Source organism: Peromyscus maniculatus, chromosome 20 (genome assembly GCF_049852395.1).
Source record: "Peromyscus maniculatus bairdii isolate BWxNUB_F1_BW_parent chromosome 20, HU_Pman_BW_mat_3.1, whole genome shotgun sequence".
NCBI classification, from domain to species: domain Eukaryota; kingdom Metazoa; phylum Chordata; class Mammalia; order Rodentia; family Cricetidae; genus Peromyscus; species Peromyscus maniculatus.
In genome coordinates this window covers 4,033,063-4,104,699 of record NC_134871.1, presented here as the reverse complement: position 1 = coordinate 4,104,699, position 71,637 = coordinate 4,033,063, and the positions used below count along the sequence as shown (strand labels likewise).

Sequence of the window (71,637 nt, the reverse complement as noted above, 5' to 3'; positions counted from 1 at the left end):
TGGAGAAACTATGAATACCTAAGAAGAATGTCACAGGTCTCCAACAGAATTTTACTACCTTCGTTGATCTTGGTAGAGAGAGGGTCATGTAGGTTCCAGAAGACACCTACCCCTCCAACTTTAGACCTAATTATAGTAAGAATCATAACATTTCTTCGCATTCCTGTCCACTCTGTAAGTATAAATATGAAAACAAGGAAAGGCTGCTTAGAAAACATTGGCCTGGGTCATAGAGTTAAGGAAGATGGCTGGACTAGTTTCCTAGCTTCAGTGTGTCTTCAGAATGTCTTAAAGCAAATCAGACTGCTTAGACCTGTGAGCAAGGAGTTGGGAGGGGCTCACAAGTCTCCTCCCCAAGCTGAGGCCCTGCTGATGGTTGGTGGCCCCATGCCCATGGGTAGTGCAAACTGGAATCTGGGCCATTGAAGAAGAAGAGAGGAAGTTGGGAGGGCATCGACGGGACACTGATGGTACAGCTAGGAAGAGGGGAAGAAGTGGGAGGCGAGTGTCATCAAAATACATGCAAGTCCAGTATGCAATTCTCGTAAGTTTATAAAAACACATTTTACAAAGCAAGCAAAGCCACAGGGCTGGGGAAATGGTTCTTTGAAAGTGGGGACCCACTACCAAGCCTGACAACCTTAATTTGATTCCCAGGATCCACCTGGGGAGAGAAGGGAACAGACCTGTAAGTTGTCCTTGACCACCATACCCTGCTGTGTGTAGTACAGGTCACCAGACTCCATGTACAGTGAATTCCCATGACAAAGACAGATCCAGAACCTAGAGCAGGACCTGGGTCCCCTCAGGCTCTGTCCATCCCTGCTTGGCTCTGATTTCCAAGGCGCCCGCTAGGATACACTGTTCCCTGGTTTTTTGTTTTGTTGTTGTTGTTTTTAATCATTTATGTATTTGAGACAGGGTACTACTGTTTTCATCCAGACTGCTTTCAAACCCAGTTCTGTCTCAGCCTCCCGAATGCTGGGATCACAGTGTGGTGGCGTTACCATGCCTGGCTCATGAGATAAGACTTTTTTTTTAAATATGAGATTGTTTTTTGAGACTTTCATACATAAATACTGTATTCACATCATTTCTACTCCTCTTTATCCCCCAGTTCCTCTCGTGTCCCCCTCACTCTCTTCTCAAATTCATGATCTTTTCTTGATTTATTTTTAACATACACATGTGTGTGTATGTACACATAAACCCAACCTGACGAGTTCCTTCCGAGTCGCTCCTCTGTGTGTGTGTTTAGGGCTGACCTCTAAGGATCGGATAGCCCTAGAGAGACTGATTTTCTGGGGAGATAAAATTTTAACTAAACATAGCCGTGAAGCATGACTGCCTGCTCCGGGCCCACATGGAAAACTTGGCGGAATTACCAGGTAGCGCCGCCTTCTTCCCTTTGCCAGCATTAAGCTGGAGGTAAGTTAGAAAAGCAGACAGGCCCATGGCGTCAGAGTCGCTGTAGCGTGGGCCATGCGACTCGGGAACCACAAAGAACGGAGAAAGCACAAAAAGTCAGAAGCCACGTGGGGCGTGAGCAAACGGCTGGGAAGCTGGCCGGGTGAGGTGGTGCATTCCTCTAATCCCAGCACTTTGGGAAGAGGCTGAGGCAAGAGGATCAGGAGTTCAAGGCCAGCCTCAGCTACAATAGCAAGTCCGAGGCCAGGCTGAGCTACATGAGACCCTCAACTCAACCTCTCCAAGAGAGAAAAAAAAATCTATAAAAACAAAAAACGAAAGTAGGAAAGGGCTGGTCCTGGCCTCTCCGAGAACAGGACCTTCAACCCTGAGTTCCCGGAGAACCCAGGACCAATGCTGCAATGCCTCCCTGCTCCAGTGAACCCAGACTGGCTTGGTGCAACTCCTTGGGCACACACAGAGTGAATACTTTGGACTTCCCTAGCTTTAATCTGTGGATTTCAAAACACTGCAAGCAATTAAGGTTACAACACCCCTTTGTACTGTTGTTACATGTATCAGAGAGAAATATGGGTCAGGATTGGCCAGGCTGACATGTGATACCACAGACGCATACATTTAATCTCCTGAGAACAGATGGGGGGGGCACCTGCACCCTGCTGGATGAGAGAAGGCTGCCATGAGTGCCCACTTGCTTTTATTTTCTCTCGTGCCCCTTATGTATTTGACATTGACATTCGAGTAGGTTATGACACCACAATATCATACTATCTATAAGTCTGGAATGGTGTGTGTGTGTGTGTGTGTGTGTGTGTGTGTGTGTGTGTGTGTGTGTTAGCATAGGCTGACACTGAACTCAGTCCTCCTGCCTCAGATCTGTGATGGCTTGGGTTCACAGGTGTGTGCCATTACACCTGGGATTTCTTGAAGTTTTACTCTTTCCCATCACTTTTATTCACCACATCCTTTCTAGAAGTTTCCCTCCTTTTGTATGCACACCAGTTGCGTGAAACTAGGCAAGTCAAATATTTTCCTATCTTATGGCTGAGAAAACGAAGGCTCAAGTGTCTTTCAGGAGCTGCTCAGGAGGAGCCAGCTCATAGCTAGGCTATGAAATTGACCCATTAGACTCCATGCCTACTGTTCTCAGCCCACATACCACAATGCCGTCTCCTGGTAACAAATGACAATGAAAAGTGTTTTTGAAACAAATAATCCAAATGCGGAGTCTTCAGCTCTGTTAGTATCTTCAAAACTGATCTGGTATGTTAGTCAGTAAACATGGAAGCATTAGCCAAAACGAGGGCTCCACCATTCACTCAACAAGCATGTATTATATACCTACCCTGAGCTAGACCCTGTGGTGGCCCTTAGGAAAATGTGGCTGAGATTCAGTGCTAGCTTGTTAGGAGAACTCCAAGTGGCCATGACTGCTTGTCCCTGTCACTTAACACAGTGCCTACCAAAGGGGAAGGTCAAATGCCACGGATGGATGAGAGGTAGATGGATGGAGGGAGACCTTCCAGCCGCTCAGAGCCTAGTGAGAGAACCGTGAGCATCAAGGTAGAGATCGTGGGACCATGGCCTCGTCCCATGTCTGCACACTTGGCTGTTCCTGTTGTCTTTACGCAGGAGTGACGTTGTTTGATTCCTTTGGTCCCTTCTGCTGATGTTTTGTGGTTCTGTGGAAACAGGTCCTCTACCATCCTTGCCAGAGTGGCTGTGGGAACAGCCCTGTGCTTCCTTTCAACACCAGACCCAGGCTGGGCGCTGGATTCCTTGCCTAATTTCCTCCCGGATGAGGAAAGGTGTTGTAGCAATGAAGGTGATGGAATTGGCTTTTCAACATGGCTTTGGCTGGGAAAGGGAGGACAAATGCATAGTTAATCATCTGCTCCTCCCAGAAAGTAAACAAACAAGGAAGCAAAGGGGGCCGATCCCGGCACCAACCCCTGGGAACCAGCTCCGGAGCCTTCAGCCCATTCCTTAATGATCTCAGCTGCAAAGACTTCACAGTTCCTGGAAGAGGGGGAAGAAGCAGCAGCTCGGGGTATCTGGCAATCATGAGGCCTCGGGTTGGATGCCCAGTACTGCAGGAGCAAGGCTTGGTGATGGATGCATGTACGTCAACCCGGCACTCCGAAGTTCAAGGACGTCTGTGACTACATAAGGAGTTCAAGGACAGCTTGGGACCCGTGAGACTGTTTCCAAAATAAGAAAAATGGTAGAGGGGGGGGGGGTGTCACAGGGACATGGCTTTGTGGTAAAACCACTAGCTTCTGAAGCCCCATGACTGAATTTGACCCCCAGAACCAGCACCAGAACCCAGACACTGTAATCTCCTACGGCAAGATGGGAGGTAGGGGCTGCAGAACCTCTGTGAGGCTCAGAGGTGGGCTAGCCTGGAGTGGTGGAGAACCTCTGTGAGGCTCAGAGGTGGGCTAGCCTGGAGTGGTGGAGAACCTCTGTGAGGCTCAGAGGTGGGCTAGCCTGGAGTGGTGAGTATCCCCCGCCTGTCATGCAGGAGACCGGAGTTCGATTTCCTGACAAGGAGCCAAAGTTGTATTTTAAAAATGGCAGAAAGGAGTCACACCATACAACAGGAGTCACACCATACAACAGGGCCCACGAAGGAGGTTTATTGAGGGGAGGAAAGAGAAGGGGCAGAACTTGGTCCCTGGGGACGAGAGCGAAAAGGAGAGAGGGAGAGAGGGAGAGAGAGAGGGAGAGAGGGAGAGAGGGAGAGAGAGAGAGAGAGAGAGAGAGAGAGAGAGAGAGAGAGAGAGAGAGAGAGAGAGAGAGAGAGAGAGAGAGAGAGAGAGAGGAGGTGTGTACAAGGCTCACCTTTTATAGGGAAACGTAGCAAATGCGCACAGTGGGTGCTCTTAGTGGCTGCAGCTGAGGTGTATCCTGTCAGGACCCTAAGGGCAGGCCAGCACAGATGCCTAAATGCGGACACACAGCCCAGTGGCAGAGACAGGAGAGAGATTCTTCTCCCAAAACAAGGTGGGGTGTGGATGTGGTAGCACAGGCCCAGAATCCTAGCACTTGGGAGGTGGAGCTTAATCCAAGCACTTGAGAGGCAGAAGCAGGCAGCTCTCTGTCAGTTCGAGGCCAACCTGGCCTACATAACAAGTTCTAGGCCAGCAAGGGCAACATTGTGAAAGCCTGTCTCAAACAACAACAATAACAACAACAGATCGAAAACCAATAAAAACCAACCAAACAAAAACAAGGTGTGGAAAGGCAAGAACCAACTTACACATGCCTGTACTTAGACAAATACATATAGACAGATAAATAAAACAGAGAGCGGAGAAGATGGTTAGAGCGCTTAGTATAAAAGCATGCAGACCCGAGTTTGAATTCACAGCCCCTACATTAAAAGCAGACTGTGTATTCCACAACACCAGCATTGTGGGACGGAGACAAGTGGATCGTGGAAGCTCAGTGGCTAGTCAGTCTAGCCAAAACGGTGAGCTTCAGGATTAGTGAGAGACCCTGTCTCAATACAATACGGTAAAGAGTGATGGAGGAAGACGCTGAACATGCATAGGCATATGCACTTTCGTGGAAACACGCACGCATGCCCTCTATATACGTAAAAACCAGAAGATAAAAGAGGAGTCGGTGGGGGAAGAGGAGGAGGAAAAGAATAGGAAGAGGAGGAGGAAACAGCAGCATCAGAAGACATAATCACCCCTTGTTTGCTTGTATGTTTGCCAGCTGTTTATAGAACAAACCAGTTCATTTCCTCGGAGACCCCATTGGAGGGGACGAGACGCAAGGCTGGAGAGTGGCCAGGGTCTCACAGCCACATAGGTGAGATGTCAGGTTTGCAGGGTCTGTCCTTGTCTGTCCTGGCCTTGGCTGCTTGGTTCTAATTTGCTAGGCTAGCAAGACCATGTCCTTTTCTTTTTTTTTTTTTGTTGGTTTTTGTTGGCTTCTCTGTGCCATGCTGGGCTGGTACTGGTGTGGGTCTAGGGCCAGCCCCCACCATACTAAAACTTCAGCTAAGTATTTCACGTGAATTCACTAATGGTTACTCCCAGTGCCCTCCCAGGCAGGCTGCGGTCACCTGCCCTCTGCTGCTGAAGAGATCAGGCTCAGAGAGAGAGTTAAAGCATTGTGCTAGAGTCCCACACAGCACAGAATCTATTTGATGATAATACACCCAGGTCCCTTAGTAAGATGGCCGGCTTCCGTTTCCAGAGCTGGGAGGGGACTTCATAAACAGGACAGTGTGGTACCTGGAACTGAAAAAGGACATTAGAAATAATGAAAGGCAAATAATCTGAGCCAGGCCTGGTGGCACAGGCCTGTAATCCCAGCTAGGTGGGAGGCTAAGGCGGGAAGATTTAAAGTTCAAAGCCGGGGTGGACTATAGCAAATTCAAGGCCGACCTGGACAGCTGAGCAAGACCCTTTTTCAAAGATATAAAGTAAAAAGAGGGCTGGAATGGTTGATATTCACAAGGCCCTGGGTTCAAAAACAAACACAATTAGTCTGATTTAAATCTGGAGTTCAAGGAGTAACAATCACGTGTCATGTTCTCTTTGTTGGGACAAATTAACACAGAATAGTAATAAGGGAAGAAACTGAGTGGCAGGGAACTTTCTTTGTAACTTTCCTGTAATCTGAAATGATTAAGCAATCAGAAGTTCATTTCAAAATAGGTTTAACTTACCAGGTGTGGCGGCGCATACCTTTAATCCCAGCATTTGGGAGGCAGAGGCAGGTGGATCTCTGTGAGTTCAAGGCCAGGCTGGTCTACTGAGGGAGGAATTCCAGGACACCAAAGCTACACAGTGAGACCCTGTCTCAAACAATTAAAAAAAGGTTTAGCTCACACTTCCCCTGTTTTGAGCCAGGGGAAACCAAGGCTTGAGGCCTAGAAGTCACAGCCAAGTACCAGCTGCTTCTGACCGACACCCAAGCTCTCCCGAAGGCTGGCAGTGTGTGTGTGTGTGTGTGTGTGTGTGTGTGTGTGTGTGTGTGTGTGTGTGTGTGTGTTGACCTTCGAGGATGGGACTAGAGACTGAGGAGGTGGCACCTTTCTGCTCCAGGACACAGCACTTTGGTCTGACCTTTGGGTCGGTGACTACAGTGATGACTCCTGTGTCCTTTTCTAGTCACCGCGCTCCTGCCCTGGCCCAGCCCTTGGTTGGGTGTCCAGCCCAGATGCACACTCATGCACTCTCATTCTTACCTCGTTAGCTGGCTGAGGCTGGTGTGGCCCGGGAGCAGACTTGGCCTGGGCTGGTAGAGGAAGGCACAAAGGCATTTCTCATCACGGCTCCAATCTGAGGGCTTGCTATGTCCCCGGGAGGTGGAGACATCCCAGAGCCCGCTCCCAGTTTTAAGACTGAAGAAGGGAGACATACAACTGGCAAGGCCAGTCAAAGCTCAATATGTGTGTCCGTCTGTCTGTACTTCCCCGTCTGTCTGTCCTTCCCCCCCTCTCCCTTCTTTCCTTCCCTCCCTCCAGCTTTTCCTTCCTTCCTTCCTTCCTTCCTTCCTTCCTTCCTTCCTTCCTTCCTTCCTTCCTTCCTTCCTTCCTTCCTTCCTTCCTTCCTTCCTTCTTCCCCTCCTTTCTGTCTTCCTCCTCTCTGTGTATCTCTCTTCTCTTCCCTCTCCTTCTCTTCCTTCTCTTCTTTTTCCTCCCCATATTCTTTCCTTCCTTTCTCTCTCTTCCTCCTTACCCCCTTCTTTCTTTCACAAGGTCTGACTCTGTCGCTGGCAGAATTCACTACGTAGTTCTGGCCGGCCTTGAACTCTCAATGTCCTCCTGGCTCGGCCTCCTCAGTGCTGAGAGTACAGGTGTGTGCCATTATGCCTGGCTGTGATTTTCTTTCTCAAAAGCTGAAGGTAAAGTTGCTTTCTGAGCCGGCACTGGCTGATGTAATTTCCACTTCTGCAACGGGGAAGTAAATTTTGGGTGACACTTCACAGACAGCCCCCCAGCACTTAGCCTGTTCTAGATACCCTGCTAGATAGCCTGTGACTGCCAGGCTCCACATGACTGTGAGTACTCTGTCTGCCATGGTTGGAGGCAATTTGTTTTGTTTTGTTTCTTGAGACAGGGTCTTGCTACATATTCCCAATTGTCCTAGAACTCACTGTATAGACCAGGATGGCCTAGAATTCAGAGAGATCCACCTGTCTCTGCCTCGCAAGTACTGGGAATAAAGGTGTGTGTGTGTGTGTGTGTGTGTGTGTGTGTGTGAGTGTGTATTTTTTCAAGACAGGGTTTCTCCATGTAGTTGTAGTTTTGGTTCTTCTCCTGGATCTCGCTCTGTAGATCAGGCTGGTCTTGAACTCACAGAGATCTGCCCTGCTCTGCCTCCCAAGTGCTGAGATTAAAGGCGTGTGCCGCCACCGCCCGGCTATAAAGGTGTATTTTTAAAGCGTAGTTCATATGTATAATTCTGTAAGGTATGGATCCGGTTAAGCTTCATCTAGAGGTAAATATTAGAGAGCTCGGAGAGTTCAAGGAATTTACTCGACACTACATGGCACATCACAGGGAGCAGAACATGAAGGGTCTCAAGAGAGTGGAGTCTCCCTCTGAGTCCATTCTCATGTTTATTTACTTTTTTAGATTTACTTATTTAAGTGTATATGTACCATTGTTTCGCCCTCATGTATGTATGTGTACCACATGTGTGCCTGTGGAGGCTGGAAGAGGCCGTTGGAACCCCTGGAACTGGAGTTACAGATGGTTGTGGGCTACCATGTGGATTCTGGGAATTGAACCCAGCTCCTCCACAAGAGTAACAAGTGCTCTAAACTACTGAGCCATCTCGGCAGCCCACATTTTCATGTTTTATCAGCCATCAAAGTCCTGTCATGCCGGTCTACCTATACAGAGTGCCAGACCTCTCTGAAGGGGTGTGGTGGAGAGGAGGCACTTGACACCCCTGAAGTTGGACATGAAGAAAGTACTTGATCTTTTGGGTTAGAGAGAGAGAGAGAGCGTGTGTGGATTTCAAATCCCAGATCTGTCCCTAGCCACCTCATGACCTGGAAAAGTCCTGCAAAGCCTATGGGTACAACAATCTCCCTTGCAGGGCTGTGCCTGGGGGGTTGTAGGAAGGATTCTGCAAACTCTCTGAATGTCAGGCTCAAAATTCAGACAGCCCCAGCGGGTGGGAAGATCCCAGGCTGGAAGACAAACAGACCTGGACTTGAACCCCCAGATAGATGCTTATTTTGCTCTGTGGCCTTCAACAAGTCGTGACACTTCTCTGAGGCGTCATTTCCTCAATGTGTGAAATGGGCGTGTGGTGATGAGGACTGTCACCTCCACCCTCCCTCTTTGTCCTTTCCGCCGGGCTTGGAGGGTTCCAGAGCTGGAGTATTGGCTTCCGTGGTCAGCTTGAAAGGATGGCTGTGGCAGGAAGCAGGGCTCATCGGCCACCACGGCCCACGGGCCAGCCTTGCGGGCTGCCTGTTGACTGCAGTTGTCCTTATGTCTGGCTCTTCTCACCTTGTGCAGCCGTCAGCACCCCCCTGTGTCAGAACATACCCCTCCTCTGGCAGAAGACGGAGACTTGAGGTCCCCAGCTCCCAACTGGTGCCTGATTTGAAAGCAAAGGCCTTGAGCAAATCAGGAGGGTGGGGGTCCAGACCCATCATAACCCCAGGTTCTACCGAGGCGGAGAAGCCTTGGGTCACAGAGGCCAACAGTTTGGAATATGCCTCCATGACTTTCTACCACCTGCCTCAAGCCTCCTTATCTGTGAGACGTGCGATAAGAATTCATGAAATACGTTCCAAATGGCAAAAAGTGTGTTCGGCCCATGCGCCTTATAAACAGGTCAAAGCCAAGTGTTCCTTCTATGAAAACTGCACATGGATGCACACGTCTATGGTCTGTAGTTCCCATCGCTTTGCAGGCTGAGGCAGGGCGATCTCAGCATGACCATTCTGCTTCCCAGTGTTGGAACACTTATGTGGTGCCTGGGGGCAAGCTAGGGCTTTGTGTGTGCTGGGAAAGTACTCTACCATCCAAGCTAGCCCCAGATCCTTGGTTTGTTATGTTCTTGACATGTAGCCCCAGGTGGCCTTGAACTCCGGGTAATCCTGCTGCAGGAAGTCTCTTGAACGCTGGGTGTGCCACTACGCCTTGCTTAAGCCCCAGAGTTTGAGATCAGCTTGGGTGACATGGCTAGAAGCCTCCTGCCTCCCCGCCCCTTTTAAAGTAAAGGAAAGAAATAAAAATAAGAAGAAAGATGGTGGAGGTGCATGCCTTTAATCCCAGCACTCAGGAGGCAGAGTCAGGTGGATCTCTGTGAGTTCAAGTCCAGTCTGGTCTACAGAGTGAGTTCTAGGACAGCCAGGACTACCCAGAGAAACCTTTGCGTCAACAACAACAACAACAACAACAACAACAGAAAAACAGGAGAGAGGAAGAAGGAAAGGAAGGAAGAGGTAATGAGTAGGGCATCTCAGGGGTGGGGTGGGGCCCCTGTCAGGAGGCAGAGCCTGTTCATCAGGGCTGGGTGGCGCTGGAGCCTCTGCATTTCCAGCCAACTCCTGGGTGAGGCTGGTGCTGCTGCTGCTGGCCCGAGAACCTCCAGCAGCCTGGGGAGAAGGCCCGCTTGGGAACAGAGGCTTCATCTTGGCTGAGAGGAGCTAAATCCTGAAACCCAGACTATTTGGGGCATGCCAGGAAGGGGAGCACACTGAGAGGAACTGTTACAATCGTAGCCACCCGAGCAGGATTGGCGGCCTCCTCCAGGCTATCATCTCCGTCCTACAGATGGGATCGAAGACTTGGATGCTATCCAGGTGTGATGGCGCCTCCTGGTAATCCAGGCAGGAGGATTTCTGTGAATCTGAGACTATAGTGAGGTCAAGGCCACCCTGGGAACAACAGACAAAAAGGACTCGGATGCCAAGTGGCTTGTTACACAGGCACGGGTGTGGCTTTTTAAGACTGGCATCTTCCTGTGTCCCAGAAGGCCACGGCGGAGCCCGAGGAGGAGGCAAGCCGCCTCCCCTGTGTGGATCCGACTTTCCCATTTGCACAGTAGGAGGCCTAGATGCACATGACCTCCAGGCTCCTCACCCAGCCTTCTGCTGGAACAGTCTGAGCAGCCTGTGCTGGCTCAGCATACCCTTGGCTTTCATCCCCGCTCTGCTTCCTGAAGTGGTGCTGACGTCCTGGACGCGGACATATCCGTTTCGTCCTGTCAAGCTAGGAACTAGCTGAGTTACTGGACAGGCCATCTGCCCAGCCGTGGGCGGAGCCCTGGAGGGGTGACCAGAGTAAAATCCAGCACTTGGGCCAGACAGAGCATTCCTCCACACCCTGGAGGGGAGCCTTTCAGCAGCCCCGCAGGTAGAGACAGCCGCTGTGTCAGCTCCAAGCCATGTGGAGTCTAGTTCCACCTGGAGTCCCCTCCCTTAGCCTTAGCCCCACTGGGCCTGGGAGTTGGAGGGATCCAACTGACATTCACAGGTGACATTCACAGGCACCTCAGGGCACACACAGCGGAGGCTAGAACCTGGCAGCGTTTCTGCAGAGCAAAGCTTGGAGCTGGAACCTCTGGCCTGAAATTCCAGGTCTGACACTCCCTAGTGAAGCCTGACAGGAAATTTAATCTCCCTATGCCTCAGTTTCTCTATCTGTGAAGCACCTTTACAAAAACACCTGACACAAGCCACTCCCCAAATCAGATCCACTACAATGACTTGTTTTTGTTTGTTTGTTTGTTTGCTTGCTTTTTTCTCGAGACAGGGTTTTCTGTGTAGCCCTGGCTGTCCTGGAACTCGCTCTGTAGACCAGGCTGGCCTCGAACTCACAGCCTTGCCTCTCAGCCTCTCATGTACTATTTTGTTTTGGTGAGCTTGACACAAGCTAGAGTTACCTGGGAAGTGGGAGCCCGAATTAGAGAATTGTTTCCATCAGACTGGCCTGTGACGGTCGACGTGGGAGGGCACACGGTGGGCATTGCCATCCCAGGCAGGCGGTCCTGTGCTGTGTAAGGAAGCAAGCTGAGCAGCCGGGGGAAGCAAGCCACGGAGTAGTTTTCCTCCACGATTTCTACTTCTGTTCCTGCTTGAGTCCTAGCCTCGACTGACCTCAGCAGTGTACTGTGACTGGGATGTGTCAGCCAAATAAACCCTTTCCTCCCCAGGTCGCTTCTAGTCATGGTGTTTGCCACAGCACCAGAAACCTAACTAGGACAACATCCATACCTGGCCTAAGAGGGTTACTTTTCAAACTGTTTTCCAAGGAACACAGGGAGGGTACCTGAGGCCAATGAGTGATGGGATGGGTGGGAAGAAACACTCGTGGACGGTCAGCGTCCTTACGCCCGCCCCTTCTCCTACCTGTAGGCTCTTCGATCTTAGGGGACTGCATTGTTTTTGTGCGTGGTGCTGGGGTCTCACACATGCTGATTGGGAACTCCACCACCGAGCATCATCCCCAGGGCTCACCATTTTCTGTTTTGTTGTTCTTTTGCAGCTGAGGATGGCACTCAGGGTTTCATGCATGCTGAGGACATGTTCCACCACCATGCTGCACCATTGAAAGGGTGGGGGTGGGGGAAAAATGAAGAGCACAGCCTTGAACTTCTAATTTTCCTGCCTCCACCTCCTCAGTGCCGGAACCATAGGCCTGTGTCACCATGCATGGTTTATGCCATGCTAGAGGTCTGTTGCCGGAATTTTAATTGGTCTTCTAATAAAAACCTGGAGCCAGGTATCGGGGTGAAAGCTGAAAGATCAGAGAAGCAGAGCAAGCCACAGCCACCAGCTCTTACCTCACCCACTCCTCAGGCTGAAAAAGCACGAGTTCCTGTCTCCTCCTGCCTTATACGCCTTTCTCAGCCCAGCCATATCACTTCCTGTTTCAACCTTCCTCATGCTGGAATTAAAGGTGTGTGCCACCACTGCCTGGCTCTGTTTTTCTTTTAGACTGGATTAATCTCATGTAGCCCAGTGTGGCCTTGAACTCACAGAAATCCAGATCTCTGCCTCTGCCCTTCGAGTACTAGGATTAAAGGTGTGTGCCACCACTGCCTGACCTCTATGGCCAACTCTGTGGCTAGCTCTGTTCTCTGATATTCAGGCAAGCTTTATTTCCTAGATTACAAACAACACATCACCCTAGAGATCAAACCCGGGAAGGGGGGGGCTCATGTATCTTAGACAAACACTGCCAACTAAGCTATATTCCTAGCTCCTATTTCATGTTATTTAAAAAGCCGTGTTGAGTGAGGTCTCTTTTCCATAAAGTGAACTTTTTCCCCTGTGTGCAGGTGGACGTAATGTGACAAAGAGAGCCAGCTAGCAAGTCCTACCACACTCCTGCCTTTTCCCTCGACCCCTTCTTTGAGACTTCTCACTACACAGCTCACACTGCTCTCGGATTCAGGATCCACCTGCTGTAACCTCCCTCATGCCAGCGTGGTGAGCTTACACTCTTCATTCCTCAGAAGGATTCTCCTGGATTATGGGCTGTCTACTGTTCATCCGTTCACTGTTAGACAGACAGCTGGGCGTTCCCACGTGGGGATTGCTTTGAAGCTCCCCAAAATGTTTGTGTCCATGCTTTTGAGTGCCTTCATGTCTACTGGGCAAGTACCTACAGACAGGGTTACTGCTTCATCGCTTTTCCTTGACAAGAAACAATGGAATTGTCACTTTGAGCACCCCCAACAGCAAAGTGGGAGAGCTCAGAGCAGTTGTGTGCTTGACAACACAGAGTACCATCCTTATTTTCATCTGTGGACTCAGACATACTTGAAAAAAAATCATCCGCTGCACACAAGTACAGATTCTCCCCACTCCTTGCCATCATCCCATGAACAAATTGACAGCTGTTCACCTAGTACAGATGCACTGACACAGCATTAGGGACAATGAGCAATCTAGACACCATCAAAGTCTCAGCAAGTGGTACACAGGTATAGTCAAGCGCCACACTGTTTTGTGCCAGAGCATTTGCAGTTTCAGTAGCTGTGGGGTTGACTGGGAGAGGTGGGCCAATCTCTGAAAGACTCTGATGAGTTTGTATTTAGGGGTCCAGTAGATCTGCAGCATCGGCTCTCTGCTGTCTCATTTCCATTTGATGAATGAGGCCGAGTGCCAGCCTTCCCGTGTTCATCTGCCACCAGCTTCTCTTCTCCGATAGAGAGCATTTTGCCTATTTTTACGTTGAGATATAAATTTATTTTCTTATTGAACTGTGGAGCTCTTTTTATATCCCAGATGCAAGGTTTGCTTTTTTCCTTTCTTCATATAGTATCTATTTTTGCATTGGTTCCTCCCTGTGGTGGTTTGAAAGAAAATGGCCCCCAAAGGGAGTGGCACTATTAGGAGGTGTGGCCTTGTTGGAGGAAGTGTGTCACTGTGGGGGCAGGCTTTGAGGTCTCATTTGCTCAAGCTTCCCTGAGTGTGACTGTCAATCGACTTCCTGTTGCCTGTAGGGTACAGTACTCTCAGCTCCAGCACCACATCTGCCTGAACTGTCTGGACTCAACCTCTGAACTGTAAGTCAACCCCAGTTAAATGTTTTCCTTATAAGAGTTGCTGTGGTCATGGTGTCTCTTTACAGCAATAGAAACCCTAACTAGGACACTCCCACTAGGTGGCTTGTTTTGTCATAGTTTTTAAAAATTGTATTCTCTCTTTCTTTCCCTCTCTCACTTTGAGCCAGAACCAGAAATTTCTGTTCTTCCTCAGTCTTCTGGGTGCTTGAGTGCCAGGATGACAGACATGTGCCATCATGCCTGGCTTTTTCATGATCTTAAAAAATGTCTTTTGAAAAGGTGAAGTTTTATTTTTATACTTTTTATTTTATTCTCTCTCTCTCTCTCTCTCTCTCTCTCTCTCTCTCTCTCTCTCTCTCTCTCTCTCTCTCTCTCTCTCTCTCTCTCGTCAGACAGGGTCTCTCTGTGTAGCCCCAGCAGTTCTGGAACTTGCTCTGTAGACCAGGCCGGCCTGAACTCACAGAGGTCCACCTACCTCTGCATCTCTAGTGCCGGGATTAAAGGCGTGTGCCACCACTGCCTGCCCCAAAGTTTTATATTTTTATATAATTAGCCAAAATGTTTAGTTTTCTTTCATTTTCTGTTTTAAGAATTTTGACCTAAACTAAAATCATAAAATTTTATTTTATGATTATTTTCTTCTAAAATTGTTTATAGTTTTATTGTTTTTACAATTCTTTCTTTTACTAATTTTGTGTGTGTGTATGTATATGTGGGGGGGAGGGGGGGAGGGGGAGGGGGGGAGAGAGAAGGATAGATCATAGCCCACACTGGCTTGTAATTCTCTATGTGGCTGGGCAAGGCTGGCCTAGATCCTTATATGCTCTGGGATGGAAGACAGACATTCAAAGGATTCCATAGTTTAGGGTTTTGCATTTCGGTTGGTCTCGTGTACATTCTGAGTTATTTTTACACATGACATGGAGCAAGCTCAGGAATTATTTCTGAGATCCATCATCTCACTACAGCAGCAAGATTCTCTTCCCAGAGAGTGCACTGGCTAGCTTTATGTCGAACTGACACAAGCTAGAGTCATTTTGGAAGCGGGCACCTCAACTGAGAAAATGCCCCCACCAGACTGGCTTGTGGTATATTTTTTTTTTTTTGATTGATAATTGACGTGAGTGATGGACTGTTACCCAGGACAACAAACCAAATAATCCTCAAGTTGCATTTTGGTTATGATTTTTTTCCTTTTATTGAAAATAGATGTTTTTTTCTTCTCACACAATACTTTCTGATCACGGTTCCCACCCCCTTCTTCTGACTCGTCCCAGTTTCTCCCTACCTCCCCTCCCATCCAGATCCATTCCCTTTCTGTCTCTTGGTAGAAAACAAAAAGGCTTGTAATGGATAATAATAAAATAATAAAATGTAATGATATAAAACAAACACACTAGAATTGCTTAAAATGAACAAACAGAAGGGAAAGAGCCCAAGAAAAGGCACAAGAAACAGAGACCCACTCATTTGCAAACTCAGGATTCCCATTTAAAAAAAAACAAAAAACTAAACTGGAAGCCATAATATATATGCAAAGGACCTAGTGCAGACCCATGCAGACAATGTGCATGCGGCCTTAGTCTGTGAGTTCAGATACACTTTGATCGTGTTGATTTAGAGGGCCTCGTTATCTTGCTGTCCTCCATCCCCTCTGGCTTTTACATTCTTTCTACCTCCTCTTCTGCAGGGTTCCCTGATCCCCGAGGGGAGGGATTTGATGGAGACTTCCTAATTAGGGCTGAGTGTTCCAAAGTCTCTCATTCGCTGTATAACATCTGGCTGTGCGTTTCTGTATTTGTTCCCATTTGCTACAGGAGGAAGCTTCTCTGATGATGACTGAGCAAGGAACTGAGCTATGAACATAGCAGAATGCCATTAGGAGTCATTTTATTTCTGGCTTCTTTTTTCTTTCTGGAACAGTAGTAGTATTTGGGTTTAGTCTAGGTCCCTGGTTTATCCATCCAGTCTCAGGTTCTTGTTGGGTATGTGTTCTGTCACATGGAGTGGGCCTTAAGTCAAATCGGATATTGATTGGTTACTCCTACAAGCTTTGTGCCACTATTGCCCTAGTATATCTTACAGGCAGGACACCATTGCAGATCAAAGGGTTTGTGGCTTGCCTGATGTTTGTTTCTCTTTAAGTAGTGTGCAGAGTACTTCCTTTACCAAAGACAATAGAGCACAAGAGTGAAGGCTCTATGTAGGCACTGGCTTGACTTCTCCATGTTCATTGAGTTGTATAGGTGTTGTCTTAGGCAACGGGGCCTTGCCATCAGTTTGTGGAGAACAACCTATAGTTTTGGCAACAGCCTGGGTTGTTTGGGAATTTCCATGGGACTCCTTTGGCCAACAACTCAATTAAATGTAACCCAATCCCATGACTGGAAGCCTCATTTGGTGACAAGAGATGGCCAGTTAGGTTGTGTCTCATTATTTGTGATTTCATTGGGTAGCCTTCACATATATATTTTAGGAAGCTTCTTCAGCATTAGGTTTCCATACTACCCCTCAAATGGCCCTTAATTTTAGCTGTCTCTCCTCATATTTTCTCCCTTGTCTCCATCTCCCCTCCTCCTCCCCACTTGATCTAGCTCCCCCATTCATCTATAACTATCTCCCCTTCTTAATGGGATCTATATAGTCTTCCAAGTCCCTAACTCTATACCTACCCTCTGTGGTTCTAAGATTGTAGCTTGGTTATCATTGACTTAACAGCTAATAACCACATATAAGTGAATACATAACAGATTTGTCTTTCTGGATTCAATCCATTTACCTGCACACTTCATTTTTTTAATGGCTGAATAATAGCCCATTGTATAAATATATACATTGTAGCTGAAGTTTTCCTGGTCCTGCCTGGCCCATGGTCACGACAAATCTCTCTCACCCACCAGTCCTGCAACTGCTCGGACCCAAGCAAACACACCGAGACTTATTTTACTTATAAACTGTATGGCCGTGGCAGGTTTCTTGCTATCTAGTTCTTATATCTTAAATTAACCCATTTCTATAAATCTATACCTTGCCACGTGGCTCGTGGCTTACTGGTATCTTACATCATGCTTCTCCTGGCGGTGGCTGGCAGTGTCTCCTCCCTCTGCCTTTCACTTCCCAGAATTCTCCTCTCTGTTTGTCCTGCCTATACTATACTTCCTACCTGGCTACTGGCCAATCAGCGCTTTATTTATCAACCAATCATAGCAACACATTTTCACAGCATACAGAACATTCCACAGCAATACATTTTCTTTATTCATTCTTCTAGATCATTTTAAATTTCTGGCTCTTATGAAGAGAGCAGCAATGAAGATGGTTGAGCAAGTGTCCTTGTGGTAGGATGAAGCATCCTTTGGGTAGATGCCCAAGAGTGGTATAGCTAGATCTTGAGGTATGTTGATTCCCATCTTCCTGAAGAAGCTCCATACTGATTTTCATAGTGGCTGTACACGTTTTCACTCCTACCAGCAATGGATGAGTGTTCCCCTTATTCCATGTCCTCACCAGCATGAGCTGTCACTTGTTTTATTGATCTTAGCTATTCTAATGGGTATATGATGAAATCTCAAAGTTGTGTTGATTTGCATTTCCTTGATGGCCAAGGATGTTGAACTTTTCTTTAAGTGTTTTTCGGCCATCTGAGTTTCCTCTTTTGAGAATTCTGTTTAGATTTGTAGTCCAGCTAATAACTGGGTTATTTGTTTTCTTGATATCTAGTTTTTTGAGTTCTTTATATTGGATATCAGCCCTCTGTTGGATGTGTAGTTGGCAAAAATATTTTTCCATTTTGTAGGCTGCCACTTTGTCCAAATGATGGTGTCTTTTGCCATGCAGAAGCTTTCCAGCTTCATGAGGTCCCATTTATTGTTTATCTAAGTACCAATATACTAATGTGTGCTAATGGTGTTCTGTTCAGAAAGTCTTTTCCTGTGCCAGTGATTTCAAGGCTGTTACTCACTTTCATTTCTATCATGTTCTGTTTTTATGTTGAGATCTTTGATGCATTTGGAGTTGAGTCTTGTACAGGGTGATAAGTATGGATCTATTTGAATTCTTCTACATACAGTCATTCAGTCTGACCAGCACTATTTGTTGAAGATGCTGACTTTTTCCCCCACTGTGTATATCTGACTTCTTTATGAAAAATCAGGTGTTGATTCCATTGATCAATGTTTCTGTTTTTGTGCCAATACCATGCTGTTTTAATTACTATAGCTTTGTGTTACAATTTGAGGTCAGGAATGCTGATACCTTCTGCATTTCTTTTATTATTAAGAATTGCTTTAGTTATCCTGTGTGTGTGTATGTGTGTGTTTTCATATGAAGCCGAAAATTGTCCTTTCAACATCTGTTTAGAATTGTGTTAGAATTTTGATAGTGATTGCTTTGAATCTGTAGATTGTTTTTGGTAGGATGTCTGTTTTTATTATATTAATCTTACTGATCTTTGAGTATAGGATATCTTTCCATCTTCTGATATCTTCTTCAAATTCTTTCTTTAGTTTCTTAAAAGTTTTTTATCATACAAGTCTTTTTCTTGCTTGATTAAAGTCAACCCAAAATATTTTATATTATTTAAGGCTATTGTGAAAGGTGTTGTTTCCCTGATTTCTTTCTCAGTCTGTTTGTCATTTGTATGCACCTCATGGAACTTTATCCAAAACTGACAACATGCTTGGACACAAATCAAGTCTCAACAAATATAAAAAATTTGAACTAACACCTGCATCCTATCTGACCACCACAGATTAAGGCAACAACAACAGAAACAACAGAAAGCTTCCAAACTCATTGGAACTGAACAATTCTCTACTGAATAAAAAAAAAAAATGGGTCAAGAGACAAAGTAAAGACTTTCTAGCACTGAATGAAAATGAATTCACACTACACCCAAACTAATGCAATGAAATGAAGGCTGTGTGTGTGTGTGTGTGTGTGTGTGTGTGTGTGTGTGTGTGTTTTCAAGACAGGGTTTCTCTGTGTATCCTTGGCTGTCCTGGATCTTGCTCTGTAGACTAGGCTGGCCTTGAACTCACACCACTGTGCCTCTGCCTCCCGAGTGCTGGGATTAAAGGTGTGCACCATCACCACCTGGCACAATGAAGGCTTTTTAATGCAAGTTCATAGCACCGTGTCAACAACAACAACAACAAAATTGGGGATATTTCATACTAGTAACTTAACAGCACACCCAAAAGCCCTAGAACAAAAAGAAGAAATCACATCCAAAAAGAGCAGAGGGCCAAAAGTAAACTTAGGGCTGAAATCAATAAAATAGAAACAACAACAACACACATGATACAAAGAAGCAGTGAGCAAAGAACTGATGTTTTGAGAAAATCAATGACTGACAAACTCTTATCTAAATTAACCAAAAGGTAGAGGAAGAATATCTAAATTAAAATTAAAGATGAAAATGGGGACGTAACAACAGATACTGAGGAAATCTAGACGGTTCTAAGGACATATTTTAAAAAAACCGTTGTCATTGTTGAATAAGAATGTCCCCCATAGACTCATGGATTTGAGTACTTAGTCATCAGGAAGTGGTACTACTTGAGAGAGATTAGAAGGTGTGGCCTTGTTGGAGTAGGTGTGGCCTTGTTGGAGGAAGTGTGTCACTGGGGGTTGGCTTTGGGGTTTCAGAAACCCACCCAGGCCCAGTGGCTCTCTCTCTTCCTGCTGCCTGTGGATCCAGATGTAGAACTCTCAGCTGCTTCTTCAGGGACATGTCTACTATTGCTGTGGTGGCAATGGACTAAACCTTTGAAACTGTAAGCCAGCCCCAATTAAATGCTTTCCTTTAGAGGAGTGGCCATGCTAGTCAGTGGGGGTGCATGCCTTTAATCCCAGCACTTGGGAGGAAGGGGCAGGCAGATTTATGAGCTCAATAACAGCCTGGTCTGCAGAATGAATTCCCAGAATAGCCAGGGCTACACAGGAACCAAAAGAACCAAAACCAAACCAAAACAAAACAAAAAGTTACCATAGTCATTGTGTCTCTTCACAGCAATAGAACACTAAGACACCTGTACTCCACCAAATTGGACAATCCAAAAGAAACAGATAATTTTCTTGATATATACCACTTACCAAAGTTAAATAAGGATCATAAGCAATTTAAACAGATTTATGACCTCTATTGAAATAGAAGCAGTAATTCAAAGTCTCCCCATCAAAAAGCTTAGGGCCTGATGGCTTTAGCACAGAATTCTATCAGACTTTCAAAGAAGAGTTAATGCCAGTACTCCTCAAATTATTCCAGAAAATAGAAGCAGTAGAAACATTGCCCAATTCATTTTACGTGGCCACAGTTACCCTGATACCTAAATTGCATAAAGACCCCACAAAGAAAGAATTACAGACCAATTTCCCTTATGAACATAGATGTAAAATTTCTCAATAAAGTACTTGCAGACCAAATCTGAGAACACATCAAAAAGGTAATCCACCATGATTAAGTAGGCTTCATCCCAGAGATGCAGGGATGGGCCAACACATGTAAATGAATAAATGTAATCCACTTTATAAACAAACTGAAAGACAAAAGCCACATGATCATCTAATTAGATGCAGAAGAGGCCTTTTACAAAGTCCGACACACCTTCATGATAAAAGTCCTGGAAAGATTAGGGGTTCAAAGGACACACCTCAACATGGTAAAGGCAGTTTACAGCAAGCCCATAGCCAACATCCACTTCAATGGAGAGAAACTCAAAGCAATTCCACTAAAATCAGGAACAAGACAAGTTTGTCTATTCTTTCCCTACCTATTCAATATAATACTTGAAGTCTTAGCTAGAACAGTAAGACAACTGAAGGAGATCAAGGGGATACAAATTGCAGAGGAAGAGTTCAAAGTATCTTTTTTTGCAGGTGATACAAATATATATATATATATATATATATATATATATATATATATATATATATATATATATATTAAATAAAAAATACACACACACACACACACACACCCTAAACATTTCACCAGGAAAGTCTTACAGCTGACAAACACTTTCAGCAAAGTAGCTGGATACAAAATCAACTCACACAAATCAGCAGCCCTCCAATATACAAATGGTCATGACGTTTTATCTCAGCAATAGAAATTCCTAAGATAGAGCTTTTGGGAAGATTTTGCCCACTGTTCTGGGGTGGGTGTGCATGAAGGGGCACTGGTCTTGGGGCTTCAAGCTGCCTATCTGGGTGCTCCCACCAGCTGCAGGGGTAGGCCGGTGGGTGATGAAGTCACAGGCCCAGCTGCAAGCAGGCTGGGCTCCTGGGGTGTTCGCTGAGATCTGTCCTGGGCTTGCGCAAAGAGTAGATTGAGAAAGAGTTTGGTAATGCGAGCAGCTTGCACGGAGCCCAGCCAGGCGCCGGGCCAGGTATGCAGCCGGTGGGGATCGCCTCACCCACGCTGGTGCATTGGGCTCCCTTCAACGTATGCAGCCCAGCCTCAGCACGTTGCAGGACCTCCATGGTCTCCTGGGAGGCCAAAGTGAGAAAGGAAGCCAGGAGCCCTGAGGAACTGCAGAATCCATCCCATTTTAAGAAGCAGGTGGCTGTGTCAAGAGGAGAGCAGTTAATGGAAAATAATCAGTCCCAGCTCTCTTCCCCTTCCATGGACTCCTCCCTACAAGGAGGGCCACTTTGATGCTGCTTCCAACAGCTCTCACTGGGGGATGGAGCTGTGCCTTCCATACATGAGTGCTGTTACGGCTCAAATTTCTATCACTAAATCTTTTTCACGCTTATGCTGAGCTCCAACTGTGGGAGTCTTCTCATGACTTCCTCTGTGCTGGATGCTGTGTCCCCAGTCTCCAGACACCCTTGGGTTGTTTTTGTTTTTTCTCACAGTAAGTCTCTCCATATAGAACTGGGGTTCAGAGAAGCTGAGTAACTTACTCATGGTTGCACAGCTAATAAATGTCAGAGCCGGGATGTGAACTTAACACTGTCAGACTTCAGAACCTGTGAGTCATAAGGAGCCCAGTTGTCATACTAGGCACAAAGGGCTCACCCAGGAGCCATGGAGGAGCAGAAGATAATGAGACATGGTGACTAACATAGCCCTGAATATTGAAGGCAGAGTGGAGGGAATTGTGAAGATGAGATCATCTAGACCTACTGAGTGGGTCTCCAGGGAGCTTGGGTGGCATTTGTGAGGATGCAAAAGGCAAAGGCCAGCACCCTGAAGACAGGGACCAGAGAAGTGGACCATGCAGATGGGAAGAGCCTCACCAAAAATTTCTGTGTGGGATCAATATGCGAGGAAACCTGGTGATAGCTGTGTGCCCAGCCCTGATATACTATAACACTGACCCATATCATCCATCCCACAGCACCAGGCAATAGATACTTTTATTATTATCTTTAATTTACTGAGGCTCGAAACAGAGGCCCAGAGAGGTCAGATAACTTGCTCAAGGACACACAGCTGGTAGATAATGGAGCCAGGAGTATACTCAGGCTCTCAAGGGGCTGGTGGAGTCAGATTGGAAGGTTATACTTTGGGGACAGCAGGTGATGAGAGCTAATATTTATGTAGTAGCACTTTCTCTGTGCAAGATGCTGCTAATCTCCCAAAAGCTATAACTGGGATGACAGGCTGGTGCCATCAGGCCCGGCTCTGGCCCATTGTTCTGTATTTATCCTCAAGAGAGACTCAACGGCTGCCTTCCTCATGATTTGACAAGGGTGGGCTTCAGATACAGTGGTTTATGGCTCTGTCCGAATCCATTCCATTCCCATCAAGAACTGCCAGTGTCCAGAAACGGCAGAGTTTTTAGTTTGGAGGTGGGGAGAATCAAGATGAGGACAGAAAATGCCCATGATTTTATCCTGTATTTGGGGATTGAGTCCTCTTACCCCTCATCAGGGAGATGAATTTGCAAGAATGTAATGTCAACTGCAAGACAAGTTCACCTAACCTAAACTAATGATCTGAGTTTATTTTTTTATTTTTTTTATTTTTAAATTATTGTTCTATCTACATGTACACCTTTATTTCAGAAGAGGGCATCAGATTCCACTATAGATGGTTGTGAGCCTCCATGTGGTTGCTGAGAGTTAAACTCAGGACCTCTGGAAGAGCAGCCAGTGCTCTTAATCTCTGAGCCATCTCTCCAGCCCCCAAACTGGATTTATAACTGAAAAATAAGTGTGTCTCTTTGCCACTCAGTTTTTATTCCCCAAAATTTATACCCTGTGGGCACATCTTCTCCAGAGAATCTTAGAATCAGAAGGGAGGAAATGATACGACCAAGGGTAGCCTCGGGCCTGGGAGCCTCGGGCGGGCCTTTCTCTCCTGCCTTCCTGATGCACTAGTTAAGTCCCTGGCGCGTTCTGGGAGAGTCAGGGATCTCATCTGCGCGGAGCTGGGTTTGGGAAGGAAAGACCCATGTCACAGATCTAGAGAGAGAGGCATGTGGCTGGGATTTTGCTGTCCTGTGGAGGTTTGGGTCAAACGGGGCAGGCGGTGCCAATAATAGAGATAGGACAGTTCCTACCTGTGAGGAGACAGTAAAAGCAGCAGTTAACAAGAGCGGTCTGCCAGGTACCATCAGATGCTGGGGTGCCAGGGGTGGTGTTTCCCTTCTAGCATCTGTCTGTGGACGCTCTGCTCTGTATCCAGCTGGCAGAGGGCAGAGTCCAGCTTAACCAGAGGCCGGAACCCAGCGTACCGAGCCTAATCCTTAAATCCTTGACTCTTTTCCACGTGGCTCATAGTGAGCCGATCTCTGGGAGTGGGCAGGACAATACTTTGCAACAAGTTTCAGATCTCCAACCGGAAGGTTCAGGCTCCACGGAAGATTCATGAAAGCAGCCTCCCTGAGAGCTTTGTAGAAAAAGGTGGCTTCCGTACAAGCCTCTTGTTGCATTTTCCTCATCCCACCTTTGGTAAAAGTAGGAGATACTGATACAGTAAGGACTACCACTCAGTACTACGCTTTTATGTGTGCCAGGCGATTTAACACACTCTACAGGGATCACTACAGTAAGTATGCATTTTTTTTTTCTGGACAGGGTTTTGTTTTGTAGCTTTGGAGCCTGTCCTGGAACTCACTCTGTAGACCAGGCTGGCCTCCAACTTACAGAGATCGAACTGCCTCTGCCTTCCGAGTGCTGGGATTAAAGGCGTGCGCCACCATCACCCGGTTAAGTATTCAGGTTTTAAGCACAGAGCATGGTTCATTCTTTACCTATGAATGCAGCCATGTAGCCCCCACCTAGATTAAGATGGGGAATGTTTCTCCCAGGCTCATTCATGCCTAGTCTGAGTCATTACCTTCCCCTACCCTACGGTAGTCACTCTTCTCTTTCTAACATCAAGATGCGTTTGCTCACTTTAAAGTCAATAACTAGTACCTGGGAGAGGGCACAGTCAGTAGACTGTCTGCTGTATAAACACGAAGATCTGAGTTTTGACCCCCAGAACCCTGGTAAAATGTTAGGCATGGCAGTGCGTGCTTGTAATTCCAGTGCTGGGAAGGTCAAAACAGGGAGATCCCTGGGGGTGGCTGGCTCAGTGAGAGACCCTGCCTCAAAAATAAGGTGGTTAAAAGCACTTGTTGCTCTTGCACAGAGAGAGAACCTGTGTTTGGTTCACAGCACCCACATGGCAGCTGGCAACCATTGGTAACTCTCGTTCCAGGGAATCTGACAGCCTCTTCTGGCCTCTGCAGGGCACCAGGCATGCATGTGGTGCACGTATCTACGGGAAGGCAAAATACACTTTAAAAAAGAAGTTGAAGAATCCATTGAGGAAGACAGTAAATGTTGGCCACCTCTGCCCTCCACATAAACATGCAACCACACATATGTGCACACATGTGAGCATATACACATACTCACACAAAATAGGTATATAAAATATGACAAATAACCATAGCTAGGTATGGTAGTGCAGGTCATTTTATCTGAGCAGTGGAGAAACTGAGGCTGGAGGATCATCATGAGTTCAAAGCCAGGTTGGTCTATAGAGAGAATTCCAAGTCAGCCAGGACTATATAGAAAGACTCCATCTCAAATACACTCATACAAAAAATTTAATAAATTGCACTGTTTTTACATTTGGATGAAATTCGAATAACATAACATTACCTCCCCCTTTTGAGACAGGGTCTCATGTAGCCTAGGCTGGCCTTGAGGCCACTATGTAGCTGAGGATGGGTCTTGAACTCCTGGTCTGCTCACTTCTACCTCCCAAGTGTGGCGATTACAGGTATGTGACACCATGCCAGTTTATCTAGTGCTGGTGATTGAACCCAGGACTTCATGCATGCTAGGAAGACACTCTATCTTCCAAGTCAGCCATTTTAAAATGATCAACCCAGTAGTGTTCAGTGCTCCACAGATCTGGACCCCAGCAACCACCTCTGTCTTTGATATGCTTTCATCAGTCAAGAGGAAGCCCCAGACTCACAAAGCAGCTGGCCTGGGTTTGAACACTGAGTGAGTTGCCCAGGGTGTGGCCTTCAGGGTCCAACTTATTCCTAGCTCATGTCTCTGACATGCTGTGTGTGTATGGCTTGGGCCAGTATCAGTCCTGTTCTGTAGATGAAGGGACTATGATACACAGTTAAGTAATCCACCCGCAATGGCTCAGCCAGTGAGTAGCTGAGCCACAATTCCTCATGACGTGGCCCTGGGACCTTGTTCCAGAACTGTGAGCCATGTAGCAAGAGAGGAAACAACTCTAGAGGGTGAGGTCGCAGGTGGAGAAGGATTATAGGGCTGCTTGCTGCCCCCACCCCCAAGACTGAAAGCCCAAGCTACTGGCCAGTTTGACTTGCTTGTCTGTTTGCTCCATGATTAGCGGCTCTTACATCTCAGTTTCCCGCTCCACAGAGTGTAGTGCCTGCCTTGAGGGGCTGTGGGAGGCTTGACTGACAGTTCAACCCTCCAGTGGTTGAACACAGCCACTGTGAAGTTGCCTATGAACTTGACTGGTACATAGCATATCTCTGAGAGAGCTGGCAGTCCATTGGGTGGACCATGTCCTTCCATGGGGACCCTGCCCTTCTTGCTCTGTCTGGAGAGCTGCAGGGCCCACCTGGAGGGCATCATGTCAACCACAGAGTTGAAAGAACAGGAAGTCATTCTTTTGTTTTTTGATTTCTGTTACACAGGGTTTCTCTGTGTAGCTTTGGAGCCTGTCCTGGAACTCACTCTGTAGACCAGGCTGGCCTTGAACTCACAGAGATCCACCTGGCTCTGACTCCCGAGTGCTGGGATTAAAGGCGTGCGCCACCACTGCCCGGCTAGGAAGTTCTTCTTACAGCTTTCCTCCTGTGACCAAATGAGATGTGGTGCCATAGGATGGATTTTCAGAGCACAGAACTGTGCCTCTCACCCTGAGTGAGCACTAGGTTTTGGGGGGCAGGTGTGAATCGTCTCTGCATCCTGCCGCTACTCTGTGCTCTTAGGAAAAAGTGCATGTGGGATGCAGCATTCTCTCAGCTCATCTCTGCGATTCCCTCTGGCACAGCGTCTTCCACATCAGTCTTGTTTAAATACCCACACTTCCCTTTCCAAATGATGAAGAAGAATGTTCCAGAATGCTCTGCTAGCCCTCGGGTGATTTATCAGGGCAGCTTCCTGGATCATGGCCTCATCGTCTCTCAGCAAATCCTGTGAAACACTCTTCTGTCAGCTGTAAACCCTGAATGTGGGAAAAGAGCTGACACACAAGCCCCATCTCATGAGTAGTGCATTCCTGAGTGTGGGCAGTCCACCAAGACCAGGAAGCCTCATTAGCTGGTGGTCAGCTGAGAGAAGAGGTCATCCTGTGGGCAGGGGCAGCCCTCAGCTGATTGGGCCATGGAGGAGCCAAGACTGTCTCTGAAATCCCAACCTGTTCCGCCTGGGTGACTGACGCTTTTGCCAGCTCTGGGGGACCACCCTCCCTCTCCTACCACTGACCAGCGGCGACAGGCTGGATGTCCCTGGGACATTCCGGAACAGGACACAGCTGAGGCTTGACCCAGGCGGCATGGGTCTTTGCACACTGGTGAACCGTGAACCGCCTGCCCTGGGGTGACCATCCCGTCCTCAGGCTCTGTAGAGACAGCCCGAGGCTCTCAGCTCCAGCCTCCTTCCTGCTCACCGAGACCTTGACCCTCTGTAGAGCTGCAGGGCTCCACAGAACTGAGTTAAGGCATCATTTCCCCCTCCAAGGCTGAGCCTACCCCTTTTTCTCCAGCCTTCCCAGATCAGCGCTGGCTATTTTTTTTTCTGCTCTTTCTCCCTGTCTTTGCAGCATTTCCTGGTTTTCCCAAGCAGGATGAGTCACTTCCCTCTCTGAGTTCCCATAACACTCCAAAGCTACCTTATTATCTCTATTTTATTTTATGAACATTGTTGTTTTTTTCTCTTATGGACATAGAAGATGATGTGGATATTTCTTTTCCTCCCCTTTGCTTTGGTTTCTGGGAAGATCAGCGTCCAGTGTGTAGTTCCCCTTGATCAACTGACTGCCGTGAGCCTTTGGAAGTAACTTCGACCGTTTTCCTCTTCAGCCGAGTCTTTCTTTCTCTAGTTCCAATCTTTACGGTATTTATTTAACTACTCGACTTACCTAGAATTAAGTTCATTATTTGCATTATCAATTTGATTTTCATTGAAGGTTTTATTTATGTTTTATTTATTTTGGTGTGTGTGCTCGAGTGTGTATGTGCCCCAGTGTGCACAGAGAAGTCAGAGGACAATCTGCGGAAGTTGAATGAAAACAAACAAAAAATAAATTTAAAAAGAAAGGGGGGCATGACTGCTCCTAGGTATGGTGGAGGAGAGAGTTTATTGTAGATAAAAGAGAGAGCGTAGTCAGAGGCAGGGGCTTCCGGGAGAGTCCAGAGTGAACATGGCCAGACTGAGCCAAGCCATGTGAGGAGAGGGCAGAGGAGAGAGGAGAGGAGAGGGGAGAGGGGAGCGGAGCCGCCAACCAAGAGGGGTAGCCTGGGCCAAGAGACTGGCTAAAAGAGTAAAGGGTAGCCCAAAAGGGAAAAAGGATCAGCACAGGAAAATGGTTGGATTTACAGGGAAGGGCAGCCCCGCCCCAGGGCAGGAGAAGTTTAGGGCAGGGAATAGGGTATGCCAACCAGGAGGGCCCCGTAACAGGTAGAGACTGAGGGATGCTGAGAGAACCTGGTGGCCAGGTCCACTGTGATATGTTACATAGGCACCTCCGCCATTTGTCCTGGGTTCGAGACCCAAGAGAAGTCAGTTCTTTTCCTCCAACTATATGAGCCCGGGGAACAGAACTCAGGCCATCAAAGTTGGCAGCAAGTGTCTTGACTCACTGAAGCATCTCCCTGGCCCTGCACTGCTGTTTTTCATGAAGGAGAATTTACTTATGTAAAATGCATTCAAGTATGCGGTTTGTGGTGGCTGATCTTGCTTTTCAACTTAGCTGTGTCTGGAAGCAAAATGCAAGGTGCCAGGTGCGCCTGTGAGGGATTTTCTCCATCAGGTTATTTGAAGTGGAAGGATGGGCCTTAAATGTGGGCAGCACCTTGTGGTTGCTGCACTGATAAACGAACATGGAAGAAGAAAGCTTTGCTTTATAAATTTATTTATCTATTTATTTTTATTCTGGTATTTTTGAGACAGGGTCTCACTACATAGCCTTGGCTGTCCTGGCACTCACTGTGTAGACCAGGCTGGTCCCAAACTCGTAACAAACCCACCTGTCTCAGCCTTCCAAGTGCTGGACTTCTAATATTTTTATCATGGGGGTTGAAGAGATGACTTAGTGGTAAGAACACTGGCTGCTCTTCCAGAGGACCAGGGTTCGATTCCCAGAACCCACATGGCAGCTCACAACTGTTTGTAACTCCAATTCCAGGAGATCCAGCACCCTCTTCTGGCCTCTGCAAGCAGTAAGAATGTACACGGTACATAGACACACGTGCAAACAAAACACAACCAACTTTAAAAATATCGAATAATAGTCTCATCACACCCTCAGCCATGCACTTGCCTTATCTTTAAGAAGCAGTCAGAGCCCTGGTTTTCTACAAAGGCCTCAGTTTCAGGATTCCACATGTGGCTCTGTGGCTGTGTCTCCTCAGGATCCACGTGTGGCTCTGTGGCTGTGTCTCCTCAGGACTCTATGTGTGGCTCTGTGGCTGTGTCTCCTCAGGATCCATGTGTGGCTCTGTGGCTGTGTCTCCTCAGGATTCCACATGTGGCTCTGTGGCTGTGTCTCCTCAGGATCCACGTGTGGCTCTGTGGCTGTGTCTCCTCAGGATCCACGTGTGGCTCTGTGGCTGTGTCTCTTCAGGACTCTGTGTGGCTCTGTGGCTGTGTCTCCTCAGGACTCCATGTGTAGCTCTGTGGCTGTGTCTCCTCAGGATCCACATGTGGCTCTGTGGCTGTGTCTCCTCAGGACTCCATGTGTAGCTCTGTGGCTGTGTCTCCTCAGGACTCCATGTGTAGCTCTGTGGCTGTGTCTCCTCAGGATCCACATGTGGTTCTATGGCTGTGTCCCCTCAGGACTCCATGTGTAGCTCTGTGGCTGTGTCTCTTCAGGACTCCATGTGTGGCTCTGTGGCTGTGTCTCCTCAGGACTCTATGTGTAGTTCTGTGGCTGTGTCTCCTCAGGACTCTATGTGTAGCTCTGTGGCTGTGTCTCCTCAGGACTCTATGTGTGGCTCTGTGGCTGTGTCTCCTCAGGATCCACGTGTGGCTCTGTGGCTGTGTCTCCTCAGGATCCATGTGTGGCTCTGTGGCTGTGTCTCCTCAGGATCCACATGTGGCTCTGTGGCTGTGTCTCCTCAGGATCCACATGTAGCTCTGTGGCTGTGTCTCCTCAGGACTCCATGTGTAGCTCTGTGGCTGTGTCTCCTCAGGATCCACATGTGGCTCTGTGGCTGTGTCTCCTCAGGATCCACGTGTGGCTCTGTGGCTGTGCTTTCTGTTCCCAAGCTAGCTGTGAATGTACCTCGTCTGATACTTTCTGCCTTCAATTAGCCTCATGAGTTTATTCACGAGATTTGAGTTTTCTCTTTATTTCTTGCACCCTAGCATTGCTTTTTGTCTTAGGGTTTTTATTGCTGTGAAGAGGCACCATGACCACGGAAACTCTTAAAAATAAAACATTTAATTGGGGTGGCAGCTTACAGTTTCAGAGGTTCAGTCCATTATCATCATGACAGGAAGCCTTCAACAAGACCACACCTACTCCAACCAGGCCACACCTCCTAATAGTGCCATTCCCTTTGAGAGGTATTTTCTTTCAACCCCCCACATTCTTTCATATGAGCTCAGCTGCGGACGAAAATGTGTAATGTTAAAATTACACATAAATGGAGCTATAATGAAGTCGTTGTTCAACCATTATTTACTTAGAAAACTCAAGCCGTTTCAGGGTCAGCCCAAACATTTGGCCTATTATTTTTGTTCATTGCAGTATTAGGAGACTGCATATTAACTAATTTAGTTTTCTGTTGCTAGAGCTATCTTGTTTTACTTGGATGGTGAAATCCTTCCATTGATTTTTCTGGGATGAGTGATCTCTATAACTGACATGTAGTGTTACTGGTAACAGCCCAAGGATGGTCCTTTCCCATTATAAGATGTATTCCACCACACGGCATGTGTTTCTCCAGTCGCCTGGTGATGGGCATATCCTGTTCTGGGCTATTCTGAGTGAGCAAATCTGGTTTCAATGGTAAAGGCGAGGGAAGGGGATGTTGGGTGAGTGAGCACACTTGCCCGCCACTCTCAAAAGTTCCCATTAGAACTTTGGGCGGAAGCCCATCCACTGCACCGATCCTCACTTACCCGCTCCCTTCTGTGTGGTTTATGTGATGGTCTCTGGTGTCATTTTGACAAGATCTAGAATCACCCAGGCACGTCTGTGAATGATCACCGAGGGTAGGTTAACTGAAGACCCACCTTAAATAGAGGTGGCACCATATTGACACACACATACGGGTGTGATGTGACCAGGGGCTCAAGGTCCTGCTGCGATGGACCTGGACCTCGATCTCGAACTGTGAACCCAAACGAACTTTTTCTTCCCTTGAGTTACTTTTGTTAGTGTATTTGAACATAAAGGTAAGAAAAGAGGCAGGGCGGTGGTGATCCCAGCCCTTGGGAGGCAGAGCCAGGCAGATCTCTGTGAGTTCAAGGCCAGCCTGGGCTACCAAGTGAGTTCCAGGAAAGGTGCAAAGAGAAACCCCTGTCTTGAAAAAAAAAAAAAAAAGGTAAGAAAAGAAACTAAGTTGCAAGCCAAACCGCCCCCCTCCTCGCTCCTCCCGACCTTCTCTCCTGGACCACAAACATGACCAGGTGGCCCCCGCCCCTGCCACCATGCCTCTCCTGCCATGATGGACTCTAGCCACCCTCCTCCCCCCAGCAATATCTCAGAATAAACTTTCCCTTCCTTAAATTGCTTCTTGTCTGGTATTTTTATCACAGCAAGGAGGAGAGCACCCATACTCCCCAACACTGCCTCCCAGGCCGCCAGGACTATTTTCTGCCTGACCCGCTCTCCATCACTCCTTCATCCAATCTCATTGATGCTTCCACTCATGGACCCAACAGAACTCCTGGTGTCTGACTTCTGTTGAGACTCATTTGCTCTGTCTCCTTGGGACTCTTACTGTTCCGGGATGTCACCAGTCTTGAAGGCCCTTGCTCTCTACTGGCTCTAGCTTTGTAAATCCTATTTATTCCTTCATTTCCAACCCACAGTGCCCCCCTTGGTCACTGTGACTCGCCTGCATCAAGTGTCCTCCCAAATGGAAAGCACCAGGTACGGGCTGGCGTTCTTACTGCTCCTGGTCCTCGCTGGCGCTTGCTGGTCCTCGATGGAGTTTGCACATCCTTCCTGATGCTCTTCATGACCCCGGGCCTCCTGTTGCTACCTTCTAGTTCATCTTCAGTAGCCAAGCCCTAAGGCCACGAACCCCCACACGGGTGTGGCCGCTGCTCTGACCTCAGCGGGTTTCTCTTCTTGATGCACAAGCCACCTGACCAATGTCTTTTCACTCCTCCTTCCTAGGCAGCGCTCTGTCCCCCCAATTTCAGAGTTGAAATGCGGAGGCTGAGCATGCCGGCTGTGGCTGTGGCTGTGGCTGTGGCTGTGGCTGTGCGAAGGGGCTTGGGTTTCCTTTCTTGTGGCCGGATCAAAACCCTTGACAAGAGCTGCTGTAGGAGGGAGGGTTCGTTTTGGCTCGCCGCCGTTTGAAGGTGTTCTTATTCCTGGTACTCTTTGGAGCTTGCACCGTCCTTCCTGATCACCCCGGTGGGGGAGGCATGGAGGCCGGAGTGCAAGGCGGCTGGTCGCATTGCATCTGCAGTCAAGAGGCAGAGAGAGGTGAATTCTAATGCTCACCTCCCTTTCTTCTTCTTTTGTTCGGTTCAGAACCTCTGCCCACAGAATGGTGCTGCAGCATTTAGGGTGTGTTTTCCCAATTCAAGGAACCATTCTAGAACATTTCTCAGAGACATGCCCAGAGGCTTAGCTCTTTCGTGACTGGATCTTGTGAAGCTGATGGTCAATACTTGGCATGAGAAGGCTGATGGTGAATACCAGAAACAGGAAGGGGTCAGCAAGGACCAGCATTAGTGGAGGATTTACTCCACTGGCCACACTAAAGTGTCATCTCATTAAGCCTTTGCTCTCTCATTCATATCTGTCAGGGAACGAGGCTTAGGGAAGAGGAATAAATAGCCCTTGGTTACAATGTTAGTGAATATTTTAGTCATTCTTTAAGGCTAGGTTTTCTGACACCTAAGGACACTCTTTTTTATGATAGTGCGTCTCTTTTTCTTTAAAAACCAGACTTCGGCAGGCAGCCTTTAAATTCAGTTAGTCTAGCCCACATTACCTTTTGTGCCCTCTTCTGGCCAAGGCCCCGACGGGAAGGCTGCAGCATGGGCCACTGGGCTCAGCACACACGAAAACTGTCTCAAATTAGCCTGGGTCAGCAGTTGCTGGCTTGGGCGTGAGCAGTCATATAATGTCACGCAATGTCAACCCTGAAATACATCTTGGGTGGGTTCCAGGGAGATCCAGGGCCAACAGGACGCCGGGAAAGCTATGGAAAGTCTGTGAACTACTGCTGTCCCTTCCTGGTAAGGTGGGGGTGAGCGCTGGTCTGGAACAGCCTGCTTAGCTGTAACTGTAGGGGAAGATGGGAGGAAGAAGTTAATTCCTGGCTGGGCCTGTTTACAGGAAGCCATGCGCTTTGGTTATTAAAGTGGGCCCCACATGGGAGGGCATAAACTGGCTTTTCCAGAGCGAAGGTAAGCAGTAGAAATAGTTTTCTCTTGGCCAAGCACAGGAGAGGACTTAGAGGCTTGCTTCAAGTTTAGGATGTGGTGGCCTCAGGCCCACGGGTCTTGTGTGCCACATTCTCCTCCTCCTGCCTGTTAGCTTCCTGTCTTTGCTTAAGAAAGGCACAGAACTGGAGTTGGAGCGTGGTAGAGCACATTCTTAGCTTGCAGAAAAAAGTCCCGAGTTTTGTTCCCAACACAGTATACCTCCGATATGGTGTGCATGCTTGTAATCCCAGCACTCCAGAGGTAGAGGCAGGGAAATCAGAAGTTCAAGGTCACCCTGGATTCACATGAAGAGTTCCAGGTGGGCCCGAACTACCTGAATGTTTGACCTGCAGGGAGAATTTGTCCTTTAACTCTCGATTCTCTTAATTGACCAGTTTGAACCAATCCTTCTGGTTTTGTTGTTTGTTTGTTTGTTTTCTCAAGACATTTTCCATTTTGTCTTGCACTCCCAAAACGTCTGAACTGTGGAATCAGCTCACTCAGATGGTCCTTTTTTTTTTTTTTTTTTTTTTTTTTTTTTTTTTTTATTATTTGGTGGGCATTGTCGAAAGCAAAGATTTTCAAAAGAGACAACCCACCAAATGCTGTCGTTTTGGTGGGACGTGTCTCTCCCAGGCATCGACAGAGTTCTAGGCTACCTCTGGGGTCAGGGCATCCGGCTCTATATGTGGGTGACATGCCGATCTCCAGTTTTTTACATGTCTTTCTGATTTTCAAAGCTTTTTGCTGCTGACTGGGTGTTGGTAGATGAAGGTTTTCTTTACTGCAGCTGGGCCTGAGTGCTGGTCTCTTTCCAAGCTCCCTCAAACTCCCAAAGGGATGGAATTAGGAGGTAGGACCTTTACGGGAGGGTATTAGATCCTGGTATGGAGCCCTTGAGGATGGGATGAACCCATTATGAAGAGGCTCCAGAGAGTTTCCCGTCATGGGAAGACCCAGCAGAAGGCACCTCCTAAACGACAGATAGCAGCTCTCACCAGACAGACTTTGCTTCTTGCACTTCCAGCCTTCAGGACGGCACAAGCTGTGTGTATGTAGGTTATATGGTGTACTGTTTTTGTGACATGAGAGAGTGCTTGACTCCTCCCCTGTGTCAGCCCACAAACATCACCTCCTCCAGGATTCCCTTCTTCTGCCTCCTCTGCTCCTTCTTGGGGACTCATTCTTCCTCTGCTCCTCTTCCTCGGGGCAGCTGCAGGAATGTAGCTAGCTGCGTGATCCTGCATGCATGGAGCAGTTGGACATCACTTTCGGAGTCTGTGAAGTGGCTTTGATACCAGTTGTACTTACAACATGGAAATTTATTGAGCTGGAAGGAGACCATCTCCGCGGAGCTCTGTCTTGCTCAGACGTGACAGCTCCTTTCCAAATAATCCTTGGTGTAGTGGTCCCTGTCTCCTGGCAGAATCTGGAAACCACAGAAAGCCAGCCCCACATAGCTCTGTCTCTTTGACTCCCATCCCAGAGGTGAGACACAGCTGTGCTTGACACACGCATCAGGACCAAGGCGTAGCAACCCGCCTGCCCAATTTAGTTTTTCTCCTTTCAGGAAGGGAAAGAAAGGTGAGGTAGACTAATTATGTGAAGAACTTCATGGATGGAGAGTTTGACCAGCTCCTGGGGTTAAAGATGTGTAGGACTCTGCCGCAGGCCACCCAGGTGGTATGTAGATGGCAAAGATGGCCCTCTTTATACCAAGGCTGCCTTTCCCACTGCAAGCTGCGTAAGAGATTTTTTTTTTCCTCTTTGGGATGAAAGGAAGAGAGAAAGAAGGCACTTGTTCAGATCCTTTGCACACAGTTCCCTTTCCACACAAGTGAGCCCTCCCAGAACAAAGTCCCCCACCCACAGGAGAAGCACCAGCATTGACCTTGCCCTGCTCCTGGGCTCTCCTGATCCTTCCGTGGCTGGCGCCTGTTTATCCACACAGCAATCTCTCCAGGCGGGAATGATTTTAATCTGCTGTTTTATAGACACAGATACTGAGGTGAAGTGATTCTCTGGGGTCAGCGCCCAGGAAGTAGGTCTCAAAAGCCCGTGTGTCACCCTTGGGCTATGCTGGGTCAGATCCTCGGGTCCAAGTCGTAGTAATCTGTTAGTGCATCTCCTGGGCAGCTCCTGGAGCAGGTGTTAGGGATAATGGGGACACCGTGCAGAGGAGGGAATCAAGGATTTCCTGTGATTTGTCTCTTATTTCTCGGCATGTTGACTAGGTATCAGATCTCTTAGTAACTATATTTATTACACTTATTTAATTTTCCTGGTTATATTTGTTACATTTATTTAATTTTCCTGAGTACTAGGTTTCTTTCCATTTTGCAGATTAGAAAGCTTAGGTGTACAGAGCACAGAGCTCTTAAATGGTAGAGTCTGGATTTGAACCCAGAATCATTCTCATGCTGTGAGTGGGATGGAATACACCAGAGGTGGATCATTGTTTGGGTGCTCATTGCTCTTAGAGAGAAAATGCCAGGGGAGGGGGGTTGAGCAGAGTGGGACCCGGAGAGGGGGTACCCGGCCAGCCATTGCTGACTGAGTGCGTGTGGTAATCCGTGGCCCTTGTCTGATATCATCTCTGGGAATGGGCCCGGAGCACCCGTGAGAAACGACACAGTTGTTGAGCAATGCAGCCTCGTGTCTTAGGAAATGGAAAATTCTGAAGAGGAATGTTCTGGGGGTTTGGAGAGGCGGAATTACAGAGATGAGGAGAGTTCCATTTGTTCACTGGCTCCAAGACCGCTCCACCTCTTCCTCCAGCCCTGGCTGGGGTCTGTTCCTGTCCCCTCAAGTCTCTGTCAGGTTCCCCACTGTCTGTGACAGTCCTTCCCCTCCCCCGTGCAGATTGCACTAAGCATGATTTTTTTTTTTTACTAGCATAACTATTTTTATTTTTTTGAGATGGGGAAGTCAGACTTTGTAGCTCAGGCTGACCCTGAAGTTGTGGCAGACTTCCATTCTTGGGCTCCCTAATGCCGGGACCACAGGTGTGCATCCATGCCCAGCTCTTGGCAATTCATACTGGTAGGCCAGCAGGACCTGAGTGATGCTAGGTTCAGGGGCAGACTATCTTAGGCAGAAGCTTCTAGCTAATTCAGAAAGTGACTTAATCCTGCATATTACCGGGCTCCAAGACTCAGAGAGGTAAAACAGATCTCCCGGGCCACACAGAGCATTCTGTGTAGAGCATTCTTGTCGAAGGGTGTGAGTCATGGTAGGTGTTCCATCAGCCAGGACAGTGATCCTCCCCATCCCCACACCCTTGCTCTTTTCTCTCTCACAACTGGTAGGAGGTTGGATGTCAACAACCCTTCTTAAAGCAGCTCAGTAACCCTTATGGAGAAGTGGCACCCCCCCACCCCTCACCCCCTGCCAGAGTCTCAAGAGATAGGGGCTAACAAAATGGATGAAAAAGGTTTTGGGCCCCAAGCAAGGTCTGCTGTCCCCAGGGTGGCTTTGTCGATGGTGTACCTGTGGCCATGTGGGTAGGATTTCTGGAAAAATGTGTCCAGGAGAGAGAACCCAGCTCTGGGGAGCAGGGTGCTAGACAGACAGGGACCCCGTTTTTCTCTACTCAGGTAGGAAGGAGATGGGCAATCATTTGGGGGTTCATTGCGACAGGTGCCCAGACCGAGGTTGAGACAGCCGGCCTCAGGTGGCCTGGATGTGAATGTGGCAATTATGGAGGTTACGACATCGGGAGATAAAGATATGATAGGAGCCTGGGAGTCCCGGCTAGAAGGTGCTGCTGGACCTAGGCCTTGGCGTGCTTAGTGCTGCCCTGCTCTGTGGTCTGGTAAAACTGCGGGGCCTGGGGCCAGTTTAGAATATGGTTCCCTCCTTAGCTTGGCTCCAGGAGCATGGTGGAATAGCTGTCTGGTACAATCGTGTTACAGGGTGCACCTCCCAGACCAGGAGGAACAAGCCATCCCCTGGAAGAGGACAAAAGAAAAGAGGGCTGGCAAGCCTGAGTTCTGGCTACATATTTGATCCCAGAGAAGGCCAGTGTGCTCTCACCAGGGATCTTGCCTTGTCATGTCTGTGTCTAGTTCTGCGGGGGAAAGAGACTTAGACTCTGTTTTCTGTTCCCTAAGGCAGGAATTGGTCACACTTTTAAATTTCTATCAGGATTAGTGAATTCCGGCTGTCTGTCTGTCTGTCTGTCTGTCTGTCTATCTATCTATCTAAATATCTATCTATCTATCTATCTATCTATCTATCTATCTATCTATCTATCTATCTATCTAATTATCTATTATCTTATTTGGTCTTAAAAAGAAAATCAAAGGCGATTGCAATTCACAAAGCTGCCAGGTCACTTTGCAGCGGATCAGAAACAATGAATTACTTCCCTAGGTCTCTGTCCTAATCACAGGTTCTCTAAGTCCAAAGTTTCAAAGCAGACTTGGAATTTTCATGAACCTTGCTCAAAAGCAAGTCTTGGTAGCTCGGTTAGTCAAGCTCTGTGAGCCCCTAAAGGAGAAGTCCAAGCCCCTTCTTCTAAACAGCAAGGAGGCTATTTCTTGACCCCGCCCCCGCCATGTATGTGGGTGTGTACATGAGCACACATGTATGCACAAACACATCTTGCATGTGGAGAACTGAGAATGCCATTTGGAATCATCTTCCATCAATGTTCTACCTTGTTCATTGAGGCAGCATTTCTCAGTTAAACTCAAGAGTCCAACAATATGGGCTACTCATGCCAGCCAGCATGCTCTGGGAATCCCACGTCTCTGACGTGGCTGGAATTCCAGGGATGTGTTGCAGGGCATTTTGTTTACATTGTGAAGATGTGTTGTTGTGATTGGTTTAATAAGGAGCTGGATGGCCAGTAGTTAGGCAGGAGAGAATAGGTAGGACTTCCAGGGAAAGAGAGGAACTTAATGTGAATCTAGGCCAGCGAGAGACACCGGCGAGATAAGAAGGGAGTCGGACATACAGAATGGAAGGAAGGTAAACAGCCGTGTAACGTGTAACGGAACACAGATTAATAGAGACAGATTAACTTGTTATAAAAGCTGGCTGGGAACAAGCCTAAGCTAAAGGCCAAGCTTTCAGAATTAATGATAAGTCTCCGTGTCATTATTTGGGGGCTGGCGGTCCAGAAGAGAAAGTGCTAGTATAGGGGTAGGGTGGCACACCCGCTGGATATTTATGTGGGTTCTGAGGATATAAACTTTGGACCACAATTATGTGATAAGTGTTTTAAACATTGAGTCCTCCACCCTCCAGCTGGTTTTTTTTTTTTTTTGAGACAGAATTTTATGTAGACCAGGTTGGCTTTGAACTTGCTATGTAGCTGAGGTTGGCTTTGACCTCTTGATCCTTCTGCCTCAGCCTCCAGAATGTTGGTATTTTAGGTACACATCTCCACGCCTGGCTCTTTCTTTTAAATTTGTCATTTATTTTTATTTTTTTAATAAAAATCTTTAATTTTAAGAACTGTGCTATTAGTGTACATGCTTAGGTTTCTTTTCTTGCCTAACGTTTCCCCCCTACAAGGTTGAATAAAATGATGTGTTATATCAAGCTGCAATTTCTTTGGTGCTGTTCTGAGGGGGTGGCGATTTGGATAAGATATGTGTGGCCCAAGATAAACTTGTTTTTTTTCTCCTTTTGAGCTGTAGAGCTCTCTGGGACTATGGAGATACCCTGTGGGGCCCAGTGTGTTCCTTTACTATATACAACTGGCAAACAGTTCTGTAACTGCTTCTCAGGCTATTGAGACAAAGTGTGATGCTTCAAGCATCCGGGCCACGGTGGATGCTCAGCAATGCTGTTTCCTTGCCGGCCTCACCCTCATCACCGTGACAACCCATCCTTTCCCATGCCGATTCAGTAACACCTTTTATTCTTTTGTTGTTGTTGTTGTGGAGGTTTGATATGTTTAGTGGGGACCAATATTGGTTGCAGGTGGCGCTCTGACTTTATTTACATACTCAATTCATTCGTTTGTGCCCAGGCTCCAACTTAGAGTCTTGTGCATGCCAGGCAAGTGCTCTAACCTCACACAGCTGCAAATCAGTGGGACCAACCGTGCTATTTTCCTACCCTAATTGGAGCAATGTTTAAACCGAAGGTGGAAATTCCACCCCTTAGCATTGGGGGGTGTGGTGGTTTGAGTAAGACTGGCCCCCCAAAAGCTTATATATTTGAATGCTTCGTCACTAGGGAGTGGAACTTATTGAAAGGTTTAGAGCGATTAGGAGGTGTGGCCTGGTTGGAGGAAGTGTGTCATGGGGGTGGGCTTTGAGGTTTCAAAAGTCGATGCCAGGCCCAGGCTCTTTCTTTCTCTGACTGTGGATCAGGATGTAGCTCTCCACCAGTGCTCCAGGGCCATGTGAGCTGCCATGATGATAAACAACAGATTAATCCTCTGGAACTGTAAACAAGTTCCCAATTAAATGCTTTCTTTTGTAAGAGTTGCTGTGGTCATGGTGTCTTTTCACATCAAATATATTTTTATTAGAATATGTTATCTATCTATCTATCTATCTATCTATCTATCTATCTATCTATCTATCTACCATCTTCAACCCTTTAATCTAGTTCCTCATGGTGACCCCCAACCATAAAATTATTTTCATTGCTACCTCATAACTGTCATTTTGCTACCGTTATGAATCATAATGTAAATATCTGGTATGCAGGATATCTGATATGTGACCCCTATGAAAGGGTCATGACCCACAGGTTGAGAACCACTGCTCCAGAGCTAATTTGGGGGGATTCAGTAGCTTATGACAGTGACTCAAGAGCAGTTTTGCTTAGAGACAGTGAAGGACTGTGACCTGGGCTGTAAGGTGACATAAATCCTCTCCTCTTCTAAGATGGTGTTTGGTCACAGCAAAAGAAAAAGCTATAATGGGAGGAGCCAACAAGAGGTGTGTGTGTGTGTGTGGTGGGAGTCAAGGGTGAAAACATCTGGAGAGACAGATATCAACTATAATTATATCGTTATTTAGGGAGTGATAACTAAAACATTTGTACACATTCAGGAGAGACTCATTATGAGTTGTGTTCTCCGTCTCAGTCAGTCTGTCTGTCTCTGTATGTGCCTGTGTGTGTATGTGTGAGTGTGCATACATACATGTGAAGGCCAGAGGACAAACCTGAAGTGTTGTTCATCAGAAGCTGTCCATTTTTTTTTTCTGAGAGAGGGTTTCTCACTGGCCTGGAACTCAGCTGACCAGTGAGCCCCAAGGGTCTTCCTCTCTGCCTCCCCAGTTGCTGGGGTTACAGGTACATCGCTAATCCCTCTTTTTAAAAAATGTAGGACCTGGGGATCAAAATCAGATTCTCAGATCTGTGACAGGAACTGTGCTGTGCACTTTACAATGGGCTCAGCTCTTTTCAGCCCTGGTTGAGTATTCAAAACACACACACACACACACACACACACACACACACACACACACACACTCAGTATCCATGAAGTCGGAATCTAGGCTGGGGCCTGGGCACTGAGATGATTCACAAACTCCTCAGGTGAGTTGGAAGTAAAGCTGCCGTCAGGACCCTTGCATTGACTCTTTCAACTTTCCACTGGCCCTATGAGGTGGTGCCGGTGGACACCCCCTTTTTCAGTCCACTGGCCCTATGAGGTAGTATTAGTAGACACCCTCTTTTTCCAGGTCCCAAAGCACAGAGAAGTAAGCCTTCCTGTGGGGACCTCAGCTCTGGCAGCCTGGCCCCATACATACACCATACACTGAGAAGAGTGGTCAGGATGAATGTTCTAAAGGTAAGAATGCCACAGGCCATCAAAGAATCAAGACCTGCCCTGAGGCCACAGCTAGGGTTCAAATGTGGGGTCCCCCTGTCATGCCTATGTATTGGAAATTTGGCTCAAAATGCAGCAGTGCTGAGAAGTGGCGCCTGTGGGAGATGATTGGGTCATAGGGCTTTGCTTTGGTGAATGAACTCATTCATGTATGGATTAATGGCTTAACAGATTAATTCATTTGTGGATTAATGGATTAATGGATCATCGGGGGTGGAAATGTTAGAAAATTTGCTAGTGGGTTGGGGAGACGGCTCAGTCTCTGAAGTGCCTGCTGTGTAAGCAAGGGGACCTGGGTTCGCATCTCCAGCAATCCCGTAATTGGCAGGTGTAGTACGCGTCTGGAACCCCAGCACTGGGAGGATCCTGGGACGCCAACCAGCGGGTCTCACTGAAATGGTCAGCTTCAGTTTCAGTCCTGTCTCTAAAGATAAGGTTCAGAGTGATAGAGGAAGGTACCAGATGTTGACCTCTGGCCTACGTTCACAACTCCACACATAAATGTACCCACCCATAGGAGAATGTGTATAGACCTCTCTCTCTCTTGTAAAACCTCTGAGAGCCAGTTTGTTCTGCCACACTAGAGGAGGCCCTCAGCCATGTTATGATGCAGCAAGGAGGCCCTCACCAGAAGCCAGGCAGACGTCAGCACCAAGCCCTTGAAAGGCAGTGTCTAGAACCCCTGTTCTTCGTGAATTACTCAGGCCGCCATATATGGCGACAGCATCAGAAGCCGGACTGCGACACTCACCTGCTCCTGTTTCACGGAAGTAGGACTAGAGCACCAGATGTTTGGTCCTTGTCTAGTGTGCTGCTGCTGCTGCTGCTGCTGCTGCTGCTGCTGCAGGGCCACTCTCTTCCCTTAATTATGTGATGTCGTCGTCGTCGTCGTCGTCGGCTGTGAGAGGCTGTAGCGTGAGGAATCATGGCTTCGCTGAAGAAGCCTGCATAAATCACCCGGCCCCACTCTGAACTTCCCAACCAGGGAGGTGGCTGCCGGTACTGGGCAGAGGGGATCATGTGGAGAGGAATGTGGGAAGCCGGGACCTTCAGGGACCACCACGGCTCCTGCTGCCGAGCTCGGATGGTGCTGGTGTCAGCACAGTGCGTTTCCCTCTACCCAACTGTGCACTCTGCTCACTGCCTGGCCAGGATTTGACAAACAACATCTTTTACTTTTGTAATAAAATTGATGATTAAAAAAAAATCCCATCCACTTCGGTGATGTATTAGAAAGAGAGGTAATGAAATATATATATATTGTAAAGCTCTGTATGGTAGATTCACAGAAAATGGATCACTATCCAGACATCCTAGAAATGGCCTTCACTTTCACAGCCTATCAAGAGGGAGTTGATGCATGTATTAGTCAGTTTTCTGTTGCTGTGGCAAAATGCTTGGAAGAATCATCTTAAAATTTAAGTTTATTCTTGGGGACCCACTTATCATTGCCTCATGTTGGCAGAAAGGTATCATGGTGAGACAATATGATATACCATAGCTGTTTGCTTTATGGGAGAGAGAGAGAGAGAGAGAGAGAGAGAGAGAGAGAGAGAGAGAGAGACAGAGAGAGAGAGAGACAGAGAGACAGAGAGAGACAGAGAGAGACAGAGAGAGACAGAGAGAGATTCCCCTCCAGGGCACACTTCCAATGACTTAACTTTCTTCTACTAAATGTTGCATTAGTTCCCAACAGTGCCACAGCTGAGGACTAAGCCTTCAGTACACCGACCTTTTGGAACACTGGAAACTATCACCTGATCATGGTGGTACATACCTGGAATCCCAGCACTCAGGAGACTAGGGCTGGAGAATATGAGTCTGAAGCCAGCCTGGGCTACATGGTGATCCTGTGATTGGGATGTAAAATAACTAACTAACTAACATATAGTCATATATATATATATATACACACACACACATATATATATATATATATATATAAAATGTATATTATATATATGAATCCACACTGAGCAAACAAATGACGGTGCTCCCTTTGTCTCACATAGGCCTTGACTATATTACCCTATCATTTGTCTTTTAGGCTGCATCTCTGTCATAGTGTCCAGGAGATAGGGCCTTGGACACATGGAATGGGAGGGCATCCTTCCTGAGGGGGCTCTGACTTTTGGTCTCTCTACTTTTATTGCTCAGTTTCCTTCTAGAATGCCTTTCTTGTGCTTTCCATTGTTGCATCCATCCATTCACTCATCCATCCACCCATCCATCCATCCATCCATCCATCCATCCATCCATCCACCACCCATCCATCCTCTATCCATACAGGAATTTTTTAACTAGAGAAAACAAGGCCCTCTTTAACAGACGATCCATCCAGGCATTTACTAAGCATCTTCCAAAGACCTTGTATCAGTTGTAAGTGGGATGAAATAAGCCTCTAAGTTATGGTTCCCCTAGACTCAGAACTCAGACGAAGTACGCAGCTGTTGTAAGAGCAGGTAGCTGAGGCGGAGCTGGCATGGGGCTAGATGTTTGGGAAAGGGGGCCATGAGCTCTGCAGAGAGACTCTTCAGCCACCTGGAGATCACTCCCCATGGGAGGCGGGCAGTGCACAGGCCCCATCGGCTCGTATGGTTTCTCCACCTGATGCTGTGGGCAACTTCTCCACTCTTTTCTAGGCTCACTCAACATCTCCAGTGCCCTGTGTATCTAGTAGGCACTCATCTAACATTTGGGAGAGAGAATAAGCCTTTGTGCTTTCATTCCCTTCCCTCAACTGTTGAGTGTAGAAGATGAAGCCAGTTCAAAGTATGTCCTGAACTTTGACCTACAACTTCTCTCTCCTCCCACCTGCCTCTCTCCACTTAGGAACTGCAGAGAGCAAGGCACTTCTTAGCTTATTGCCCAGTGAGTGTCTTTTCCCAGCTAGGTTGGAGACTGGTCTGGAAGCTGAGACAGGGTGACTGGGGCTCAGGCTGGGGCCAGAACTCATGTTGACGTCTAGACCCCTCCTCCACTGCCCTGGGCTCTTTTTTGAAACACATGGAAAAGGGTGAGGATGATGGGTTGTCCTCAGGCTGCAGATGTTTACTGGATCAGGGCTAACTGATTGCAAAATGAGGATTGGGAAAGGGTGGAGGGGGCAGGGCCCAGGATCTTGGGGCTATGGTGGGACCCCAGCAGACCAGAGCAGCCAAGTAGCTGCTGGATTTTGGTGATAGGTGCTCCTCAGATTCCATCTCTTTTGGGATAGCCATTAGAGTGCTTGAACCTGGCCTCAGCCCAGGTTCAAGACCACAGCCCTCAGAGCAATGCCTGATGCCTTGACAGTACCTGCCCTGGGAATACCCTGCCTTATGCATCGGGACCCTGGCTTCCTTAGAACACAGCCCTACATGCTCCTCCTGTAGCAGCAGGTTCCATCATCCACCCGGCAGGCTGCAACTGGCTTCTGGACATTCCAGCTCTCAGCCTTTAGCATAGCCACTGGCCAAGACTTGGCTTTTTCTGTTTGTGCTAAACAGGCTCCCCTGGTGACATCAGAGTCCACAGCGAATTAGCTTCAAAAGTAGAAATGTGTCCTTCTCTTCCAGGAACCAAGATACAGGGATGTCAGGATAAAAGACCAGGACAAAGGGCGGAAGCTGGAGACGGAAGCACATCCTTTTGGAAGGTAAGAGGCCTGGCCTGGCTGGCCTACTGGTCACATGACTTGCATCTTTGTTTTCCAGAATCCCTGCTGAATCTCCCTTGAGACAACTTGGAAGGAATCCAGCTGACAGGCTGGACAGGCAGAACCAAGTTCTGTCATTTTTTTAAAAATAGATTTTAAAATTATTTTTATTTATGGGTGTGTGTACGTGTGTGTGTGTGTGTGTGTGTGTGTGTGTGTGTGTGTGTGTGTGTGTACCTATGCATGTGGCACAAAACATATATTCAGGTCAAAGGTCGACTTGAGGGGGGGTCATTTTTCCCTTTCCACCATGTGGATCTTGGGATTTGAATGAACTAAGGTCATCAGGCTCGCCTCACAGTGCCCTTATATGCTAAGCTATCTCACCGGCCCAAGCTTTGCCATTTTTGAGCACAGCGGCATAAGACGTGGGCCACGAGCACCTTCCCTAAGCCTCAGGTTCTCCCCTGTTTCTAGTGGACTGCCATACCCCTCAGGGAGGAGGCCAAATGGCTGTGACGTAAGGGAACCAGGGGCCCACAGCACCAGGCATGGAACTCCTAGTGGCTGCTTGCCGAGGCCACATTCTATGGGTTGTAGCCTTGAAGCTGGGCTCTGGCCCAGAGACACTCAGACAGTCATCCTCAGAAGTGATGCGATCAGGAGTACCCATCACTGAGGCTGCGCTCGGCTGTGCCGAATCTGCTGGGCTCCTCCTCACAGCCTTCCCGAGAGGACCTGAAGCGGGCATCTGTGTAGACTCATGAGGACTGTGACTACAGAAAATGGTGTCCGTTCACATGGCCTTTGAAGGGGAACCCTCCTGTACAGCAGGGGCCTTCCTCCTGGACCCTGGATTAGGCACAAGCCACACCCAAACAGCTGTTTTCATGGAGAGATCCTTTACTAAGCAGGGAAGCAAAGTTAAAGTGGCTGCTTCCTGACTCCGGCAGAAAACAGCAGCAAATGACCTTGCAGGTGTGATTTTTAAGAGGAGAAGAAGGGGAGGTCTGTGTTGGGATGGGCTGGGATGCGGTGGTAGAGGAGAGAGAGGACAAGGCAGAAGGGGAAGAGGACAAGAGAAAGGAGGCAGGGGTATTTGTCCTGGAGGGACAAAGGACTGCCTCTGCATGGAGGGGAGACAGGCGTGGCACACAGGCAAATGAAGGTTTACAAAGGTAAAGGGGAAACCCCATGTTAGGATGAGGTGTTTAATTTTAATTGGACATGTTAATTAGCTGAACCAAAGGGGCCTTCTGACTGCTGGACTTTGACAGTCAGCCTCAAGAGGAGGAAGTGACAAAATAAGGGAATGGACCTTGGTGGCCAGCTTTAGGGATGTCATCTAATTAACAGTTTTTAGCAAGGCAGAGGGAGTGGGGAGAAGGGCAAGGCCTGCCAGAGCCACAGGCTCGAGTGGGCTCGTGTCTCTTCAGCCTTCTCGTGCATTGTGAAGCATCGTCTGTGAGATGTCTCTGCATCATGTTTGGAATATTCCCGGGTCGGTGGGCTTGTTAGCAGAAATCCACGGAGACATTGTTTAGGAAACCACAGTGGTTAGAAACAAGATCCCAGTTGCTGGAGAGATGGCTTACTGGTTGAGACCACTTGTTACTTTTGTAGAAAATTCGATTTTGGTTCTTATATCTACTTGGTGGCTCTCAACCATCTATGACTACAGTTCTAGGGGACTCGATGCTATCTTCTGGTCTTAGTGGGCACTGCACATGTATGGTATACATAAGCCCATGCAAACACACACACACACACACACACACACACACACACACACACACACACACACACACACACCAAAGAGGGCTCTGGAGCTCTATGGCATGGGTTCAAATCCTACTTTGCCTCTTCCTGGTCCTTCGATACTGAGTTAATTCCTGTATTTTGTTCCCTAATCTCTGAAGTTGGATGGCAGCCACATCTTTCTGCTAGAGCTTTTGGGCACTGAGTTGATTGACTGCGTTTTAGTGAGGGTCTATTTGTGGCCCAACTCTCTGTGTCTGGCATGTCAGGATGTGTGGAAAGGAAGACAGAGAATGTTTATTTTTAGAGAGTAAGCCCACATGCGTACAATATATTTTGATAATGTTCCCCACCCCTCTCTCTAACTCCTCCCAGATCCATCTCTCAGCCCCCACTTCCTCCCAGTTTTGTCTTTTTATATTTTATAATCTACTGTGTCCAGTTTGTGTTTCCCATATACTCATGGCTGCGAGGCCATCCCCTGCAGGATGGTTGACTTCCCAGGGGCCAAACCCTTAAAGACCAATGACTCTCCCTTCCCAGAAGCCATCAAATTGTCCATTGCTCCTTAGCAAGGGTGGGGAGAGTACCTTCCCCCTCCATGCTGGAAGGTTGACTGGCTCCATCCTGTGCAGGTTGTATGCAGGCAACCACAGCTAGGCAGCAAGCTTTTAATCTCCAGCCTCCTCAGATATTCAGACAGGAAGAAAGAAGGTAGAGAGGATTTACCTTCTACCCCAGGATATCTACAAGGTCAGATGTAAGGTTTGTTTTCTAAATCTACCATTTTGGGAAGCATGGTCTTTGGGTATCGGGCAACAAGAGCCCAGATCTGGTCAACTGGCCTGTGCCCTGCTCACGCCCAGCACCTGTCTGTAAGCTCTGCTGGCCAGCGGTTAAGTGAAGAGCTTCAACCAAGCAGTGAAGAGCTCCAACCAAGGGCTCCGGTCCCCAGGTTGCCAAAGGGGAATGAGCACTGGACCCTGTCCAAAGACTGGCTTTGGTTCTGGACTCTCCTTTGGTCCTAAAGTTCTCTGAGCTTCAGTGTGACCTTTGGTAAAATGGAGATGCCATTGACACACTGCTGGAAATACCAAGTGTGACATTGTATAAACCGGAAATCCCAGGGTGCTCAGGACAGGGGGTCATGGGTTCTCATGGGGTGAACTGTGTAGTGTGCACCTGTCCACCCTGAGATCATTGCCCAGCTTGTTTGCGCGGGTGCCCACACCTTAAGCTCCCTGTGGGAAGACTCTGGAAAGCCCCACATTCTGGAACCTGGCAAGCAGATGAGTAGCCATGGGTATTGCTGGGTGCTCTAGTGGATGGGTGTCCTTTGAATTCCATGTGTTGAAAGTTAATCCCTAAAGTCCTACATGGATGGTAGTTTTGAGATAGTTCCTTTGGGTAGTGACTGGATCAGAAGGGCAGAGCAAGCCCTGATTAATGTTTCATCATGGTAGTTGCTTTGTTGTAAGAGTGAGATATCTAGTTCATTTGTTCTGTCTCACCATGTAGTACAGTGGTTCTCAACCTTCCTAATGCTACAACCCTCTAATCCAGTTCCTCATTTTGTGTGCTGGCCCCCAACCATAAAATTATTTTTTTGGTACTTCATAACTGTAATTTTGCTACTGTTATGAATCATTATGTACATATCTGATATACAGGATATCTGAGATGCGACCCCCGGAGGGGTCACGACCCATAGGTTGAGAACCACTGATGTAGTAGTGTCTTCTGTCTTGTTATGATAGTCCGTGATCTGGCTTTCTCAGCATCTAGGGCTATGAACCAAATTGACCCCTAGTCTTTAAATTTTTTTTATTGGTGTGTATTAATTGCAAAAATAATCATGGCTTTCATTGGGACATTTTTCATACATGCATATAATGTACTTTGGTCGGATTTTCCCTCTCCCCCCTTCCTCTTTTCTAAAATATCTACTTTCATGTCGATCTCCCAACTATTCTCCCAACCATCTCTCAGATTCCATATATGAGAGCAAGTATGTCATCATCTTTCTGAGTTGGGCTTATTTCACTTAGCATGATGCTCTTTAGTTCTATCCATTTTCCGGGGGGAGGGAAAGGCACAATTTTATTATTTTTTCTTGGATATTCCATTGTGTATAGACAGCATATTTTCATTTTCTGTGCCCATTCACCTGTTGGTGGGCATATATATCTAGACTGATTCTATAACTTGGCCATCGTGACTAGCACCATGGCAAACATTGAGAGCATCCCTGTGATATGTTGACTTGAGAATGCTTCTGGTCCTCACTGGTCACCTGGTAGCTCTACTTACAGTTTTTTTTTTTTTTTTAAAGAAAGTTTGGTGCTGATATCCACAGTAGCTGAACAGTTTACACCCCCATCGGCACTGTATGAGGGTCCTCTTCCCCACACCCTTCTCAGGTTCTGCTGCATTTTCTAACCTTTCTTCTTGATAAGGTCCCCAGGCTGTGGGATTCAGGTACAATACTGGGAAAGGGATTAAGGCAGGAGTGAGGCTAAGCCCCTGGTCTTTAGTCGGGAGCCCGAGCTCTTGCTCAGCCTCTTCCGCTCTGTGGCTTGTCCAGGCCACTCTCCTTTGGGTCCTAATCTCATTTGGGATGTGAGAGAATCATACATGGTGGCAAACACAGACCAATCAGGTAACATTTCAAATAATTTTTCAAGGCCCAAGGGCCTCCCAGGAGCTTTAGACTATAGCTGTACCTCTGGGGCAAGCTTGGTGACTGACCTGGGAATCAGTTACTTCTCTTTGCTAAATCTTCTTTTTTTGTTTGTTTTTGTTTTTTTGAGACAGGGTTTCTCTGTGTAGTCTTGCCTGTCCTGTAGAGCAGGCTGGCCTTGAACTCAGAGAGATCTAACTGTCTCTGTCTCCCCATGTGCTGGGATCAAAGGGGGGCACCACCATAGAGGGGGCACCACCACAGCATGGTGAGACTTATTTTCGCAATCTCTGGACTGAGACTGTAGGGATGATCGGCATCTCCAGCATAGGACACATTAGAGTAGACCTGGAAGCTTGGTAGAGGAGACACTGGTGACAGGCCCACCTCACCCTGACTCAATTGGAGGCTCTGGATGGCACCTTTGGTATCATCAACTGGATCTCTAGTGTGGCTAGTGCCCAAGCAGTGCTGGGGGACATTATTATCCCCAGGGATCCGAAAGTACCTTTTTTTCTTTTTTAGATGGGGTCTCATGTAACCCAGGTTGACTGCACATTTGCTAAGTAGCTGGAAATGACCTTGAACTCTGTCTTCATTGTCCAAGTTCTGCATTCCAAGCATGTGCTGCCAAGCCTGGCTCAGACGTTTCCTTTTTTGTTTTAGGAAGTCTATGGGATACCGTGGTTGCAGGTACCCTCAATGCTTGGGCTACCATTCTCTTTGCCAACAGTGGTATCACTTCTGTCCATCTGCAGAAACTCTTTCTAATGTTTTCCCTGCCCCCCAACCCTAATTCTAACCTTAACTCCCCACATATGAGGGCAAACATGTCATATCATCTTTCTGAACACTGGCTCTGTATGCACTACAATTACCTGGATGTATTTTGAATACATCCATGACTAAACCCTACCCAAAGAAGTACCTACAATCTTTAGGGGACAGAGCATCCCCATTTAAAAATATCTCTCCAAGTGATTTGAAATACGAACACCTGAGTTGAAAGCCACTGGCTTAGGACTAGCCAATGAGCCAGAGAATGCTGCCTGCCCCCTCGGCCTGGCACTTTTCTTTCCTGGACAGGTTGCTTATGACCTGGGGTGGGTGACAGCTCTCAGGAGAGTGACCTCTGAACACGCAGTTGAGGTGCCCATCTAATTGGTAAGGATATAGCCTCTGAAGTTAGGTAGCCTAGGCTTGAAATCCAATTCTATGTCTTTATTGGTTGTGTGACTTTGGACAAATCATGTAACCTCTCACAAACTCACTTTTCCTACCTTTAAAATGGGGTGCATGATAGCACCCACTTCATGGGGCCGTGGAGGGTGAATGAATTCTGCTGCAAAGTCAAAAGAACCCAGTGCAGCATTCAGAGCATTGGCTATAATTTGGGGTAGGGGCTTGTACCTTGTTGAATTCTAGACCCCAGCTCAAGCTGTGTGTGATTGGGTGCAGGGGTCTCTCCCTAAAGACAAGTCACATCTGTTCCACCTTGTTCCATATCCCATTTTAGTGATCCTTCCCATGAGTCTCATCTGCTAAGCCTGCAGACCTTAACCCTGGCCATGGATTGTAATCACCGAGAGAGGTATTAGAGGTACAGATTCCCAGGCCACTCCTCTCCGCTTCACTTCACTGTTGCCCAGCAGGCCTTGGGTTTACCCAGTGGGCTTTGGGTGAGCTCAGAGACTTGGGATTTGGAAATACTTCCCAGGTGTTATGGTTTGAATACAAAGTATTTACCATAAGCTCACGTATTTGAACACTTGGCTTGCTGATGATAGTATTGTTTGGAGAGGTTGTGGAACCTTTTTTGGGGGGGTGATGTCTAGCTGGAGGAAGTAAGATGAGGGGTGGCCCTTCAGCATTATAGCTCAGCCCCACATCTGGTCCGAGACACTTCATGCTTACTGGTCCACCGAGATGTGAACAGGCCATCACACACTCCTCCAGCACAGAGCTGCCTACCCCCATGACTTCCCTGTCATGAGAAACTGTGTCCCCTCAGACTATGAGCCCAAATGAGTCACTTCTTGTCAGGTGTTTGTTGTTGGAAACAAGAAGAGTCACTGTTCCAAGTGACCAGTGCTGGGGATGGAACCAGGGGACTGTGCATGCTTAGGGAGCACTTTACTTCTGAGCTACATCCCCATTTCACCCAAAATGTCCTAAAAGTTACTTAAAAGTTCAGTATCCACACTACAGCAGATACAAAACTCCACGGAAACCCATAAGATCACCTCTGTACACAAGTCCACAAGTCAGCAAAAAAGTCCTTTGTTATCCTGTGAGTCTAGACTTTGGTTCTGGAAAATACAGCTAATGTATTTTCTGACGTTAGGTGGGGAAATTTCCATGGAGTCATTTCGATTCTCATGCCTCGCAATAGCTTGAAAACCATATTTCTCAGCAACTCCTATCAAGAGCCTGAGCCTGTCCCCTGCTTCTTGAAACTTGGCTCACACCGAGTCCTTCATGGCACTCTCATCTTTACTGTTTGGACCAGTTTCCTGAGACCACGGTGGGAGAGAGCCACTTGGCGTGGAGCATGGGAGACTGTGAGGAGGACCCAGCAATAGGCCAGCACTACCCACCAAGCTCACAGAAGAGATCATCTTGGACTTTCTGTTCCAACTGACCAGCCAGTGAACACAAGCTCATGTGTTCTCGAGCTGAGTCAAGACCAGCAGGAGAGTTGACTTGAGAACCAGCGGGAACTGGGAGAAATGAGTGAATCTTTGTTGACTCAAACCAGGTCTGATGCTATTACAGGGTGATGGGTGCCAAGAATCTATCCATGCTGGGCTTGAAATACAGCTTCGGAGGCAGAGTGCTCGCAGGGCAACCACGGGGACCTGAGTTGGATGCCTGGAACCAGGTGTTAGAAAACAAGGAGCCAGGTGTGGCAGCATGTGTCTGTAATCCGAGCGCCAGGGAGGCTGGGGCAGGAGGATTGCTGGGGCCCACTGGCTAGCCAGTCTAACTGAATTGTTCAGTGAGAGACCATGTGTTTGAAAAAAAGAAATACACACACACACACACACACACACACACACACACACACACACACAAATAATAAAAAGAGAGAGGGGGAGAGAGAGAGAGAGAGAGAGAGAGAGAGAGAGAGAGAGAGAGAGAGAGAGAGAGAGAGAAAGACCCCTGCTTGCCTTTCTTTTAGATTCAGAGTCTATATCAGCAAAGAAGGTAGCCAGAAGAACGACATGAAATCTCCCAACCCCTGGGAGGCAGATCTGTGCCCCAGGTCAGTCTAAGAAGCATAAAATTCCCAGGGGCCCACACGCGGCTACCGAGGCCAAGGCGATGTAAACCCCATCTGACCCCTTTGCCTTTTTGGAAGCCTTATCATTCCCGAGGCTTGGAGACCTGAGGTTCTAACGATCCCCAGCATCTTCTCTCTGCACTGTGGCAATATTCGTTCTGTGGCCTGGGGCCTTGGGAAAGCTTGGTGCAATCGTGAATGAGTTAAGCGCTATCTGATCATAAGTCAGAGGGCCTGTTTTCATTTTCAAAACCCCATGTGTCAGTGGCTCTAATGCAATGTCCAGCAATATCTTGAGCAAGTGACCAGCAGGGGACATAGGATGCTGTTTACTCAAGATAGCTCCATCACGCAAAAGCAGCTTGCCTAACCGGGTTTGTAAGCGGCGGTTACGAGACCACCATTGCAACAGTGAGTGCTCTAGGGGGGTCCCAGGAGAGAGCTGGTCCCTCCAGGTCAAGCTTGGGGCCCTTTTCTACTTTCTGGAGCCCTGGGGACCCTTGGGTCTCTGGCAGTGAGTAGAGAAAAAGCATGATTGGGAAATTCCATCTGAGGTGCTGTGGTCTGGGTCAGGATAGCTGCCTCGGGGTAGCAGGCTTCCTGCTACCTTGGAAGAAACAGCCTCAGGTGTCAGCAGAGGCTGGAGATGACTAGGGACCCGTGGGTGTGTCTTGGGGGAGGAGCCTGGACACCGAGAGAGAAAACGGTGACCTGAGCTTTTGAAAAGTTTGCTGTGGGTCTCCGTGGCTGGGAACAGAGGTCAGTTTTAATCCAGCGTTAGTATCGTGGTGGGTGGTAGTTTTCTGCTGGGCTGACTCTTAGGGATGGCCCCTGTGAGTGTTTCCTGGAAGGTCAAATTACTAGAAAGTCTTCATGTTTTCTGTTTCTCTCTTTTGCCCAGGGTCTGAGTCACTAAGACCTCGGCCACCACTGCTCTTGTTGTGTCTTCCACAGCTCCAGCCACCACCACCACCACCACCACCGCCACTTCTGTATCGACCGCCACCATCACCATCAACCCATCACCACCTTCACGATCCCAACCCCCACAAGTGCCATCACCACCACCACCCACACCCACCAGGCTGTCATCCTCAACACCTGCTACTGTTATCACCCTGTCACCATCACTACCACTCACCACACCACCATTATCGATAACACCGTCACCGCTGCCACTAACATATCCCGGCTGCCACTGTCAATGCCACCACCACCTCCATCATGACTCTTCCCTCTCCTATTACCACCAAGCTGCTCATGCAACACTTTCTTAATAGCTCAAGTCGTGTTCATGTATTCTGTTAGTTCTTATTAACAACCCCCAAAGCCAGGCATTATTGGATGCATTTTTTCTGTCTCGGGAAATTAAGGGCCAGAGAGAAAACAATGGTTTGCTGGAAGCCTCTAGGCGAGTGTGTATTTTATATATAGGAACACTCAGAAGGCCAGGAGTGGTAGTCCTAGTTTCAAAAGCAAAGTTAATTTTGGTAATAACGGGACATATTCAAAATGTTCTAGTTTCAGCACACAGTTGCTTACATTCTTTACCTCCTCCCCACATCAAACCCCAAGTCTGGACTGAACCTGTACTCACAGCTTACCTCATCGGGAGAGGTCACATTCCCAATGCTCTGTCACAATAGGTGGCTGGTGGCCAGGGTGTTGGACGGCACAAATCTAGATCTTTCAATGACCTGTGTTCTTTTTCCTTATTGAAACCGCTCTCCTCTTCCATAATATTCACCGTATTTTTTCTCTGTTTCTAAAGGGGAGTTTTGGGCCAAGGAATTCCATAGGTCTTTCCTAGTCCTAAAGTTGTCTGAGGCCAGAATGAAGCCAATGCCCTGCCAGGCTTTCCTGAGACCCACGGCACAGAATCTAGGAGACATGGAGAGAGAATGCCCCGAACTTTCACTAGAAATGTATATTGCCTCTTTCATGGATGTTAGGAACAGACAGCGATAGATCCATGAAACACCCCACAGATACACAGACCAGAGGACGTAAGGATCGCTTCACTCCAAGACACTGGACACACAGGTGCAAAGAGAGCCACAGAGACATGGTACCCAGAGGTCACTTCTGACTGTGTCTTTTATGTCCCTGATATTACTGGGGCCATCCTTCCCCTGACAGGCCAGATAAAATGGCCACAGACAGAACACATGTGACAGGAACACTGGATTACAGGTTCAAGTAAAGAGGATGGGGTGGGTGGGTTAGCCAAAATGAAGGATGATGTATAAAAAAGCCTTAGGGAAATCCAATGCTAAGTTAAATACAATTAAAACCACAGCGGACGGCAGCCCAAACGCGCACAGATGCCCTAGTATCCGCCCTCACCCGTATCCTACATTTCCTTTCTTCCACGTGTGTGCACTTTAGGCATGGATGCTGGGTCACTGTGGAAAAAGCACTGTTCCCCCGGGCCAGTTAAGCAAAGTTCAACTATCCCTGCTCAAGACATTCCCGAGGGCTCTACCCAGCCACCCCATGGCTGCCTCTCAAGGCCCTTGGAATTCTGCCCCCATTTCTCTAACTTTCAAACTGTGCTTTCTTTCCTCGTGATCAGCCCTGAGCTCTCCACTCTCTTGACCCTCTAGTCGGCAAACTCTCCGTTTCTTTTGCCTAGGGCCAGGCAAAGCCCCTCTAAGATACTTCACGGGGACCTTCAGTCCCTAGCTGTGGTCCTATTCCCAGCATCTCCGCCTTCAGTATACCCTCGATTCCCACACCCTTGACATCATAGGAGATGCTGAAGAAGATGTTCTGGGGCTCACAGGGAGGATCCGCCTTCCCCACTCTTCCTGCTGAAGATGTGCCCTCCTCGGTCCTTCCAGGCACTCCCATCCCTCAGCAAGTCCTGCAGGACAGGTGCTACTCTGTCCCGAGGGGAAGGGCGTGGCTTCAGTAAGAAGTGTGCTGTGACCAAGGACCTGAATTCTTCCTCTAGTTCCTCTGCTCCTGTGTGAGTGAGCGAACCTGGTTCAACCACTTCAAAGCCATTGGTCATTCTGATTAGGTCACCCCTGGTTGGAGGATGTTCCTTGAGTATTCCCCTGGGCCCCTGGAGCCATTGCTCAACACCGTGACAAATGAGCAACGCGGCCCAGGGTTTTGAAACGAAATTCTTCTTCTTTTTTTGGTTAGACAGGGTCTGGTCTGGAACTCACTACGTTAAGACCAGGCTCACAGAGACCCACCTGCCTCTGCTTCCTGAGTGCTGGGATTAAAGGCGTGCACCACCACGTGTAGCTTGAAATGAGGTTATTAGAGAGAAGGCTAAGGATTTCATGTCCCATCCTCCTCCCTTTTTTAATTTTTTCCCTCCCTCCACCCCTCCTCTTCCTCCCATTCCTCTCTTGTTTCCCTGCATCATTCTCCACAACGTACTCTGGGAGGGCGTGTGAGTTCAGATAGGTCAACCAGCCCTGACTCAGGAGAGGAAGGAGCACAACTGCTCCCTGGCTTTCAGGCAGCATCTTTTCCACCACAGCACGGTGGAAGCCATATATCCGGTGGGTACTGGGGTGAAGATGGGCTGTTTGCAGTTGAATGAGGATGGGAGAGCTGGACAGTAGTGCTGCTGGTCGGTAGTGTCAGGCCATGGTGTTAGGGTGGCGTGGCAGTGTTGTGTTCTGAGGGGTGGTGGCAAGGCAACAGGAATAGAATGATGTGTCAAGAAGGTGCCCACCAGAAAGGGGAGGCAAACCCAATCCACGGCAGCTTCAATAACTAGGGCTTTGCTTTCCCACAAAGCAAGAGGTCTGGAGGGCTAGAAGCTGGGCAGGGAGACCTAGAACAAAATTCTACACAACCGTGCTGCAAGGCTCATTACCTCCGCCATGTTGGCAAGCTGAAGTTCAGCCTTCTTGTGGACGGATGGCTGCTGCTTCTCCACGGGTCACATTCATGGGATGCAGGAGAAAGAGGAAGAGATCACATTAGCTGGGGCTATGGCCTCTAGGAAATGTATTAACTTGCCAGCACACTGTTGAACTGAGTTCTTTGGTCCTAACTCTGTCACATGGTATGAAAAAATGGAAATAGGTGTTTAGCATCCCAGCCTTCCTACTAAATTAGGGAGAAGAGGTTGGTATGGATGAGGACAGGCCAAATTTAGTGTTCCCTGGTCAGAGGATGTGGGGTGCACGGGGTGACCACCCGGATGAGCAGGGTCCAGAAAGTGGGCTCACCTGAGGAGTATGGGTTTCTCACCCAGACACTAGAGGCTGTATTCTTCTGGTCACCTGTCCCTTGGCTGGTAGCTTCCCATTGCTGGGCCTTAATCCCCAGCTGATGTGTCTTTGTTCTGGAAGGACAGGTGTGAGAGTGAGTAGAGATGTTCAGTCCTGGGCCCAACCCTTGTGGGTATCCACAAATGGCATGTATATGATTACTACTGGGGGAGTTGGAGGTGGGTGTAAATGATTGTTTCCTGTCTCGACTGCCTGGTCCCAAATAATCACTCAGAGGGTTAATATTACTTATAAATACTTGGTTGATAACTCAGGCTTGTTACTAGCTAACTCTTACACTTAAATTAACCCATAATTCTTATCTATGTTTAGCCACGTGGCTTGGTATCTTTTCTCAGTAGGACATTCTCATCTTGCTTCTCTGTGTTTGCTGGTGACTCTCCACCCTTCTCCTTCCCATCATCCTCAGTTTGGTCACCCTACCTGTACTTCCTGCCTGGCTACTGGCCAATCAGCATTTTATTAAACCAATTGTTTTATTAAACCAAAGTGACAAATCTTTGCAGTGTACAAGAGGAGTATTCCACAGCAGATGGGTTACTTGGCAAGGGTAAAGTCAGTTTCCCGCATTCCCGTCTTGATCAGGACTCGGTCCCAAGCAAGTGTTTAGGTCTGGGTCTATCTGCCATTGTGTTTAAGGCAAGGTCTCCCTGAGGCATTTGTGGTGAGGGGAGGGGGTCATGATTGGCCCCTTGAAGGTAGCCAGAAGTGTCTTGGATCTGGAGGAGGCAGTTGAGAGAGTGGGCTGCTGAAGGGGAGCTAGATGTCTTTTGTTAAAAAGGCGTGGTGTTCCGGGGTGGGCTCTAGCAGCTTTGTACAGGGTCTGTGTCATCTTTCTCCAGTCCTGAAAGGCAAATCTTCATAAAAACCCTTCCCTGATCCATCCTTCCTTCCTTCCTTCCTTCCTTCCTTCCTTCCTTCCTTCCTTCCTTCCTTCCTCCCTCCCTCCCTCCCTCCCTCCCTCCCTCCCTCCCTCCCTTCCTTCCTTCTTATTTTGCTCTATCTATCATCTATCATCTACCTACCTACCTATCTATCTATCATCTATCTATCTATCTATCTATCTATCTATCTATCTATCTATCTATCATCTATCTATCTCTTATCTATCTGTATCTATATATCTATCACCTATTATTACGAGACAGAATCTTGCTAAGTAGCCTGGGCTGGCCTGTGTAGCCCAGGCAGACCTTGGAAGTTTTGATAATCCTGAACAGCTGGAATTACAGACCTCTACCATCAGGCCAAGTCTTAACGTCGTCTTTGCTAAGACTAGGAAGCCAAGGTTCAGGAAGGTGATTCCTGGCCTGGGGTGCATGTGGGATTCAAGAGGCAGGAGAGGGCCCAGAGATGGCTAGGATGGGAAATGGGCCAAGGGCTTGGCTGGAGCATGAGCAGCAGCTTCCAAGCATCTCAGTGAGACCTTGCTTCCTCTCTGCTGAAGGACACCTGGTGACTCACTCCTTCCTAACTCAGCTCTCCCTGGAGCCCTGGGGGCCTTACTCAGATGGTGTCTCCAAACCTTCTCTAGGGCTGCTCTCTCTGGGGCTGTTGTCCCTGGGCCTCTGCACATGTCATTCCAGCTCTTGGACAGCAGCTGTCTGTCTTCCTCTCCGTGATCCCTGCTGTCACAGATTCACCACAAACCTCATTTCATCCTAAGTCTTCTGTGACTGTGCCCAGCATTGGCACTAAGGACAAACCTGAGTTCCGCCAGTGGGTTCAACCTCACAAACAGGACTGCCCGGATGCTCAGGGCAGTGTTCTCAGAGCGGCCATTCCCACCCTGTTAGAAAACGGTTTGAGTCAGGACTTGGTAGCTCACACTTGAAACCCTAGCACCGGGGAGGTGGAAGCAGGAGGGTCAGGAGTTCAAGGTCATCCTCACTTGCATAACCCAGTTGAGGTTAGACTAGGCTATATGAGATCTTGTCTTAAATAAATAAAAAAAAAAATAAAGAAACTAAAGCAAAAAGAAGAGGAAGAAGGAGAACACATAAAACAAAAGCAAGATAATGGTTTGAAATGGGAAAATTCAGCTGGGTGGTGGTGGTGGTGGTGGTGGTGGTGGTGGTGGTGGTGGTGGCACATGCCTTTAATCCCAGCACCAGGGAGGCAGAGGCAGGCGGATCTCTGTGAGTTCAAAAAAAAAAAAAAAGAAAGAAAAAGAAAAAAAAAAGAAAAAAAAGAAAAGAAAAGAAAAGAAAAGAAATGGGAAAATTCGGTTTGTGCAATGGTCATTGTTAGACCAGTTACAAAGGCCTCATAAGTTCATCATTAGTCATCATTATTATTTTTAACAAGTTGAATGTACCTCTTTCCATTTTTTTTAATGGGAGGAGAACTGGAGTGGAGAGAATTTAAATATCACCAATGCTTCCTTCTTTGGGAAACCTCCCTGTCCACCTTTATTCCCTCTGGCTTCTCGGTGGTCCAACTTCTGCCCACACCTATGTCCATGCCTTGCCTGCACGGGTGGCATCTAGCTGTAAAATTCCTGATAGGAGGAAAGACCAAAGTATCCACTGGGCACCAGTGGCAAGCCACTGGACATGAGGGGGAGAGTTCTTCTCACCCAGCTCCTGGCTCATCTGGTTTTGGGGCTCCCATCTGCCTGGGGCAGGCCGCAGACTCCCACCCCCTCCTCCATCCAGTCCTTGCTACCTTGCAAGGCAGCTATTATTACCTGCACTTTACAGAATAGATAGTGACTCAGTGATGTGTTACAGAACTAGAAAGTGACAGAGCTGGGATTGGAGCCCAGAACCTTGGAGGGCAGAGCCTGAATTCTTTCCATCACTCATGGCATTCCTCAGCCTCAGCACTGTTGCCATTTGGGGAAGGGGGAAGGTTTGCTCTGTGGGGGCAGGGTTGCTGTACATATTACAGCTCTGAAGGGAAAGAATCCCCCAAGTCAAGTGGTGTAGCTCCAAAGGGAAAGGTATCCTGGCAGTCGGGAGCCAAGGGATACCACAAGGTCACACCACACAACAAACCTTACACAAGAGATTTATTTGGAGAGCTACAAGAGGGAGGGTGGATGCCTCTGCTCTGGATAGAAGCAGCAAAAAGCTGAGCAGAAGGCAGGGTATATGTAGGGTTTCTTGGGTGGAGGTGCTGGGGAGCTTTCCCGGGTGGCCTGGGATTGGTGGGATTCTGTGGCCCCATCTTGGGGCAAGCTCAAGAGTTGGTGGGATTTTGAGCTCAATGATTGGTGGGATGCTGTGGCCTGATTTTGGGCTTGTTCTCTCTCTCTCTCTCTCTCTCTCTCTCTCTCTCTCTCTCTCTCTCTCTCTCTCTCTCTCTCTCTCTGGAGGAGCTTGGCCACCTCCATATTTACTATGCATTTTTGCATGTTTAATGGCGTCTCTGTCTTGGTCCATGAGAGGCCCATAGACTCCTATCTCCTGCTTATGTCTATGGTTACCCAACACATCTTGGGACATTGGCAAATGTCTTCCAGGGGATAAAATCATCCTGGACTGGTGAGCATGGCAGCACAGCTAAGAACCTCAGGCTGGTTGTCTGTCTCTTCTGGGTCTTTTCTAGGTCCTGCTCCGCATAGGCACTGGATGGCAATCCATGGACTCTCAAGTCTCCCTTCCTATGTTTGCAGTAGCTCCAGGCTGACCATGGTCACGTAAGAGGAGCTGAGGAGGGTCTGGGTCCCAGCTCTCCTGGCTGAAGCATCCTGTGGCCCTGGCTCCATACATTTGAGACTTGTTTATCCCTCCACCATGCCGAGAAGAGTTTAGGGGACTCACATATGGAGGGAGTCCTTTGCTGCTGGGACACAGCCATGCTACTCAGTTAGAACAGTGCCCCTCTTCTTCAGGGCCATCTCCAGCATGTGGGCTGGATTTTGGTCCCCACGAGCCATCCCAGATATTCTAGCAGTAATAGAGTTCTCAATTGAGGTGGGTAAGGCCAAAAGCACTGGGCCACACCTTAAGCAAACAAAGAGCTCTGACATGCGCAGCAGCATCCTGACCCAGAGGACCCTGAAACCGGACCCTCAAGATGACCGCTGCTGACATATGACCCAGAGCCAACCAGGAAACACCACGGCAGCTGGAAGCAGAGCCCGCCAAAAAGTACACACATAAATACCTCAGTGCTTTGTTTAATAAACGAGATTGCTTGCAGTCTACCAGAGCCTGTGCCATTGGTTCTGTGTCTATTCACCCCCTGCCCCCAGGATCAGAGAGAGTGGGACCCCAGCTGCAGAGCCAGCAACACTCAATCTGCATACTCATTCACAGCAGACCTGTTTTAGAATATTTTATTGATGGTCCTCCTCTACCTCCTCACTACAGGGAAGTGCCTATATAATGGAAACCCATTGACAAAGGCCAAGCCTTATTTTAGACCTAAGACTCCACTGTTCCCCCCTCACCCACATTGGCTGTGGACTGGCTCATTTATTCACTGAGCAAACGTATTCAATATCTATTTTGTGCAAGTGGAGTTTTTTAGAACTTGAGTTTGGACACTTAGAAATGAGGTGATATGATGTAGTAGAGGGATTCTCAAAACCTGGCTCGAGAACCCTGGTAGAGCCCAGGATTTTCTTCTACTTTATTCCAAACTGCACACTGCCACACAATGAATACAGAAGCAGACAGTAAAATCCAGCTGGTTACCCTTAAGGCCAAACAGCAGAAAATTTGCAAAAGATAAAATAGTCTTGGCTTCATTTTAAAAATAGTTGTTTTTTTTCAGGAATAGACATTATTTTTGTGCATGTGTGTTGTGTAATATTCCATTCTTCAGGGAAGCTCCTTAAGCAGGAAAGTAAATAACTCAAAATAGCTTCAGGAAGTCCCTGAAACCCACCAGATTCACTAGGCCCCTCCCTCCTAGAGAAACCAAGCCAAGCTGCTGAGAGTCACTCTCAGACAAGCTACGTTACAAGGAAGGCTTTTGAGACTAGACCAACTTTCTGCCTGGAAGAAGCAGAAACCAGCCGAGCTGTCTGGAGGAGGTTTAGACTAGCTGAGTCACCTGGAAGAGACACTCGCCAACCTGTTGAGCTGCCTGCAGGCTGTGCAGTGTGGTCCAGGTTCCCAGCTTTTGTGGACTGTTTCCCATGCTAGGGTGGGCTTTGGTGATGCAGATGCCTGAGTCATTTCTGCTCCTGCAAATAACCACTCACCCATACTCCTTTCATAATCCCAATAAAACTCACTGGTTCACCAAGTTGGTCTTTGGTGGTATCTGTATTTTGATCTGTCGTGGGTTCCCTACCTCAGATGAGTAGATGTGCAAGTCTCTCCAGGAAAAGGCTTGTCACACACCAATGGTCAGTGAGCTTGCTCTCCTTACGAGGGAATTAATAAGGTTAAAATTTCTTAGCTGGACCCAGCTACACGAGCCTAAGGATGCAGAGGCAGGAGGATTCCTGACAGTTCAAGGCCAAGCTGGACTACACAGAGAGCTCAGCCTGCCAGGACTCTGGCTATAAACAAAAACAAAACTGGCCTGGGATGATAGCCCAGTTGGTAAGCATTGGTCTTACAAGCGTGAGGGCCTGAGTATGGTGGTATGTGCTTAGAACTCCAGTGCTGAGGAGGCAGAAAAGGGCTCCCTAGCTCACTGGCCAATCGGCCTTGCCTTGTTGGCAATTTATAAGCCAATGAGAGACCTTTTCTCAAAAGCAAGGTGGAAACATTGTGAGGTTCTTTTCTGACCTGCACATAAACCTGTACGTGCACTTGCCTGCACATGCACACTACACACACACACACACACACACACACACACACACACACACACACTATGGGATTTCTTGTTTTTATTTCAGAGAGAGTTAATACTAATAGAGATAACCCAGTGGAGAGAGTTCTTCAGAGACTTACACAATACTTGAAATAAACAAACCCAAGTCTGGAAACATGCCCACGTGGTGGGCTAACCCCTGGGCGAGGAAGACTACTAGCTTGGGCTCTCCTGCCGCAGGTTGGTGGTGAATCTTGGGTAAGTTCCCAACTCATCAACGTCTCAGTTCTCACACCTGTACAGTGGGAGCCTCGTGGCCCCTGTAAGGTGGCCGTGGTAGGTCACCTCACCAGTGGGACTTTTGCTCTGCTGGGAGGTTATGGACTCTGTGGGGAGCTGGGCTGTTTCAGGGGGTCCCACAGAGCGATCCCAGCTGTAGGGAATGGGGCTCAGCGTGTGTCATCCGCCTCCCCCGCAAGGTAAATATGTAAGGATTGGGAAAGTTGGGCAAAGGAAAGGAATTCAGTTTGTGAAATCGCTTCAAAGGGGGGACTGGAGGCAGGGCTTTCTTTGCTTCTGTGTTGATTGTGAGCGCTTTTGAGTTTTGTGGAGCGCTGTTTCCTGACACTTCTCCCCATAATGGACACAGAAGCAACTGGCTTGTTCTTCCTTGGGGTCCACTTGGGAGATGATGGCCACTTTTTTGGGAGGTACGTAGCCTTAGAAGTCCCTACCGAGAACACAATCTCTCTGTTTGACTGGTGATTGAGGCACAACCCCTGTCCACTCGCGAACTTATTATTTTCCAACATTACATACTCCAGTAACTTGTGTTGCTGTTAAGTAGCTGCTATCAAAGAACTTCCGGTCTGTGGCGAAGGTGGGAACTTTGTCACCGTACTGTCCCTGGTCCCCAGATGCCCTTTTCAGCAATCCCTCCTGGTACTTGTATTTTACCTGAGAGATGCCCTGCCTGGCTTTGGCCAAAAGCTGTTGACCAGGTTTCTACCAAAGTGAAAGAATTTAACAGCTAGCTCCCAGCTGGTGACACATCCCACCGAAGGAGGGCTTGGGGACCATGGGACACAGGATGGTGTTCCTAGCCAGCCTCTGTCTCTTTGCTTTTCCATCTCCTCAGGGCTTCTGGGACCGTGCCAAGGATTCAGACAGTGCTGGGCCTGTGGTGGGGTGAGATGTTTCAGTTTCAGCAGGAGCAAGTTATGACATTCCTTCCATCCCTCGGTTCCACAACTGGCTTTTGCTTCATCTGTCCCAGTTTGGGGACCAAGTCTTATGTAACTGCAGATCCCTGGACTTGCCTTGGCTAAATACTGAGAGATGCCACATTGGACATTTACATTATCTTTAGGAGTGTGGAATGGCTGAGGTCACACTACATAGCCCAGGATGGCCTCCAGCTCAAGATTCTCCCACCTCAGCCTCCAATGCCATACTTCCAGGAAAGTAAAGTGCATCTAGTTACTATTTTTTTTTTAATTTTTTTGCAGACAAAAAATAATAAATGGAGATGAAAGAGCAAAGTGGTGGAGGCTAGGAATACCATCCTGTGTCCCATAGTCCCCAAGGCTTTTTTCAGTGGGATGTATCACTGGCTGGAAGTCAAGTACATGCTCTACCTGTGCACAGTTCCTCCAGCTTCTCTTATGAAGTTTTGGCTGTTTAGTTTAGGGCTGTAGTTGGTGTTTGGGACAAACATGCCCTTTCCCACACCTGTCCAAATTGTTTCTTTTTTCTCACTGTGATAAAACACCATGACAAAAAAAAAGCAACTTAAAAAAGGGTTTATTTCCTCTTATACATCTAGGTTTGCAGCCTATCTTTCTGGGGAAGTCAAACTCGAACTGCTATCTATAATCCAGAACAGAGAGAGAATGAATGAATGAATGTGTGCTTGCTTACTTGCATGCATGGTTGCTTGCATGGTTGCTTGCTTTTATACTTGCTTGCATGCATGCTTGCTTGCTTGTTTATGCTCAGCTCAGTTTCTCCACTCTCATACAGCTCAGGATCACGTGCCTAAGGAATGCTGCCCCCCTCAGTGGTCTGAGTCTTCCCATAGCAATTAACTTAATTAAGACAGTCTCCCACATACATGCCCACTGGTCAACCTAATGCATACAATGCCTCACTGAGCCTCTTTCTAGGTGATTCTAGATTTATAACAAACATCTTACCCCAGGACTCTGGGAACACGCCACCTCAGGTGGCCAAAAAGACATATGTAGTTAAGGGTGTTGAGATGGTTGTTGACTCCAGATCATTAGGGTGGCCCTGACTAATCACAGTGGCTTTATTTTTTTAATTATTATTATTATTATTATTGGTTTTTCGAGACAGGGTTTCTCTGTGTAGCTTTGCTCCTTTCCTGGAGCTCACTCGGTAGCCCAGGCTGGCCTCGAACTCATAGAGATCCGCCTGGCTCTGCCTCCCGAGTGCTGGGATTAAAGGCGTGCGCCACCAACGCCCGGCCACAGTGGCTTTAGAAGAAAGAGGAGAGACAGAGTCAGAGCAGGATCATGGTGGAGGCAGACTTATGGTTTGAGTGGAGGATGGAAGAGTGGCCATAATTCACACCATACTGACTCTGAAAGCAGAGAGAGCTGCCAGGAAGAGATAACACACTGTCTACATTGCGATTTTTAGTCCAGTGGAATCCAGTTTCAGACTGTGTTCTTCAAAACGGCAATGTAATAAAGTTGGCTTGTTTGAAGCTTGCTGTGTTTGTGGAAGTTTGTCACAGAAGCAATAGAAAAATGAGTCCAGCTGACTGGGTCTGGGGCCAAGCTGAGCCCAGCAAGCAGCAGGTGGCCAGCTACCTGGAAGTCTGTGAGGTCTAGTGGGTGTGCCTGGCTACAGGCCCTCCCTCTCGAATCTCACAGTCTCACAGTGGACCTGAGATGTCCCTCGAAAGACCTGTAGTGGACTTGACATCTTCCTGTTGTGGTTGGATGGGTGGTAGCACACCGATGAAGCTCAGGTCCAGTACAGAGGAGGGTAATGCAGCCTCTGGTCCAGGGTGTCCAATGGAAGTAGCACTTGCATTGATCTCCAAGGGAAGGACAAGGTGCCCAGAAGGAAAGATGCAGAAGGTTAGAAGCCAGAATGAGTCAGAGCCTGGGAAGGGGTTGGGTTTGGAGCAAAGATTGGACCAGGATGTCACTTTGGTTATGACCTGGTTCTCTGCAGGAAGACATCCTGAGACCTGGTGCCTCCAGCTTGGTCAACATGGGCACTTAGAAATCAGTCCAGCAATACAACCTATTCTCTCTTTTCCATCACTTCATTCTCCATACCGTGCCTGCCTGGGCCATGTCCCTCGAGGAAGACAGGGCTGCTGCTGCTGAGCAGAGTCATCTGCGGGTGTGACAGTGTAGCAGAGGACAAGGGACTGCGTCTCACAGCGAAGAAATACTGCTCGGAAGGTCTCTTCCCTGTGTGTGTGTTTTCAGGGCCAGTGTTGGTTTCTTGCTCACTGCCAAGGAGAGTGGGCCAGGAAAACATGTGTTTGGAGGACCACAGAATGCCAGATGGAACTAGGCCTCCTCAGGGGGACTGAGACATGTACTTAGCATCAGCAATCAAAAGCATGTGTCACAGCAGATGTGGAATGGGTGGGGCAGGAGGATGGAGGTGGGATCATACATCAAGACCGTGTAAGTTAATTTTGGCAGGGATTGGGGAGCCAAGGACGATTTGGGGGGAAGAGTGTAACCCAAGCCGTGTGTAACTTTACAAAAGTCTCCCCCACATCAGTGTGGAGTGGAGAGGCGAGTCCTCGGAGGCTGAGAAACCGTTTAGGGGTGAATGCAGTTCTTCAAGTGAGAGGGTGGTGGGACCAGGAAAGAGAGGGCTGAGGGGAGCGAGGCCCGGGAGGGGGAGGGGTGAAAAGCAAGTGCTGATTCCTTCTCTCCCCACTGTCTGACTCACTCTGTTAGCTCTCATCTGTCCACTCTCCGGGTTCACAGCCCGCTTCCTCCTTTGTGACCCTAGTCTTCCATCAAGCTCACTGCACTGGTGTCTACACCACTCTGCCAGATCCCACAAAGCTCTTCAGTGGTCCGGGGTAGGCGCGCATGGGTAGTGGTGGTACCTCATTCTGGTATCGTTTTTTTTTTTTTTTTTCTTTTAAATCAGACCATTCCTCCTCTGTACATGGTTGTGTGGTCAGCAGCCCTCCTGGTCTCCCTCACTAGTGTCAACAGCAATCTGACCCCCATGCTATGTGAGAAAGTCATCCTAGCCAGGGGCCCCGCTTCCAGCCCTCCTTTTCAGAGCTGCCCAGTGCTCCTGAAAGGGGAAGTCTGGTAAAGCTCCCAGTGGCTGCCCATCGTAAGCATCTCCAGAGATTCCCATCATGTCCCTCCGTTTCTCCAGACCCTCTGATTGTCTAACAGCTTCCTCCCATTACCACACCCTACATCTATTTTGGATGTTGCTCTCAGCTTGTGGACGCTAAACATCTTTAATCTGGAGCCGAGTTCAACAGAGTGATGGGGGAACCGATGATGGTAGGAAAGTCTGTCTTACCTAAAATGTCTCTTGGAGCCCACGTAGTAGAAACTCCAGGTTTGACTGGGTTCACATGCTTGTTGTGTGGACTCTCAGCAGGGTGTCTCCGGGGCAACTGACTTTACCTCTGGACCATATTTTTAAACCAGAAGTAAAATGAGTGCACACTCAGCCACCTAGGCAGTTTATAAAGTGTGAGCATTCGGCAGGTCAGGCGTTGGCTTCGTAACGATGCCGACACCTAGTTCATGTCCCACAGGTGAACAGCAGAAGCTGTGACTAGCATTAACTCTCACTCGAAGGAGTGCCCTCTGTGCCTGCCCTGGGCCAGACTCTTTCAGATCTCTCTGTGTGTTGGTGTCTGTGCCAGGGGTCTGGGAAGAGACTGCAATGACCATGGGCTCTTCCTCCTGGTCAGCTAAGATCTGTTCTGACCCTGCTAACCTCGTTACCTGGACCTAGTCCTTTCTCTCTCCCCTCACCCCCCAATCAGGTAGCTAGAGACACAAGGTAGGAGTGGTTTGAATTTTTTCACAATGACAGGTTCCTGAAAATCACCCCAAGCTCTGGGCTGGGGATAACTGGGTGCAGGCTGGGGGTGGGGTGGGGTAAACACAGAAAGGGGAAGGAACTCTTAGAAAGCAGAGAGCTGGAAGGTAAGGCTGAGGATCTGACAGCGGGGCCAGAAGGCGGGGCCTTGGAGGTACTGCAGGGATCTTCAGCGCTCCTGCTCTTCTGAAGACCGAGGCTGGCATGACCTCCCGTGGATGGGGCATGGCCTATCTTCTGGCAGGGCCTGGATCTCTTTGTTGTCCCTGTCCTGACTGTCTCGGCACCGACGTCAGTCCTTGTCTGGAGCTGTTTTATAGCTCAGTGTCTTCTTGGCTGCCAGACCCTATTGCTGGCTGCTTTTGAGTTAGCTTAGAGGGAAAAGGAGGAAGGAAGCAGGACTTCTCCTACAGAGACTCTTGCCCTGGAGGCCACACCATGCACTGTGGCTCAGAATATACCGCATGCTGTGGATCCTGCCACCTCCCCATAGCCATGGAATGACAGTATCCTGGCCGTGTGGCATCCTGTCTGTCCCTCCCACTGAAACTGCATTCTTAGGCTCCCTTTCCTGGAAGGAATAATTGAAAATTTTTGTTGAAAATATTAAAAAAAAAAAAACCAAAAAACCCCCAGCTTGTCAGAGGCACAGCATCATCAGAACAGACAGCTGTCGGTTACAGTTATGACTCCTTCCCAGATGTCCCTGACAGTCAGCCACTGCCTGTGATTTTTCTTCTTGCAAGACCCAAGTTCTATTTATGCCCCGATTGAGCATCTGCCGGTGAGCTCTAGATGGCTTTTATTACCTCCCCCGAGCCCTAGTTTGTGGATCTGTCAGCGGAGACAGAATGGCAAGACTCCGTTTTCATGGCTGACCGACAATCATAAGCTCCTGACACAGGTGACCGTGTGGTTTCGCCGGTCCTGTCCTCACCTAATTAACAAGAGCTCCTTTGTCTCGCAGGACTGTCCTGCTTCAGACAGCGCATCCCACAGTTGCCATGTCTTGGCTGTGTTGCTGAAGTCCCCTCCCCTTGGCCCAGTGGCACCCTGTACAGAAACGGCCACAACGGATTTGCTCTGGATGTTTGTCCCAGCTCTACCACTAAGCACACCGTGGCCTTGGGCAAGGCACTTCCTTGGACGTTTGTTTCCCCAGCTACACCACGTGATTAACGTCTTCCATTCACTAGGGACTGGGGCCACATCTTGTGCGTGCCTGCTTTTCCAGATCTAGCATTAGGAGGCCTTTAGCTAGTGGACACAGGACTCAAGCCACATCTGCTGTGACTGAAGGGGCCATTGCGGCCTCCACTTTACACTCACTGGCTCTTGTGCCTCCAAGTCCCTTAAGCAAGAACCAGCATGGAGCATGAATCGGTGGTCAGTGTTCCAGGCCCCAGCCACTCACCTGCCCCCTGTCCCCCGATCCCCCAGCTCCCAGCCACCCTACCTCTAGTGTGCCACGGACTGGCCCATCGAGGGTACCACAACCGTAGGGGGACCAGAGTGTGGCACTAATGGAAGAGGAGGTCCTCTGGCTTGATCTCAGTTTCCCCAAACTGTTTCCTGGATTCAACATAGTACCTGTGTCTTCAGCCCTAAGCTGATTGATTGGGCAAGATAGTCTCAGAACAGGATGCCAACTCTGGCAGGTTTCTGGCCTTGGGCACCAGATTGTGTTCATGAGACTCTAGGACCTTGGTTTGGATCTTGGCTCGGCCTCTCAAAAACTCTGTGACCTTAGGCCATCCACTTGACCTCTCTGAGCCAACATTCTCTCAAATGGACAGTAGAAGAATCTTGGGTTATTGGGAGATATTGTGGAAGAAGTATTTGAGGCATGTGCACAGTCCTGGGGGACTAAGTAGGTACTCAATAAGTAATGTTCTACCTTCTCTTGGCATTTGCCCTGGGCAGGGAAGTCAGGGACAGGCATCCCCTGGATGACCGTGGAAGCCTACTCACCGACACTACCACAGTTTCTGAACCCAAGGACTGATGGACTAGTTGGATACAACAATGACCGAGAGGAGATTCAACAAGCCACCTTTGTGGCCACGTCCCGAGCAGACTTGAGGTGGAGTTGCCGCTTGCGTTATTATAGTTCCTTTTCTTGTTGCTATGACAAAAATACTCTGCAAAACCAACTGAAAGAAGAGTCATTTTGGCTCACAGTTCTTGGCTATGGTGCCTCATGATGGGGAAGGCATGGTGGTAGGAGATGAGGCACCAGTCACATCATGTCTCTACGCAGGAAACACAAATTTTGAGATGAGTGCTGGTACCCAGATCCTAGTCAGGAAACAAAGAGAGATGCCTGCTGACACCCAGCTTGCTTTCTCCTTTTTATTCCATCTGAGGTCCTGACCCATTCAATGGTGTCACCCATGTTTAGGGTGGGTCTTTCCACCTTACTTAACCCACTCTAGAAACTTCCATATAGCCGTGCCCAGAAGACTGGCTGCTAAGTGATTTTAGAGCTTGTCGACCTGGCAATCAGCATTCACCATCACGGTCGTACTCTTCCTTTAGGGAGGAAGCAGAATGGTCCTAAGAGTGTGTTTACTGATGCCAATATTTACCTTCACCAACTTCTTCTTTACCCGACTCTGAAAATGGGTCTCACTGTTGCCTCGGCATGAGGAAGCTTCCATACAGGGCAGCCTTCCAAGGCCATCGGGCAGAAGTGACTGACGCTTCAACTCAAGTGTGTGACAGCACACAAAGCAGAGTCTCTGGCGGCCTTCCTCTCTGGGGCCACCAAGTGTAATGGTAGACCTTGGTTGCGAACCCTGTTGCATTAAGAGAGGGGTCGAGGGGGTTAGTCAAGGACATTTCTGGCCTTGTCTGTGATTAGTTCCCAGAGGCAATTAGATTGCGAAGGCTCTGACCCAATCAGTAGATTAGCCCCTTGGTAAATGATACTTGATGGCATTGTTGGAGAAGGTGAAAGGTAGTATGTTCCTGGGGAGCATTCTTATGGGCTGTACCTTGCCCTGTATCGTTCCTGTATCCTCTTGGCTTCCTTCCACTATGATGTGGTCTGCTCTGCCCTCCTCACCGTGATAGATAATTAATATAGCGATAGTTAATATTGTCAACCTGACAGGATCTAGAGTTGCCTAGCAAACAAACCACTGGGCGAGCCTGTGAGGGATTTTTCTAGAGGAGGTTAATTGAGGTGGGAAGATGCACTTGAAATGTGTGCAGCATGGTCCCCTGCTTCCTGACTGTAGACGTGATGTGTTTGAGCCTTACGCTCTTGCCACCGTGACGTCACCACTACAATAGACTGACCCTCCGCCTGTGAGCCCAGACAAGCCCTTCCTTCGGCTGGTTCTGCCAGGCGTTCGGTTGCAGCAGTGAGAAAACCAGCACGGTCTGGAACCATGAACAAACTAGATCTTTCCTGCTTCGCATTGCTCTCAGTCATGAAGAATATAACGACTCTCCCAGGGCTCTTGGCCATGGCCTTCATTTACATGCTCTCTCTCTCTCTCTGCCATAAAGGTGCTTATCTTTTGAGGCTGCCTCAGTTTCCTCTCTTCCCATGAGACTTGCCTCCCACCTACTTCTCAGGGATGCTTTGAAGACAGAGAAGAATGTGTTTTCCCAAAGCTCCCCAGAGGGTCCTCCTGGCCTCACCCAGTGCAGTGTATCATTAGCTAAGGCACAATGTCAGCAGCCTAATGACTGCTCTCTACCATCCTGTCGCCAAGGCCAGGCACAGGCATCATTAGCCCAGTTTTAGTGATGGGCCAGCTGAGGCTGAAGAGCATCATTTTGACCTGCCTACAGTGATGGGGTGAGTCAGTGGCAGCCCCACGAAACCTTTGTTAGTCTCCCTTGTCTGCTTCTTTCATGACAAGCCCAGGGTGAGAAAGAGGCACCAGGGCCTTCGGGATTTCTGGTCCTTCCTTGGAGCCAGGTGAGGATGCTTAACCCTGGCAATGCCTGGTCTGGTCCAGTCTTCTTCCTCCTCACTAGGCACTGGCCCCAGGTGTGTGGCTGGAACATTGTTCCACACTTTGTCCAGCTATTAATTTGTGGCTATGATGATGGTTAGGATGATGGCAGTGGTGGGGGTATAATGTGGACGTGTACACACGCACATGTACATGAGTACCCTGGTTCCTTGAGCTTAAGGAGAGGTTGATGCAGGGTGAAGCATAAAGGCACCAGTCACATTTTG

At 48.1% G+C, this 71,637-nt stretch overlaps 1 long non-coding RNA gene across 2 annotated transcripts; it reads left to right on the top strand.

Moving 5' to 3' along the window:
• The first annotated feature begins 32,917 nt into the window (after positions 1-32,917).
• Positions 32,918-53,744, top strand: LOC102903960 (uncharacterized). Of its 2 annotated transcripts, none has more exons than XR_013046232.1 (3): positions 32,918-33,026; positions 44,577-44,656; positions 51,604-53,744. It is a non-coding gene; the product is annotated as an uncharacterized LOC102903960 (long non-coding RNA). The 2 variants fall into 2 exon arrangements; XR_013046233.1 differs by lacking the exon at positions 32,918-33,026 and adding an exon at positions 33,079-33,197.
• Positions 53,745-71,637: the final 17,893 nt, after the last annotated feature.